Below are 72,089 nucleotides of genomic sequence, written 5' to 3' on the forward strand. Positions count from 1 at the left end.
CATGCCTAAATTTTTTTCCCTAAATGTCAGTTGTACCTACAATGATGATGATAATACGAAAGCTAGGTTACCCTAGACTCTTTTTTGCCTACCCTGTGCATAATAATGGAGGAATTTCTTATATTAATACTTGGATACAGACAGAAAAAATTATAGAATTACTTCTCCACCACCCTATAGCATACTGCTAGATATGTAGCTTAATGCACCTTCTCTTATCTTAGCCTTCACAATACTTTCCTGACATTTGGTTGGCACCAATCATAATCCAATCACATCATCAAAATTTATTACTGAAGAATTTTATGGTCAAAACTTGCATCTATCTCTGAAAGTATCTAGTGTTAAATACAAATATATAAAAATATTAAATTTGATTGGATACCATAGCTCATGTTTAATCAATGTTTAAGGAGAGAGCCCTTGGCACAAGAGTTGAGATGCAACATAGTTTCTAACAAATGTTTGCAGGATGAATTTGACAAAGAGAATAAGAACACTTGTATTTATATGATATTAATTGTAGGTAAATCTACACACCTAGCTCTTGTGTACATAAACTATTTGAACAACAATTTCTTCCAATATTTTTTTGTCTGTTGAAATCTCAAAATTTGTAGTTTTGGCCCAAAAAGAGGGTCTGAATGAAAACAAAACATCAAGATTTATAGAGATAAATCCTCCTAGTTACTAAACTACTCATTGTGGGTTTAATGGTGGGTGCTAGTTTTGAATGCTTTATGCTTATCTACAATAAAATTGGGTTACTTATTGTCACTACAAATCTACATTATAAAACTTTTGCAAAGATATTCAAGCAAACTAGAAATGCATAAATCCAACGGTATAGATGATGGAAATTTCACAATTCTTTTAAATTGTAGTCAATGCAATAAACAATTATTCTGGATTTAGTTGGTACAAAACAATTGTTCCATCAATTTGAATTACAAAATCAAAATATTTAGACAAAAATTGCCTTGAATTCTTTCATCACGGTCTAATTGTTAAAATAGAAAAGACCTACATACTCAAAAGATTATTTTGTCTTTTCAGAGTCCCATGACCATGGAACTATAAAAAGGTAAAAGACCCAAGACCCATATATCATGCTTCAGTTGTAGACACCATCTTTGGTAGTACATTAACCAAAATACATGGAAAAGCTTGACATCATAAAATTCAAATTAGTGCATTAAAGGATGGTAGTTCTTTTTGTAGTTGATAATAGTGTGTCAAAACATTTTGTGTTAGTGTCCATCTTACAAAAGATTGCAACTTCAATGAATGCACTAGCAAATACAAAAAAAAATGTTAAGAAAAGCTGAATTATGATTGGATGTTCTCAATAATTTAATCCTTGCTTCAAGTTAGTCTTTGGTATAGTTTAGTGAGAGGAAAAATTAAATTGGGCATTTTTGGAAGTAGTTTCTAAAGCTCATTCTAGCATTGGAATTCATCTCTTAAATAGTGTTCTCTAGCTGGTGCACCTTGTTTATGTTTCTCTATTTTGCATCAAACCCCTCCAAATTTTTTTCAAGAAACCTCCATTATGTCACTCACACTTTTCTTAGGATTCTTTACTTGCACAACCATTTGTGAATGCTATGGCTAATATAAACCCAAAAAAATGTTCTATTAGATTTCTGAGCTCTATAGAAGAAGAACTAATTCAAAATAAATTCAGAGCTGGTTGCACCATAGTGGAGAGTGTCCATGTCAATATAGAAATTAGGATACATAAAAATTTCCAAGATGCAAATTGAAAATGTGGAGCAGTATAGATGAGGCATGTCAGAGCATGAGGCATGCATCAATTGTCATGAAGCTCAAAAAATTGGGAAATACCTTAGTCTTGAGATATCTACAATCTACAAGTAGTGCATTGAGATATGTGTGTTCTCTTCCACAAGGAAGATATAATTATAAAGTTTTATTGGTATACTACAACATATTTTGAAAATATTTTAAATTAATATTTTAATTAAATATTTTCATCAGGTAAGTTTTGATATTGATGCTTTCTCTAGCCCATGAAAATTCCAAATCTCTACCAAAAATCTAAAGCTATTAATTCAGACCAATTGCAAGTAAAGAAACTTTTAATTATTTAACCTTTGAGAATATTACTATTTATCATTAGCAAGTATAAAATAAATCTTGTGAAATTTGAATTTTGATTGGTCTGGGCAACCTAGTTTAATCATAGTTTAAAACAGACCCCTTAGCAATAGTTCTCTGCTAAGCTAGGAACTAACAAGGCAATGTTCTAAGAGTTGATCCAATTCTCTCCACAAAGTTGCATCCTTATTGTTCCCATCCTTTAGATTTAAACTCTAGTGTTAACTCATGGTGATGCAATAGAGGAGTATGCAATTAGGGTCGCCATGGTGGTCTATAGTAGTATATAACTAGCAATCACATCTTAGTCTACAATAGGTACATACTTGAACACTTGTGGAAGGTCAATTAGGAATTTATTTTTTGTGTCTTTAATATATGAGTTAGTCCATTCAACAAATTTGTGTAATAAATGTCTTAATTGAAAAATGATAGCTTCAGAACAATCACACATCCATTTGAAAACAATCAAACTTCATTACCAATTGTAGCTTATAATTCTCATAGAACTAATTAAAACAAAAGACAAATAGAACATTAACATTATGAGCCTCAACCCATCTCCATTCATAGTCACATATATACATGGCTACTACTTTTAGCCACATATGTGATTTCTCACATACTAAACACAATATTTAATCAAAATTTCCTTGCTCTAAATCACAAAAACTAAAAATAACTATAGGCACCTTTTTAATTTTTCTTTTACATTTGACATATAGAGATTTTACACCAAAAAAATTATAATATCAAATCAATATAATATTTTCATTGGCCTTATTTTCATCTATATTATTCCATGCTTTGGATTTTCTACTTCTTATCTTATTATTAAGCTTTTCTATCATTAGCTCCTCATATGACCTTTTTTAAACATAAATATCCTACGATTTCATTATTGTAAGCCACATGACTATAAAAACACTCATAACTAGAGAGGCACATTTTTATCAAAATTCCACTTGGGGCACTACAAGACACAAACCTATCATTCAATATCATTAGAGAGTAAGAATTTTTTTTTAAAAATTGAGCTTAGATTCTATCACACTTATCTCCTAGGGCCAACAAGATGATACATAGGAAGTAATACAACACCACATCTTGATATTCTTAGTTTTCCACTTCCACCAATTTCTTCATTAATTGCCACAACAATGTGTAGGGAAAAAATATAAATTTGTACAAGAGAAAAAATAAATAAATAAGGAAGCCAACAACATAATGCTTAGTAAGCAATCTAACACCCGATCTTGAAATTCTTGATTTTCCACTTCCATACATTATAAAATAAAGGGGAAATTTTTAAATTTGTATAAGAGACAAGATAACTCAAGAAAAGAAGCTAATTTATAATGGATGTCACTAGACTCAAGGAGAGTAAAATAAAACCTACTAAAAATTACAAAGGTATCATTTCTATTTCCAAAGTAGTTAAAAACAAATAAAAATAAAACAAAAACTACACAAAAATTAAATTTAATAAATTAATAAAACATTATGTAAGGGATAGGTTTGGATTAGCTTTATTGTGTTATATTTTGATTAAATTTGAATAACTTATTGTCCCCCCCCCCAAAAAAAATAATTTTATTGATATTTTCTATTCATGTATTGAATTAGAACTCTTTATTACATACTTTAATCAAATAAAATAACTTATATATGCTAACAGTGAGTTCAATTAAAATTATTTAAAAAATAATTATTGGATTGCTTATCTCATAGAAAAGCCTGGGTACAAACTTTAGGTAAATTTAATTATATTTGGTCATTGTCTAGAGCTATTAAATTATCATCATACAAAAAGAAACTAATTTCAGGTAGAAAGGCTCCAACCTTGAGAGAAAATATTGTTGTGCATAATATATTTCCAAATAGATTTCCCATATTTATTCCCTTGAGGTTAGACTAGAACATAAACATATTTTTTTTTATCATTGTCTTCTTCACTAGTTCTATTTTAATAGCCATGACTACCATGGTACTAATTTGGGGGCTATAATACACATATTATGGCATAATAGTACCTAAAAATTTACTAACCATCTAATTGATTGTATATAAACTTTAAATCAAATATATTTTTTCTCAAAATATTACTCAAATCATTTTGCAATAAGAAAATATTATTAAGTATAATAAAAATACTTGAGGATGGTTTGAGAGTAAGTTGAAATCTTTAGTTATTTTGAGTATCTTATCATGATCATTTTGTTGACTTTCACTGCATTGTCCTTGATCACAAGGATTGCACTGACCTATGTGGCATATGACATGACATGCAATAATATCATATTTGGACTTATAAAAGTTATAAGATTATATGCTTTATAATGGTAAAGGTTATGAATAAATGTGGGAACACTTATTATGCTAATATTATTTATTATTATTAAGTAGGCAGGGAGAGAGCCCTAATCCTAAAAAAAGAGTCACATTACAAAACTATAGCACAAAAAACACCAAGAATAGAAACAATCCAACATGGCTAAAGAAATAACAAGCTAGTTCAAAATATGAAAAAAAAAACTAAAAGGAGATTCCATCTATATGAGACGTAATCAGATAACCAATTAGTTAAACTAAATACTAACAATATTAACATTGTTTAATTTTTTTAAAGGATATTGTTGGAAATTTGGGTAGGTTAGAAATTTTGATGTTGTTATTCATGGAAACATATCAATACTATGAAGTGGGTAGAACATGAAGAAAAATATATGATAGTTATACATAGAAAATTATGTTACAGTGTTGAGTAGCTTATTAGACATAACATATAGAGTTTTGATTGACAAGATTTACAAACATATTATGGACACGTGAAAAGTTATGTACATATACCTAGGATTATGATGATGAAATATGTGAGTGTGTAGGATAGTACAAAATGTACTAACAGAGCAATGACGAGTTTACCAGAACTTCAACACTATATAGAAAGAACATGGCATGATGAGGAAATGGATATTTTGGGTTAAGGTTTTTTTTTTTAATGAAATAATTACTTAATAAATTAGGGATGAAATCCTAGACGTTAACAATAAGTGGACAAAAGTTAATTTAAATGTATTTTGGTAAAATATATAGAGTCATGAGGGCTGACTAGGAAGTTATTCATAATTAGCAAGGTATAAAGGAAAGGTTGCGAATGTGAAGCTATGTGAATGATTATGTGAAGTAATGTGATATTGATGTAATGTTTTGTGATAAGAATTTTGATGTATGATAAGAGGAATATGAATTTTTTGATGAGTAGCAAAGGCAAGATCTGATATTGAAGATATCAACAACAATGTAAAGAGGCTTTTGTATCTATCTCTTTGCATTAAATAACTACGTGAATTTTATATTGCATGTTTCACAAGATAATTTTGATTAGTAGATCATTTTGAGGGTACTGTCCTCATTGAGGTTTTCCCTTGCCCAATGTTTTCCCAGTTAACAAAATATGGTGTTATTAGGTCTCTAATTGCATGGTTAAGTTTTTTATTCAACATAGTTAGTTTACTTTCTTATGCATGTTATAAAGTTGTTAAAAATATCTAGTTTTGGGCTAACGTTTGTGAAATACTGATTCACTCCCCCTTTCTCAGTATTTTCTATTTCTACCAATTGTATTAATTCTCATTAGACTATAAATACCTTGTGTTATAATAGCCTGAAAGCAAAACAAAACGTAATTTTTAATATCATTAAATTTTAAAGTTTTAAACCAAAAAAAGCCCAAAAGGAAGAACACCAAACAACTAATCATTTTATTTTTTTCAATGCCTCCAAAATCTTGTTGAGGTAGTAAAGATCCTTTGTATGGGTTTCATACTCTCTCATTTCATTTTCAAAATCATCGAGATCATTCCTACCCTTTTCTTAATATGTTTCTTAATGCTACTCCTACCTATAGTAACTCCAACCACCGAGTTATACATTAGGTTGTCAAAAAGATTATAAAGAGGGGACACCACCTTGTTGAAATCATCAAGAGAGAATGTTAAAAGGATTTAACCTCCTCCAATGCATAAATCCTATTGTGAAGGGTATCTAAATACACTTTAAAGTGTACATATTAATATGACCTCCTTCCTAGCTAACTTGATTGTTCATGCAATTTTTAGCTTAACCTTACAAGTGAATCAACCCAAATCTTACCCAAGTTTTCCCCTATTTCAAGAGACCTTTCCTTTGAAAATCTTTAATTTCTTATTCCCTATAATTGGAATCATCAAGCTTAGAGTTGTTAGTATCCTCACCATCTTAAGGAGCATACTCCTAATTTGTCTGAAGGACCACCTTCTCCTCAACCATCTTCTCCTTGGCCTTTTTCACTTTTAATTATAGAGGAATTTTGTTCACTAAAACTATGCCCATTATTTTTATCCTCCTTAGAACCAATTATAATATCATCTAGTTCTATTTCCTTGGTTGAATCATCTTGGTCAAGATCAATGTAACATTTCCTTTTAGAACTAATTTTTTTGGCTTTAGAGGAAAGATATTTTGTAGCAAGGGTTTTCTACTTAGGAGGGCTCATGCCTAAATATTCTCATGCAAAACCATCATGTTGTGTTTGGTTTGGATTTTCTCAAATATAGCCTCTTTCTTATCGATAGGGGTTTAAGCCTCCTTAAGTGATTCATTTCTTTTATGTTCAATGTGAACATATATTTTAGGGTTAAGAAAAGACTACAAGTGAGTAAGGCTTCTACCAATGAGGGGCATGGTTAAAAACATCTAATTATAGGATGCATATTAATCACTAGTGCAAGAGATGGTTATCACACTTCTATATGGCATTATAGAGGGGGGTAAGGTATAATAATGGTTCCCACTTTTCATCATGAAAAATTGAATGAAAAGTGGGAAAATCATCTTCTAGGGGCTTCAAATGAAGGCCTCCTAAGGCTTTGTTCAAAGTCATGGCCCATGAATCTTTTTTCAAAGCCCTAGGATTTGTTTGAAGATCCTTGTCGCAACTTCCATAAGGGGCTTCAAATGAAGCCCCCAGGGCCAATAGGTGGCCAAAAAGTGGGTCAGGGGGCTTTGTTTGAACCTCCCTGGGGCCACCCAAATAACCCTTTAGGGGGCTTCAAATGACACCCCTTCATTTGAAGCCTCTCCAAGGGCTTCATTCGAAGCCCCATTCATTCAAAGGTCCCAAAATTGGAATGTTTACAAACTTACTAAAATTTCTATCAATTTTTTCCCTTTTGAGGGCTTAAACAAGGGTGTTGGTATAAATAAGAATTTACTTATCACACTTTACTTAAGTTTACTTAGGTCAATGCATTATTTTATTATTTATTAGTTTGACACCTAGGAGTTTGTGCACTCTTATGAGTTGTCTTGTTGACAACACAGAAGTAAACAACTCTAATTTAGCACATGGTGTCTATAATACTAGAGCTTGCATAATTAACTGAGTTATCATGTAGGTAACATAGTTATTTGCACTCTTAATTAAGCACATGGTGTCTACAACATAATTTTATTTGCTACACCTTTGTAGGCTTATCCTCTCATCATCATACTTACTCTTGTACTTAATTGAGGATAATCCACTCTTGGTGGACATGTGCTTGGTTGTAAGACTTATCAATGTGCTAACTCCTAGGCATTCTAGAAGCATTCTAGAGGCCTTTATATTTAGGCACTCCTAGTGTCTATGTACATGACAAACCATTGAATCATAATAAATCAATTTTGGATATTTTTATTCTGATCATACTCTTTTGGTCTACTATTGTGCTTGTGCTTGAGTTCCTTGATCTTGGGTGATTTTTTCATAAGGCAAATTCTTATATGGTATTAGAGCTATACCAAATTCTTACATGGTATTAGAGGCATAGGAGCATCATTTCATAGCCATTGGAGACTGTTATTGCTTCACCTCTCAAAGGACACCTCAACTTAGACTTGGAGTATCCATAGCTATTGGAAGTGTCTAGAGCCAAAGTGGACCTCACCATTGCATTCGGAGCATCGATTTGGTGAAAGTTGACTATAAATTTTCCTATATTGGGCTCTAGTCAAATTTGAGGCAATTTTTTTTTGTAAACTGACACTTGAAGGCCTGGTTTTTAGAAATGGTATGATCATTTCAAATCTCCAAATTTAATTTTCAAATCTGCATATTTTATTATTTTAGTCTTTGCAATTTCTCTATATTATTTTTTGGATTTATGTATTTTGTCCAAAAAAATTTGGCCACTAGGCCAGTAGGAGATTTTTTTTGCATGACATGATTGGAACTTATTGGTGCTAATTAGATATTGACATTATATTTAGAAGGTCGAAAAACCCTCAAATTGACTTTTTTTTCATCAAAATCAGACATCAGAGATGAAATTTAGAGTCAATTAATTTTTGGGGGCATGAAAATGGTGATTCAGGAAAAATAATAACATATGTGTTTTTCAAACATTGATATCTCCCTCATATGGATCCTTTTTACAAGCAATTTTTGTTTTGTTTTGGAGTAGAATTTCATTATCTACACATTGGTGTAGGATGTTTGAGTTTTTTATTCTTGAATATTTTTTAAAGTTGAAAATCCTAATTTTTGCCACTTCAAATGCTTAGTACGGGCTCATTTGGAAACATAATTAGGTTCCTTTTTTTTGAAAGTGCAAAATTTTTTGTCTACTTTTGTGATGTGCAATTAGATTATAGGCTTCAATGGACATAAATACTACTTTAAGAAATAGGACTTAAATTGGCTATTGTAATTGTACTAAGTATAATGTGCCAAAATCTTTCATTAGGGCGGGGGGTGGGGGGCAAGGGTTGGTTTATTTTTTTGCATTTTTGGGGGTTCATTGATTGATCTCATAGAGTCTTTTTACACATGTCAATTTGGTGTTAGACCAAAGTTGACAACATAGAACTATCATAGATGGAATGCATTGATATTTGATCATCTAAGAGAACATCAAGAAGTCCTTTCTTATCTCTTTTTGAAGACGTTGCCACCAAATCCTAATTGGACATATATTACTAAATTTCTTCACTTTCTGTATAACAATATGATTAAGGAATGTCTTGCTCCTATTAGAATGGAAAGTTTTCTTCATGAAATTTGGATGGCTCTTTGGGAATCATATGGAGATCCAATAGTTCCTCCATTTCTAGAAGACATTCTATCACCAGTCACTCTAGTCATGGTCCCTACAACTCTAGTTGATATCTCACCTCCTAATGCTCCTATTGCTACTACTAATCCAATTCCAGCCATAGATGCTTTTGATTTAATGTAGTAGGATATACCATGTCTTCCTACTTTAGCTTCATGGGATGACTTCCTTCTAGACATTGCAAGGTTGTTCATGGAGTCTCACATTGAAGATGTGGGAGACATAATTGATGATATTCGTCTTCTCTTTGTTGAGGTGAATACTTCATCCATTTCCATAGTGATAGGTCCCACACAATAGCATACACCTATTCTTCTAGCTCCAGGATCAGTGGATGACTTCTTGATAGATATTTCAGATTTGTTCATGGAGTCACACATAAAAAATTTGGGAGACATCATTGATGATCTACATCTTCTCTTTGATGAAGAAGATCCTTCTTTAGTTTTCATGAGGGCTCACACTGACCCTCCTATCCATTTTCTACATGATTAGTCTTCACAAGTTGATATGATTGTGGATCCTTATGTACAATAGTTGTAAGAGGTCTCTTTATCAATTGAGGAGACTATTCACTCTTTGGGATAGGTTCTACATTCGTCCTTGTTAGATCTGAACTCATTCTTTTCAGCAGTGTTGGAAGGGGCAACCATCCATATCAACATAGGGATAGTTGAGCAGGTTTCAAAGACATCGTTGATCTTTGAGATTATTTCTACACATAGGGAAAGCATCTCACCTATACCTCTGCCATTGTTTCTTCCAAAGGGGAGGAACATTATTCAACAGTCATGGACTAGCTTCTACATTAGAGTAGCTATCACTGATCGAAACTCTACATTTTGGGGGGGGGGGAGGAGAACTACCTTGTCTCCTTCTTCTTCTATTTTATGGGGGGACATTTTCCTATTATGGGGTTTTTCCCTTCTACATCTCTTTTGTATATACTTGATGTATGTCATAATGGGGGGGTCTTGATTACTCCATTCATCCATGCATCTTGTTTATTCATATCTCTTTTTGGGGGAGGATTTTTTCCATGAGGTTTTTCCTCTTCCTCCACTTTATGAGAGATTTTAATGCATTGTATACATGGGTACCTAATATGGCCTAGTAGTTGAGACCCATTCTGTATTTTTATCCTCGCTTTTGTAAGCTTAAGTGCATTCCCCTAAGTTACACTTAAGGGGGAGTGTTGGTGTAAATAAGTATTTAATTATTATACTTTACTTAAGTTTACTTAGCCCAATGCATTATTTTATTATTTATTAGTTTGACACCTAGGAGTTTATGTACTCTCATGAGTTGTCTTGTTGACAACATAGAAGCAAGCAACTCTAATTCAACACATGATGTCTACAACACTAGAGTTTGCATAATTAACTAAGTTGTCATGTAGACAACATAGGTATTCACACTCTTAATTAAGCACACAGTGTCTACAATATAATTTTACATGCTACACTTTTGTAGTCTTATCGTCTCATCATCGCACTTACTCCTATGCTTAATGGAGGATAATCCACTCCTGGTGGACATGTACTTGGTTGTAAGACTTATTAATGTGCTGACTCCTAGGCATTCTAGAAGCATTCTAGAGGCCTTTATATTCAGGCACTCCTAGTGTGTATGTACATGACAGAACATTGAATGACAATAAATCAATTTTTGATATTGTTATTTTGATCATGCACTTTTGGTTTACAATTGTGCTTGTGTTTGAGTTCCTTGATCTTGGGTGATTTTTTCCTAAGGAAATTTTTTACATGGTATCAGAGCATACCAAATTCTTACAAAGAGCTAAACAAGGCCATATTATGAAACGAAATATAGAAAATTGTTATACTTTGAATAAGCTTTCCAATGACTATATATTTGATATATATTGTGTTTATAATGACATTATATTTTAGTTTTATTTAATATAGGTTGTTTGGTCATTTCACAAATCTCAAATTGAAACTTCGAGAAAAATGGATAATGAGAATTTTTTATAAAAAAAATGTCCATCAAAGGTATGTGTGTTACCTTTCTATAAAATCAAGAAAATTTTGATTTTGATAAATACAAATCAAATTATATTGATAAAAAAACAAGCTATGTCTAAATTATCATTAGCGCCACTTTGCTACTAAATAAAATCTATATTTTTTAATGAAATTGAATGAAACCAACTAAAATGTCTAGATATTGATGTTACTATTCTATCCTTGAATTGTTTTTGTCATTATCATTTAATTTTTTTTTATCTTGATCAAATGACTCATCACTCTTTGAAAATGCCAACTTCATATAAAACCACTTCTCAAATGAGATGGACAAATGGACTTCAAATAAATTTAAAAAAAAAAACTTAAAAAATATTGTAAGAAAATAGGAAAAAAACTACTAAAAATCACTAGTTTACATCATCTTCAAATTAAATTTATTGGTTTTTAGTAAAACACATCTAAAAAATGAAATTTATTTTAAAAATATCCATTTTAGTGTCAAAGTTGGCCAAAAAGTTTGAATCATTACTATGGCCTAACCTAGAGAGGAGAAAAGACAAAATGCCACATTGATTTTTCACCATTATGAAAATGGTAACCATGGAAAGTGCTATAGGTGAACCTTTAGGGGTTAAAAATTTCATGTTAAAGGAATAAAACACCCATAAAAGGAGGAGGAAGGGAAGTGCAATCATACCCATTTCTAGAAGGCACAAAAATCATTTTATTCCCATTGTTCAAAAAGGGTTTATGGTATTTTTGTAATTTCTCTCATATTATTATGAATGTTCAATTGTCACAAAATGGTACATAGTTACTTGATCTTCATTTCTCCATGTGATTTTTTTTTTCCTTTGGAAGACTTCAAAGTAAGTTGTAATGTTGTTTGTGAAAATAAAAGAAAGGAAAAAAACCAATGGATAGAGACACTGTGTTGTTTCTCAAACCCTAAGGATTGAACTTTTCCATGAACATGTTCTTTTCTGGTCTGTGTAGCTTCTTTGTTTGGGTTGGTATAAGTTTTGAATACACCCATATGACTTTACTGAGAATGCAGATTATGTTGGGAGATCTATTTGATTTGGTAACCATTTTATATACTGCAAGTTGTTTACTTTTCGTCATAGGAATATGTAATACCATTTCATTTTCTAACATTAAAAGAAAGATTAGAATAGAGTTTTTGAAATTGGTTACAAATTTCTTTCAAAATTTGAAATGCGAATCTAAAAGAAAAGTTATTGTTAATGAGAACACATTTGCTAAAATGTGGCTAAATAAGTATTTAGTTTAATGTATGCACACTTCTTTTCTAAACCCTAACACAACTTACATCTAAAATAGAATAATGATATTTGTTTTAAAAACCCCAACTAGGTTGGTATTTTTTTCATTTTGAAAGATGATGTTCATAGATTTTAGTACAAATATAGAGATACAGATTGTAATTTTTTTAATGTCTCAAAAAGGAAAAGAAGAATTGAAAACTTGTTTGACAAGTGAAAGCCCTAAGTTTGGTTTATTTATCCTACTTGAGGGTAAATGGTGAAGATATATACATGGAGTTTGACAAATAGTTGGAAAATAAATATGAACAATTAAAAATGAATGATGACAAAATGGAAAAGAAAAACTTGAATAAACAGTTTTGAAGGATCAAATCTTTGAGTTGAATATCTTCTTATACAGGGATATAGGCATACAAGAAAATGCAAGTTGTGGGTTTCTATTTATTTTATAGGAAGTTACATTTGTATTGAAGTCATTGAATACCTCTCTATTACAAAGGTTTATTGATCTTATGATTGTCGATATTATATGTGGTTATAAAGTTATCAACAATTCACATTGTTCAGTTCCTATATGAGATAGGGGTTGGTACTCCTTGTAGTTGGTGTTGCTAAAGTTATTGTAATGAGTTGATACTCTTAAGAATCGATAAAGATAGAATATTATTGGAGTCAATTTTCTCACTATGAAAAAACCAATTTGGTTTTGAAGGTTTCCCACTTAGAAAATACATGTGTCATGTGACATTTGTCTTTCTTATATCTCTTAATTATTACAACTTTCCAAATTGATGTTCACTTTTTCTTTACAAAATCTTTTTTATCTAGTGTACTTTGACACATTCATAGTTCTTATACTTGTTTCATCTTGTCATTATCTATGAGTTTTAATCAAAGTATTTGAAATTATTACAGGTCTAATAAAAACATTGATTTGTTAGTTTGTCCCACTCATATCATTATAATGACATTTGTTTTGAGTTTCAAATTTAAATTTCTTATTTACTCTAATTTAGTATCCCCCTTCCTGCTACCTCCCAAAGTAAATCCACTCTGAACAAGTGGTAATAGGGGTAGGTTCCCATATAGGATTATCAGGTAGGAATTATTTATGAGAGTTTGAAAGTGATGGCCCATGGCTCAAGTAGAAGGTGATTCTCTTACAAGAGCTCCTCTTTTGATGGAACTATTTATGTTTTCTAGAGAGTTATGATGGAGACTTTTCTAAATTCCCTTATTGTTAACATTTGGGAAATTGTAGTCATGTTGGTGAATGTTTTGTTACCTTAATTTCAAATATTGAAATGACCCTACAAACCCAAATTTTTTTTAAAAAAATGCTCACAATAATTAGATGGGAGGCCCAATTACACCAAACCCATCTCTAGATTTTAGAGGTAAAGCTTCCTTGTGTAAGATATGCAATAAATAGAAGATCAATATGCTTTTAACCAAAAAGAGAAGGAACTAAATAGACACACATATAAACAAAACAAACTAAAATGTATCTTAAAAAATCAATGAACATAGATAAAAAAAAGCTCACTATGAGGCATCTCATACTACGAATAGGAAAAATAAGCCTTAGAGTGCTCACAGATGTTACTCAAAGATAAAATAAGACATAATCTCAAAATTATTTGAAAGAAATTCAGAAAAAGCATAGAAATAGAGGCTTAGATAATGGCAACACAAAATCTTGTTATGGATTCATATGAAAATTTAAAAAGAACACATCCTTTTACACAGTAGATGAACACAAAATTATGTATTTCTTCTCGCACTAGTTAATTTGAACTCAAATTTTGATGAATTTTGGTCGAAATTTCAACCTTGGTTGGTCAAAATTTTGACCAAGCATTTCATGGTAATTTTTCTCATCAAAATTTTTACCAACATGCAAGTTGGTCTAGATTTTGACCAATACATTTGTCGAAATTTTGTTAATTTTTGGTACCTCTGATTTGTCATTGTTGGTCAAAATTTCCACCAATGTTTGGTTGAATTTGTTTAGAATTGGTGGAAATTGTGACCAATTCTTGGTAGAATACTATCAAGAATTGGTCTAAATTTTCACCAATGTTTGGTTGAATTTTTTTATAATTAATGGAAATTTTGACCAAGTCTTGGTAGAAAACTATCAAGAATTGGTCAAAATTTTCATCAATGTTTGGTCAAAAATGTTTTATAATTGGTGGAAATTTCAAACAATTCTTGGTAGAAAACTATCAAGAATTGGTCAAAATTTCCACCAATGTTTTGTCGATTATTATTATTATGTTGTATCAAGCAATTTTTTCTTATCCAAGCTAATTAATTTGCAACCTTTTAAATCTTTGCAAAGATAATGTTGGAGTAGGAAAAAATTCTTCTCAAAGGTGTCCTTTGATTATTAAGTATTCATTCCATTATTTGTTTGACAAACAAGACATATCTAGTTCAACAAATAACAGAATGGATGCTTTACAATCAGAGGACACCTTTGAGAAGAAAAATTCTCCTGCTCCAACTTTAGCTTTATAGAGATTTAAAAGGTTACAAATTAAATAGCTTGTATAAGAAAAAATTGTTTGATACAACATGGAACAAATGGACATTTATGCATACAACACCATCAATTATGTGACTGATGCAGTTGAATTTTATGGGGTCAAAGCCACCGATTAATATAAGGTTTCTAATATCCATGAGGTTGACATTGTGGTTATAAGGGCTGTGGAGAGGGCACTTCTTCATTGTCCACTTCATCACGGATTAACTTGTACCATAGACTGATTGTCTTCATCTTTTTTGTGAGCTGTTATCCCCCATGTGAGTCAAAAAATTCAACTGTCAAAAAATAAAATGATCTTCATCTTTATTGTGGGCTCCTATCCCCAATGTGAGTCTTCATCTTTGTTATGGGCATGAACTAGTATTTCAAAACTGTTAGAACTTTTGAATGTACATTAAACAACATAAAGTATTAAATACTAAAGAGAGTAAGCATAAAGATGCATACATTAATTTATTCACATAAAAACCTTATGGGTAAAAAACCACAACATACAAGAGCTTTTTATTAACCAAAATGAAAAATGGGCACCAACCAAAATGTGGAACTTAATACCACTTTTTAGAACATTCTCAGCATTTTAGATAGTACCCCTTTTTTATTAGTAATAATAGAAAAATGAATTTTGCATTGCAAATATCATCTTCAATGACAACATCTCAATTGCAATGAAATGCACAAAATCTAATAATATCTATCACACAACTCATTCATTTCTCCTTTGATGTATATTTTCATCTCCCAATGTACAATAAACTTCTTATCTCTGTATATTTGCTCTTACTACATCATATGCTTGATGTGACTCATTCACATGAATAAAACATCAACTATATTCTCCAAGAGCTAGATATATAGAAGACTTGTACCCAAATGGATACTTACTTAGTACACACATGATAAGAAGAATCATAGTTAGCCAAATCTTGAGCTCCTCACACATGCTCAAAGAACTGATACAACTCTCTTTATAAAATAATGACACATTTACCCTTGACTAAATAGTGCATGGCCCATGCTATAAAAAATAAAGAGTAATATTTCCAAAATTTGTAGTAGTGTATATTCTCACCAATACAAATGTTTTTTCCTTCATTAAACTTTATCACATTCCATTCTAAAAAGAAGAAATATTCAAAATAGATGCCCAGACAAGGTCAATGTTGTCTCAAATACATCCTTTATAAATGACACTCCATTTTTTAATATAAAGAATTCTCATACACACCAAACAGTAAGTTCTAACTGCCAAGAATAAAGACAAATCAAATTGTTACCAATAAGTAAATGATTTTACTTCAAAAAAAAATGATTATTAAATAATCTATTTTGAATCCATTAAAGAGTATAATATATATGATAGAATTTTGAAACACCCAGCATTAGGAAGATAGTCCTTTATGAAAATCAATTTGAATAAAGATGGATCCCACAATATTTATTATATCAATAGTGACATGGCAATAGTGCATAAAACATCTCAAGGTAAAATCGAAGATGCAAATCAGTACAAGCATACGATTGACTTACCTTAGACAAGCTTCACCCTTAGAGCAATTCAATAGCACATGAACCAAAAATATAGAAGCTATGGAGTAATTCAATAACACTTGAACTAGAAATACAGAAGCTATGTGATGAGAAATTAATATTAAATGGTGTAAGCAAACTTGGCAACTATGCACAACAAGTAATATGAAAGGTAAACTCAACAACTACGCATGACAAGTTATATGAAAGGTAAATATGCACGACAATCAAGGAATCAATAGTCTACAATTGGATGGATTGAGCATAATGATAAAAGTGGCCAGCCAACTTGTCAAGATGATATACATAATGAATACGATAATAATGACAATATTGTGTAAGGAGCAAAAAAAATTGATAGTTGCAATTTTTTTATAAAAAATAAAAATAGTTCATATATTAAGGAAAGCATCCATGATTTCCACTAAAGGAAATATAATTAGTTGAACAAATTAGCAAGTTTGATTAAGTTACATGAAGAAGTGTGATTTGTTGCATGAGACAAAATTGTTTTATGTGACTTCTACCATCATGCCTCCTCAAAACATATTAAAGAAGACTAAATTACTTCTCAAAGGACATCAATCACATTTATTCATATTTGCACACCATAATCAAGCCCTTAAGGAACCTTATTGTGGCGAAGAAGGGTCGTATTAATCCACAATTATCAAGATAAAGAAATGCATGTGCATCTAGACTCAAACAAAGATAGCATCACAACAAGATCATCACATAAACAAGATGGAAAATAACCAAAGATGGTGATAATCATATTTGAAGAATCATATTTTTCTCTTCAAAGTAACCAAATGTTCATACTTAATCTCATACCTAAATTATCAGAGTGCTTATGATTAAAATTCTTAAGGGTTTATTGTTCAAGATTCAATGATATCATGAACATTAGACAAAAAATCTTGTTATCTCATCAAAGAAAACATGTCATACTTCTTCAATCCTTGTATGAATACTTACACGTAAACTATATACTTCATCATTTACATAATACTTTGAGATCTAAAAGATTATAAAGGCATGATCACACACTATGATTTATATGATTTAATAGGAAACTTTTAAGGAAAAAGAAAACCAAATATATATTCTTGTAAAGCATACTCACTTCTAATGATTCTCTAGATGTGCCAGAAATATCTATGCTTAATTGTTTTTCTCTAGTGCTAGGAAAGGGGATGGGTGTCAAAGGTGGCAAAGGAGCTTCCTCAAGGAGTTGTATAGTTTTTGAGACTTCTATAATCTTTGGTAGTTGCAAAAATTGACCCTTTGGATGACTAGGTGGTATAGACAGACTACAAGTTGCAAAGACCAAGAGGAGGTGGAGGCAATGGAGATGCAGGCTTTGGGATTGTTGATCCAAGCTTTTGTACGATTGAATTCTCTTGACTCTTCTTACATAGAAAAGGTGGTAAATGAGTTATATTAGATATATTAGAATACTTTAAGGGATTTTCTGAATCAATAGGTAGCCTGGGAAGCTCATATAGTGTGGTTTTGTGGGGTGGAGATAGATTAGGAGGTGAGACATTGGGAGATAATTTTGATGGACCACCATGACGAGATATTGAGGAATGAAGAATAGGGCCAGATTTGAGTGAAGACTCTATACATTTAGATGTCAATGGGCCACTGCTAGGTATACATGACTGATTAGACCACAACTTTCCTATCAATGGACTTGAAACAACATGTCACTTGTTTCTCTTAGAACTAAAACCATCTAGAATGTCAAACCTTACCATAGGTATCCTTTCAACTAAACCTGGCACAGGCAATGTGTTTGCTTGAATGCTTGTATTTGGTTCTTTTGGAAATGGTTGACCTCTTGATATGGCATGTCAACTCAATATGTGAGTAGTACAAAGGTTTTCAACTAATTCAACAAGATTCAACTCATTCTTTTATGATCATGTATATTGATTATTAGATTGTGATAATGGAGATGTATGCCACAAAGATGCAATAGTCTTAGTTCCACCCACTATCCTTGATCCCATTGCAAATTTACTTCCTCTACCAGTTGTATTCCCACTTCCACCACCAATTGGAACTAGCAGAGCATAAGTGTGAAAATTTCTCTGTGTTAATGTGCTTGTATCTTGTATCTTATCAACATTGTCAAACTTCCTATGCATGGATGGTGCTAAGGGTGCTGATTTACTGCCAACCATTGGATGCCTAGTAGTTCTAAGTCTATACTCAACCTCTTCAGGTCTTGCCTATGCACACACAAATATTCATGTTATAGATCACTAAAAAATTTCAATCATCTTAAATTTGTTGCTTACTCTAAAAAACAAAAAATAACAAGGATTCAATAATAGTAGTGTAGATAATAAAGAACAAATTAAGATGCTCATGTAAAATTGGAATTGAACTAAAATTTATAGTAGACCCCTTTTTCAAAATCTGATTATTTCATACATGTATTCAAAATCTAATTATTTATACTATGAAAATTGGAATTGAATTTAGTGTAGTAAATTCAACTATAAATTAGGAGATGGGGATACTAGTACCTTTTCTAACATGTAATCAAGTATTTGATGCAAGTAACACTGAGACCAAAAATACAACTACAAATCTCAGAGAATAAAACAAATCTCCATATTCCAAGCACTACAAAATTGTTACTAACAAGAGGAAAACATCTAATTGCTTAATTAAAATATCATGAGTTCAATTATAAAATGCTATAGGAATATTCTCCCCCAACATTGTTTGATATTTCAGAGAGCGGGCTTAATTCCTTCCTATATGAATTGATTCCAAACACACTCAATAGGTTTCCACTAACCTGAGTCAATAAATGACAAAAAATGATATTTTGGAATTATCACATGTCTTCGATCATATACCTAGGACCAAAGAATATAAGTTATAGATTATAATTAATACACTTGACACCATCAAATATAATTTTAGTCAAAGATATGACAAAACCAATACCAAAAATAGTGAATAAATACTGCCTATTCACATTCTTTTCAATCTTTGAAGTATGTAACCAATTTATTAAAATCAATATAGTCATGTTTTACAAAATTTGTATAAAAATCAATGCCCAATTCTATGGCATGATAAACCCTCTTGAGTTAGCTATTATAGTTCTTACCATTTTTCTTCACCCACAAATTTGAATTGATTTCCAAACAAAGTTTGATTTTTCTTTAAACCAAATTCAAACTGATAGCAAGTAGACTTCAATGCATATACATAGGTCAGCAATATCTGCCATTTTTATTTTAAATGAAATTAAAAACCTTTCCAAAATAAGTATAGAAACTTTAATTTGCTATCCCTTATATCCTTAAGCAAAATCTATTCTCATGCAAATGATTCACATGTATGAAATAATCAGATTTTGAAATTTAGAATTGAATTCATTATGAAAATTTATAGTAGACCCTTTTTTAATGTTAAAAAAAGGAGAAATGAAATGTACCTCCATGGAATTATTAGAACTGGTGGTAGATTCATCATATTCTAGATAGAATTCAAAACTCACTTCTCCATCATCTTCCTCTAGCTCATTAAATTGATATTCAATATGCTGATAGAATTTGATGCATAAAAGAAAGCTTGCAATTATTCATGAGTACATGTAATCTACCACATTTTAATTTCCTATCTATCCATCTTTTTTGAGGTTCATTCTTGCACTTACAAGCAGAAAATATGAAGCAAAGGTATACTGAAGTTTTTTAGTTTAGGAATAGAATTAGGGCATCTTAAATTCTCTTGTATATTATATTTTCAATAAATTTGTTAAGTTCAACTGTGAACCTTAATTAGATTTTAGCCAATAGAATATCATGTCATGATGTATAATGGCACAACATACAATTTGAAGTGTGCTACGACTTTGTTTTATTCTAAAAATCCTTTCAGATAAAAGAAAAATATTCTATAATAAACCCTCTTGGGTAGAAATAAAATGTTTTAAGAACCAATACCTTGACTTTGCATAGTATGTTTACTATTATCTACACACACTATATTTAACATGAAAGATAACAAAATCATAGCTTTTCCCAAACTACAAATACTACATCATTCTTTAATTTTACCTACCTTGCCTTTTGCCAATCCCCATTTTGAACATTGTTAACTTAATTCCACTAGCATATCATGTGAATGGAATGCTACTATACATAGAGATATTTTGTGAAGTGATGTGTAGGTGTTATCCTACAAGATGAAAGAGGTGTTATGTAGGGAAAGGTACTACTTTTGAACACTATCTAAAGATTCTAAACTCAATAATGATTGTATATTTTTAACTCCCACCACTATAAAACTAAAAGAGATGATTGAATTACTATTAAATTTTACCCAATAAGGTCCAATCCTTAATATGAAATTACCTCTACCTTTGTTGGTATAAGGTACTCTATCATTGACTCAAGTAGCTGAGATGCAACAATAACTAGCTTGTTTAGTTATTGACATAGTTGGGCAATTTTTTGTTGGAAAAATAGAACCTATTCCAAAGGAATCTACATGCCAAGATCTCCTCTTACTACCATAACACCATCAGATGATCAAATTATATCTTCAAGATTCTTTAGAGAGTAGACAATTTCAATTTTAGCAATGACACCAATATCACTATAGAGAATAAGGATCCAGAAAAAACTCATGTGAAACTACATATTTAATTGTGTGTGGATTAAATGTAAGAGATATACATATTGAACTACCATCAAAAGCTACAGTGCATGTGTCAATAAAAGCATAACAAAACCATACTAATAAACAAGTATTGTTGTTTTCTTGAGAATTAGCAAGGTCCATTTAGAAATATTTTCTTTACTTGTCACAAGATTAGGTAGCAATATAGCTTTTCAAATTTCTAATTACATCTACTAACTTCATAAAAGATATCACAATGAAATCAATACCCTCAAAAATCCCAAAATCTATGTCAAGCCAATCCTATAGGATGAAATGAACATTAGGGTATGTAAGAACTTAATCTCAAAAAACAAAATGTGACATCTAAGTGAATGAAAAATGACCTTCGAAGATATTGTAGGAAGCATGGCATTCCTTTTCATGAACCACTTTTCCCTACCTCCAAAATGTTAGACTTGCACGTGATAGTGACAATCTAGGATCTGTACATTGGAATTTCATGCCGAGATCTTCTTTTCCTATTACTTGAAACCTCACCATGCCACCATCTATAACTAGCTCATCCCCAACTTTGCAATCTGATAAGTCATCAAACCATAGGTCATTTGAAGATTTTAAAAGAGCAAAAGGCAAAATTGTAAATATCTAGATTACATAGATGTAACATAAGAAAAGTACTTTATAGAATATTAATAAGCTTACTTTTAAGTAAGAAACATGAATTCCATACCATATTTAACTGTTTAAGTTAATAATTACTTATGGTACTTCTAAATGCATCTTCCAATATGAAACGTGCATTCTAGAAAGTACTTCTCATATTTTAATTTAGAATCAAAAGTTGTTCCTTAAGGCCTCATTTTGCAAGTCATGCATTAAGAAAACAGGATGAAAACCATGTGACATAATTTCCTAGAATTCCACTTACCAACTAAAATCTATGAGAAGAAGAAATGCTAACCTTCTGCAAAACCCTCATAATTGACATGGATTTTCTTGGGTGGAAGAGGTCCATTGAAAGACCATACACTAAAAGTCCAAACATCACCATCCTGGACAAATCAAAATCATTTTGAAGGAGTAGGAAATAAATTATACAAGAAAAGAAAACTATGAAGCAACTTCCAATGTCATGAAATGGTGAATGACCCATGATAGTGGTTGGAAACATATAGAGGTCCTATAGTAAGTTATAAATTTTGAAGATTCAAAGTGGGAAGAAAGAAGAGGATGGTATTAGTTTAAGTAATGTAAAAACTAATTCAAACATACAAGCTTTGAGTTATATTATAATGAATATTGGATTTGGCTACAAGTGCGTACAGACATACACAATCACTTTTTTCTTAAAAATTGATGAGATGGGATTTTAAGCTTGGCTATATCTAGGTGAGGCACAAGTTGGGAACCTCATCCTTAGCATGAATGCATAGTATCATCATGAATAGTCTAGATCCATGAGCATAATAACCTAATAGGGGTGAAAAACACACAAACGAGCTAGTGTAGAAAGGGTCTCGAGCACAGTCTAAAATACTAAGTTACTTGGCGTGAATGCCAACAACATTAACATGAATGTTCAAAATCATGAGTACATTGGATTAGAAGGGAACAAAGCCCTTGATCATAATAACCCAATAGGTGTTTGAACCTTGGTGGCAACAACAACATTGCCATGTTTCAAGTTTTTAACCATGACACTATGCCACGAACAACCACACATATATAATATTGAATATATATAAAGTTAAACATAATTTACACAAATGTAAAAAAATAAATGTAGAAGACAATTGATAATTGACAATTCAATGGAAACCATCAAACTTAAACATAAATTTAAATGGTTTATCATTTTTTAGTGCAACTACACATGGAAAATCAATACAAGTCATCATATTGCTTTTCTTCAAGAGCATTAATTTCATTATCTTTTTTATTACAACTGCAAGTAGCCCTAGGGTTGCACTAGCTACAATATGCAAGTATTGCATATTTCATACCCTTAATCAAGAATGAGGGAAGATGTGTGCTAGGACTTTTATTTTTTAATTTTTGACTATTTTCCTTAAATATGTAGTTTTTTTGTTCATTCCATGTGGGATGTAGGGGATGGACCTAATTTTGTTTGATGTAGGTTTTCCTTTGACTTTTTTAGGGTCTTGTCGTGGCATTGTGGGTATGCCTTGGTATAGTTGCATATACTCAGGAAAAATCCACTATCAAGGACTAGACCAAGACTTGGATCCACATCCACTAGGGTTTCAGCCATTTCTAGCAAAGTGTTTTAACAAGGAGTTTGCATTCTTTCTTTTTTTTTGAGGGTTTAGAAAATTCCTTGGACTTATCAATACCTTTATTAGATTGGGGTTGATATTTGGTCTAGTTTTGGCCAAATTTCTTGTAGAACCTTGTACCAAAATGTTTGATTTTGTTCTCTATTTTGAGGGTTTAGTATATTTAGTTGCCTTATCAATATCTCTATTTGAAATGTATTATCCTTCAATTTTAGATATTAATTAATCTCTTTTTTTAAGTTTTTCTTTTGTATATGACTTAGTGGCATCTCTTATTTGGCAGATTTTTGGCACTATTCTAGGTTTTATGCTTCATGTGGAGATGCTTAAGTCACTTTGAGGATTTTGAAGTGACATATTTTCTGTCATATTGAACATGGGTTTTCATATTGACATAGAACTATAAGAAACTAATATTACACATTAACCACAATGTAGAATACTATACAAATTGAATGTATAGATATAGATTCTTATTATTATTCATGTTATCTTCCTAGCAGTGAGGACTACATAACTTGTAGAAAGGGCCTTTGCCACCAAAATATAAATATATAAATATAATAAGCACCTAAGAGGATGTAGACATGCTAGGAAGATATGCATACAAACACCAAAAATACACATTGGTTCATTGTCTTTTCCAGTTTCAAGAAGCAAAGAATTTGAATGTGAAACAAAAGTGGGGGATTTGACAAATTTTCCAAAAAGAAACATGAGAAAAAATAAGGCCACAACTAAAAATGATTAAAGTAACTAATCTAAAAAAAGAAAGGATAAGAAGTATTTATGTTATCAGATGTGTTCACCTATAGCTCAACTCAAAGAAAGAAGCATTCTAACTCTTTATTTTAGTTTTAAAAAATTTTCTTCTTATAGTAATTCCCCAAGACAATTGTGGAGGTATGTGTGTTGGTGGTGTGTGTATTTAACATATTACAACTAAAGAAAGAAAGTTCTAAAGTTCATACATCTCAATACAACAACAATTAATTGTGGTTAGAACTTTGATGTGACAAGACGTGAACAAATTAAACAGTTGAAAATAAGATCATACTTAGTAGTGGATATGGCATCTACAAACCATACAAAATTTTGCCAGTTCAAAATTATATTGGTGTTTTGCTGGTCCCCTTAAACCAACAAGCACAAATTTCCTAGTTGTGGTATCATAGTAAGCATACAATCATGCTCACCTTGATGGATTATCTTCACAAACCATCAACTTCTTATGGACAACATCATTTTAAACCTGATCTCCCAATATAATGCAATCCATTGGTCAATAGAAATTATACACTTTATTATGATTTGATTTCACTTATTCAATGGTAAAGAGGGAAAATATGAATGTACATACATATACCCTACATGGTCATATTATTTAGGCAGTGTCTCAGTTTGAAGTAATCTTGAAATTAGATAATTAGCTCCAACTCATTTCATCAATTCACTTGTTTTTTACTCTTAATAGCTAATCAATTATTACATGGACTTAACAATTCCAAAATACAATAATATTATGTGAATTCTTGTAAGAGTAACAACCACCTAGACATATGACCATGTTACTAACTTATTGAGAAAATACAACAATGATAGAATAATACAAAAGAATTTTCCCAAAAATAAAGGACAAAGTTTTGTACCTAACAATTGATACTTTTCACTGTATGATACACTTTATTAAGATTTGATTTCACTTATTCAATGGTAAAGAGGGAAAATATGAATGTACATACATATACCCTACATTGTCATACTATTTAGGCAATGTCTTAGTTTGAAGTAATGTTGAAATTAGATAATTAGCGCCAACTCATTTCATCAATTCACTTATTTTTTAATTCTTAAAAGCTAATTGGTTATTTCATGGACTTAACAATTCCCAAATACAATAACTGAATGTGAATTCTTGTAAGAGTAACAACCACCTACACATATGACCATGTTACTAGCTTATTGAGAAAATACAACAATGACATAATAATACAAAAGGATTTTCCCTAAAATAAAGGAGAAAGTTTTGTACCTAACAATTGATACTTGTCACTGTATGGCAGTATGATAATTTTCTTCTGCTATTGAAACCCTACTAGAAAATTATACTAATCCAAATTTTCCATATAAGTTTGTGTACATAGCCCCATAGAACAACCACATCTACCAGCTCTGCTAGGTTGTTTGCTATATTTCATCTGCTTGTACATAATATTGCAACCTTTAGCATTAGGAAACTAGTTTTCCTTTCATGGGGTACTTGTAGATGTTATATTGTAGACTTTGCCTCAAATTTTTTAATTCACAATTTCAACCTTAAAAAAGGCACCTTAGACAATTCCACGTGCTATTCCAACATGTGAACATGACACCTTAGACAATGCCACCTGCTACTCTAACATGTTAAACTGCTTTTCTCTATGGACCTCTAGGTGGTCAACTAGCCAATTGCTGGCCCTTCCTAAAAATAGGACCCCTTCCTAAAATGTAGAAATTTCCATCTGAAAGTCCAAAAATAGTTCATAGAGCCCTTGCAAAGCTCCATAACCCTCTCAATGAGTCTACTAACCATATTATGGAAACATATATAGGGTAGGTGAACTATATGATAGGATGCATCAAAGAGATTGCATCTCATAGAATGCAATTATTATAGGATATGCTCAAAATAGATTTTGCAAATATGCTCTCCAAACCTTTGAATTAATGAGGCAGTCTAGAAAACATTCTAACATAATAAGATTTCCTTTTGTTTTATGTGCATGTAGCCATACAAGACTAGTGGGCGAGGGCTAGACATACTACAATTGTATAAGTAAACCTTTATTGCATAAAACTTACTATTGATATTTATGTCTTCTTGGTTGACCTTCTTGCTTGTACTGGCTATCTAGAGGACACCCTAAACTTTATTATTAAGATACTAATCAAACCTGTAGTGGTTATGTGGATGAGTTTTCTTGGTGCCTGTAGATCACATATGAATGCAGGCTTAGGAGTGTTCATAATGATGATGATTCTTGATTTGGATTTGAAGAATGCTACAACCTATGTTATTATCTCAAACTTCTATGTAGAAGTGAGTAGATGGGATGACTTTCAAATAGTAAGGAGACTAATGGGAGATAGAGGAATAAAAATGATCCTTGGATGTAGTTGGATTAAATTTCACAACATGGTACATGTTTTTTGTGTAGGAGATAAATCACATCCATAAACACAAGAGATCTATGCAAAGTTGGATAAATTGGCTTGTGAGAGAAAGGCAACGGGGTATTCCCTAGATCCAAGACATTTACTTAATGATGTGGAAGAAAAGAAAAAAAAATCATTTGTTGGCTACCATAGTAAAATGTTGGCAATTGCATTTGGTTTGTTAAACACACCTCATGGAACAACTATTCGAGTTTTTAAGAATCTTTGAGTGTGTACAAATTGCCACATTACAAAAGAATTTATCTCCAAGATAGTTGGAAGAGAAATTATTGTGAGAGATGTTAACTATTTCCATCATTTTAAATAGGGACAATGTTCTTGCAGAGATTATTGGTAATGGTAATTTAAATAATTTGAAAAACAAGATTTCACTAATACACTCCATGTTAGACATGCCATAATAATGAAGTGATGATGTTTTGTTTTCAATTTATAGAATATTATATTTTCCATTCATTGTTTTTTTTTGTAATTTTTTGCAAGCTAGACCCCAATGTACTTGGCATAGTGCAGATTTGTGGTCATATACAATATTGGGCTATTTATCAAATTCCTGTTCTACAACTAAAATTTTTCATTAAATTTTTCATCAAATTCCTATTCTACAAATTCCAACACAAAACCTACCAAGGATTACCTGGTTTGTCTACCAATTCGGTAAAATATTAAATTATAGTTGTAAAATGATTGTGTTGGCTACATGCCAATGCAATTTTGCATCAAAATAGTGACTCTTCATTGATTTGAAGCTTGAGGCAATTTCCAATTGCATTTTAGTATACATGTTCCAAGGCATTATATGTTGACAATCATGAGTGAGCTTAAGTGTAAACTCCCTTGTATCTCAAAATACAGACAACTATTCCTTTTATTCTATATTGAAGCCTTTGATATCATGAACAACTTGGATAATAGAAAAATCACCAAAAAAAAAAGCTCAATTCAATAATAACCGATTTGTTCTTATTCTTGGCACTAGATCTTGTACTTCGCAGACATACTCGTATTACTCTAAAATGTATTATTGCATATTAGAATATAAACTAACAACTGGTGCATAATGTGTCCTTGGTTATAGCCAACAATAAAGCAAGAAAACAAAAACATAAAGAATTGAAGCCCGAGAGATAATTTTACATGGCAAAAACATTAAATGGGGGGTTAATTTACATTTTTAAAAAAATTATATGGGAGGTTAAAACCACTTAAATAGTGACATGTAAAGTTAATGCCCAATGATGGTTTTGAATTAAAGTTAGTAGTTACTACAATCCATAGTATTTTGCATAGTTGTTTCTGGATACGATTGTGTTCTTTTTTTTTACATTAATGTTTGGGATCACACTATGTGACCCATCATCAAGATGAAAGAGTAGAAGGAGAAAGTGTGATCTGAAACACTGATGCAAAAAAAGAATACACAATCATTTCTAGAAATAACTATGCACAATAGTTTTACATTACAAAGCATTAAGTTAATGGTAGAAGCCATTTACACGGAAACATACAAATCAAAGTCCAAGGGATAGTTTTGCATTACAAAAGCATTAAGTTCAAGGCTGAAGCAATTTAAACTGAAACATAAAAATCAAATGACAAGGATAATTTTACACTAAAAAACATTAAGTTTGAGGTTAAAGAAATTTATAAAAAGGATGAGAAATGGACAAAAGAGTTAACCTAAAAATTGGTTTCATTGTATACCTGATCAGTAGGATGGTTCTACGAAATTCAAAAAATGGTGTTACTATTATAACTATCAGAATGAAATAAAGATTTTACTAATGCAATAGAATCTACCATTTAGATCTTACCAGATACCTACTTAGGTTCTAGAGTCACACACATTCATATTTGAATGCTAAAATGAAAATGCAATCAACACTTCATGCCATCACTACAACTCTGAGAATTGTCACTCTTTAGAAAGAGCAGCATTCAATAATAATAAGACCTTAAATATGGGGTGTGTACAAACTCTACAGTACTAGTAGTGATTAAGAATCCAAAATGAACCCAACAATCAAAATGAACCTACAAAACAAACCAAGTACTAGCCACAATCAAAATGAACCTACAAAATAAACCCTAAAATGAATCCAGTATTAGTCGCAATAAAAAGGAACCTGCAAATTGAACCAAGTATTAGCCGCAACCACTGCAAAATGAGCCCTAAATTTGCCCACAAATTTCCATCATAGCTAGTAGGAATAGAATTATCTAGAATTTCCATTCTTACCAATGGAAGAATGAATTTAGTTGCAAATTTCCATTCTTCTTCATTCCCTGTGAATTTCCATTCTTCTTGTAGGATATGATAAGTCTTACAAGCCTGATATTTTAGGCCCAACGCATATGCATTAATAACATTCTAAAAGCCTAGCTTTTCTATTTTGACCAATCCCATTATGACCCAAGTTGGTCAAAATTTTCACCAACTTGGGAAAACTTAGGATATTTTCAACTTGGGAAAACTTGGGAAAACTTGGGAAAACTTGGGAAAAATTAGGACATTTTATTTTTGACCAACATGGGAATGAAAGAAGAAGAAGAAGGATTCATAGCTTTGGTCAAAAAATTTGGTAGAAAAAGAAGTGCAAATATACTAGTGTTGTATCTTTTTTCCCCCTTTCCATTTGGAAGAAATTTCCTTTATATAACACTAACTATTGATTTTGATGATAATGCTTACAATAGAAAACTAAAATGGTTCAATTTCCATTATCAAGAAAAGTAATGACTTAGATTCCTTCTGGCTCCACTTTCACATTTTCTTAATCTTCTTCTTCCACATTCACATACATCAAGTTGAAGAGGTCCAATATGAAATCCGAACCTCTTTCCTCTTCTACCTCGTATAGGATGAAAAATGAAACATAGTCTCTTTTCCCCTCTACCTCAAAAATATCACTTTCATATTAAGTGTTTGGCTCTTACATCCTAGGAAATAATGAACATTTTAGAAATAATGCTAAATTTATCCATATTCACTTTTGTGAGGAGTGGCTCAACATTTTCTTGGTCTCTTCATTATTATATGCTTGCGAGAGGGGAATTCCCATCTTGGCACAAGAGATATTGCAATTGGAATAACTTGCAAGATGGTAGTAAGAGAACAAGGTGCTCATGAAATGAATATGTACTTTATTTATAATGGCTCCAACTATCTTATCAATAAGGGTTGTACATGAGAAAATTAAAATGTTGTACTCTTCCACCCATGATAAGGACTTATTTTTCATCAATAATTTCAAAAAAAAGTCTCATTTGAGAGATTATGCAAGGATTTCCTCATTTAGTGAAAAGGTATCATCATAATGATCACAAAAAATCATTGCCAAGCAAGTAAATACTTCTTGAAGCTTCAAAGAATTAATCAAAAGTTATAAATTTGTGGAGGCAAGAAATTGGATGATAATTTCACTAGGTTGCAAGGGAAAATATACATTGAAAGTATAATCATGGCTTATAGGATCTATGAAACTTGTAATGAGGTGACATCATGGGTTAGGACTTTGGGGAAGATAGTGATTGAGTGACGTTAGACCTACCAAAATGAGAAGTTTCAAAATAGAGTGGTGTATGCACCAAGGTTAATAAGTTAGTAAGAACAATGTTCCCTTAACTGTTTGTATAGATCTTACTAAGAAAATAAAATATGAGATAAATGCTAGAGAATAAGCACAATGTTCCCTCAACTGTTCCTATAGATCCTATTTAGAAAACCAAATATGAGCTAAATACTAGAGAAGGTTTTTTTATTTTGTGTGGTCTAACCAAAGATGTATAACTTGTGAAGGTCATTAATAGAAAATATTCCCATGATATATGGGAGAAACTTGAAACTATTTACCAAGAAGATGTCAAGGTTAAATAGTCAAAACTTTTAACTCTCAAAACATAGTTTTGATTCTTTAAAAATGAAAGAGGATAAAACTATTATAAATTATTTTCTTAAAGACAATGAAGCTATAAATGCATGTAGAGGTTATTGAGAAAATTTTGAAGAGTATAATGTTGTAACAAAAGTTGTTAGAACTTTATGGTCTAAATTAGAAACCAAAATATCTGCTTTAGAATAAAATAATTTATTTTTTCTAAAATGAATTTGAACAAAATACAAGGCATACTTACAAAATATGAAATGATAATTGGTTGTACATATTCTACTCCAAAGAAACTACTTCCAAAGGAGAAGGAAATGAGACATAGATACTAAGTCTAGGAAGATAAATTATCAAATGCATTTGATGTATTATTGTAAAAAAATTAAGAAAGAAATATATGGGAAAATTTCCCTTTACACAGTTTAAGTGTGGAAAATCCAAACTCTTTTCTATTAAATGTCCTTATATTGATCAAAATAAAGAGGAAGATAAATTAGGGAAAAAGCCTAGAAGGAAAATTAAGAATCTGAAAGGAACATTTAGTGAATCTAAAATATAAAGTCTATTTTCAAAAGTATATTGTGAAGATGAGTGAAGATTCACCCTATGAAGGTAAAGAAACTCTTTTTATATCTGAAATTCAATTAGTTGAACATATTAAGTCTATTAGAAAATAAAAGTGTCATCTTGTTCTAAAAATAGTGAAGAATAATCTGATGAAGAGGTAAATCTTGAACAAGAGCTATTGTGTTCTCTTAAAGAAATCAAAAGTCTAAAGAAACTTGTAACTACGCATAAAAGTAAATGTCAAGTAATGCAAATAGAAGTAGAGACAATCAAGTTATTAAAAATTGAAAAAATCTTACTCATTGAGAAAGAACATAGAATACTAAGTCTAGAAAAAAGTATTATCTTGGTACAAAAGGATCTAAAAGGTGTAGTTTGAACAAAAATGAAGTCAAGAAATACATGACTTCAAAAAATAAAAATCAATCTCATATTGACAAAAAAAAAACTTTTGAATATGGCTTCTTCAAAGGGTATTAGTTTTTCTATCATACTTTTGGAGATAAGGTCACCACATGTAGATACCCAACACATAAAACATTTACATTTGGTAAAAAAATAAGCTTAACCTCTCAAAAATAGTAAGTTGTAAAAAATGTTATCTTCAATGTTGTATCAAAATTGAAGCTAACCAAAATAACATTTTTATTTATTCACAAGTCTTCCATGTAGATTTAATCTTAACTAATTTAAATACTATTTATTTTTTCAACAAAACTATTTGTTTCTAGAACTTTGGTTTTGTTTATGTTGTTTGTATTCATCATGACTTAATGTGATTGTTAGTTCTCTTGCTAAATAGGTGTCAAAATCTGTTAGAATACAACATATTTTTAATGAAATTCTCTACACACTTATTTTCTCTATTTTTGCATCTTATATAACATGATAAGGTTTAATCAGTATTTTTCATCCTTAGACTTGTAGAGCAATGGATTCTTAGAATAGAAAATTTTAGAGACCTTTTTAAATATTTATTATCTTTCTAAATGACTATAAATATTTACAATTGATTATAACATCTTATATAAATATATTTTAATCTATTTATTAAAAAGGCAAAAAGTCAATAGACCTTTGTGAAGTTGAATCCTGTTGCTTATTAGATAGGACCTATCAATTGTTAGACAAACTTCTTGTCGCTTGTCAAACATAACCTATACCTCCTGTCACCTACCAAACTTCCTATCACCAACCAAGTATTATACATTTTGTGTCACGGATGGGTTTATTTTATAGCAAATAAATTTTTTCCATAATATTAGTTTCCATGAGATATTTTGGCTATTTTGCTTTAACTAAATTAGTATGGTTTTTGTGATTCAATGGAAGAGAATTCACCTAAAAAACAAGTAGTTGTTTTAACTATGAGCTAAATAGAAGTCATTTCCAAAAAATAGAAAAGTCAAATGTAAGCCACAAAATACTAGCAAAGTGTCATGAAAATAGGAAATAATTTGGAGCCATATTATAATATAAATATAAGCTATGTTAGAGGAAGAGTGTAGTGCCTCTCCCATTTGACTTGTGTAAGTCGTCCTAATGGATGCAACCTTGATGATCTTTTGTTGTGATGTGATCATGATTGTGACCCTGAGTGGTCTACACCATTGAGGTGTTTGGGTTTATTTTTCTTTATCAGTTGCTTTGATTATGCTTTTGACTGATCTTTGAGATTATGATGTGATTTTTGGTTCACTAAGGTTTGTGCCAGTGGTTACTAGGATCGATGTGGTATCATGAGGTTGTTAAGTGATTACCCTGAGATGTGTGCAGAGATTGCACTATGTTCTTTTACCATGCTACACTGGACTAGGTTCCTATAGCAGCGGTTAGTCATGTTTATGACTGCGTTTGCTTATGAGTTTTAAATGCCTTTTTAATGCAGAGTAATCAATCATTATTAAATGCTTAAGTAATTAGAGTGGATTGTTCTTCTGGGATTATTTGGTTATGTTCTGTGGACATTTACCTTGTCTCATTTTTGATTAGAGAGATATTTGTTACTCATGTTATGTTTATATTTGAGAGGACCTGAGGGTCAGATGTTACTCTTTGATTTCAGTATCATAGATATTAGACTACTATGTTGTTCAGTTAATCATAGTGCATGATGATGCCATTTTGAGATGACAGTGTGTTTTATGATAATATCTGGTTATCTGGTATTTGGACATACCTCTAATTATGTTATGTGATGGATTTAATGCTATGGTTATTTACTTCATTCCTACATTGTTATGCTTTATGCGAACGTGAGTGATGTAAATAGATTATTTTAATATAATTAATTAAATGGCTAAATTAGGTGATTTAATACATTTATTGCTTCGGCTATGTTATTATATGCAATTGTACTTGATTGTGTTATTTAGTGTGCAGGATTTATATCCCTGGCAGTGGCACTTGGAGTTACTGATTCAGCCATTCATATTTTACCAATGTCGCCTTTGTATGGTCGACATATCCTTAATTAAATTTTTTAATTTAAAACTTTCAGTGATTATTAAATCTAAACTCATTTGCATTATGTGATTAGACCAGTAAGCGTGTATGTGCATTTAGAGTTTCGCTTTGTCGCGAAAGTTGTTTAAGGTGGTTTTTGGGTTTTTGGGTTTTCAGGCTTTTTATTTGATTTATTTTAATTTCTAGCAACTTTGCCATAGATGAATTCCTATTTATAGGGATAGCCTATTTTCGTTTGGGTCGATTCAGGGTTTAACTAAGCTGGCTGGTTATTTGCCCTAATCGATTATTCACTCGAAAAGTGAATAAGTATCCAAAGAGGAATTTAATTCCTCACTTCTCACTTTCAAATTGGAAAGTTGGAGAGTAAAAACCCAAAATCCTCTTCATGAGGATTTACTGTTTTGTTCGTTGTGGGAGCTACGGGCATGGGATCGTCGCAAGGTTGAGCTCATTGGATCCAGCTTGGGGAAACCTTGGATTGTCGCAATTTTTAGCTACTTCTATAGGATATTTATTTTATGGTTCAGATTCTCATTTTTCCCTTTTTGGTTGTGAGGTAGGGCTTTCCTATTTTATTGTTTCTGCTCTATTTCTGCTTCTGTTTTTGGTAGCCATTTGTTTGGAGGCTGAGAACTAGTGTTCCCCTCTATTTTTGTATGCTAGTTCTACCCAGTTGGGCGGGTATGAACATTTTCCTATTTTTTGGGATGAGGGTTTGGAATTTTACACCGTTATGCTGGCCGTTTTTGCATATGGTGTCCATTTTCAATTATTTTTGGATTTTTGGGGTTTTTGAACCCAAAGGACAAATGGGTTTTAATTTTGGAATTTTTCCAAAATTTGGGATTTTCACCTCGTTTTGCATGCCGCCCTGTTTTCTCAGGTTTTTTTGGCACATTGTGGTTCGTGGACCTTGATGATCCATTTGGATATTAGTCAGACCATTTTTGCACTTTTATGTTGCATTGGGATGCATGTTGCATCCATACTCCTGACGTTGTGTTCGATTGAGTGATTTTATACTTGTGGTTTCTTTTGGACCTTAGCTTTTGTTCATGAACACTAGGATTTGTGTAGAATCCATCCTCTCGGATTGAGGCCGGTTGAGTGAGTTCATGATGTTTGGTCTTGTTACATCATTTGGATTTGTGTAGAATCCATACTCTCAAATCGAGGCCAATTAAGTGATTTCATGATGTATGATTTTATTGGCTTTGGGATTCGTGTAGAATTCGTCCTTCCCATGTTGCTTTCAGTTGGGTGTTTTTTTTGCTTTGTGTTCTCATTCCTGTCCTTGTGTTATGATCTTCGTGATGGTGGTGCGCCACACACGAGTACGTGCGCGTACATTTTTTGGGTGACTTGCGAGGCCTGATCTACCATGAATTTTCCAAAAGTTATGATCATTGGGGTTGGGATGGGAGTATGCATGCCCGAGGGCACTTGTTGTAGGATGAGCATGGGTAGGGTAGGGTAGCATCTGGAGGGGGCTTCTGTCTCGCAGCTTGACATTCATGGTGCCAGAGGTTGACGGAGAATAAGAAGTTTTAAGAAAGTGATAATTAAATAAAATGTGTGATTGTTAATAAAACTTAAGATAAGTAAAATGTGTGAGCACCCGATTAAGTTCGAGGACACAATGTGTGAGCACTTGATTAAGTTCGAGGACACAATGTGTGAGCACCCATTTAAGTTTAAGGACACACGACCTGAGCTTGGGTTTTTTTATGCCAAGTGACTCTCCAGGATGTTAGCCCCTACATAGTAGCCTATTGAGTGTTTGACCAAGACCTTTACTCCTTGCATTGTCCTAAGTTCTTGGTTGCAGCCATCATACTGTCTGGTGTGAGTGTTAGCTATGGATGTTGTGCTTTATATGTGTTTGTGGTTGGATCGTTATCTCCATCAGCATGGCGGGTGTGGACCTATGGGTGTCACGTGGTTGGGAGGCGTAGCTACCTTCACCACTGCTAGGGATCGGTGTACAGAGATGATCTTTGTCCTAGTGCGACCGTTGCTGGATGTCTTCACTTGGTACTTCGGGTTCCGGAGTATGCTTTCTTATGATTTATGCTTTCATTGGGATGCTTGTATATCATGTTTAGATGATGTTATTTTATTTGGCACATTCCCTTATTATGATGTTTAGCATACGATTAGATGATGTGATTTTCTTTAGTAGTATATTTGTTGCTTACTACTGTTTAGCATGTGATAGGTGATGTTATCTACTGTAGGATTATCTTATACTTTTCTACTAACATGTTAGATTTCCTTATGCTATTGTTATGCATGTTTTAGTAGTGACGTCCCTATTACGACAGTACTGATGATCTGGTCGGTGGCTTGGGATGTTACGTGTGGGGGATGGCTAGGATCCACGATGGTCTTATGATGCTATTGACGGTTGGGAGGAACCGCGTACTTAGTTTGGTTGTTTTGTTCCTAAGATGTATTTTTGTTCATTATGATGTTGCTTTTGTTCTCTGCGATGTTTATTTCAGTGTGTTCTTTGCTGCTGTAGTTTAGATGGTTTGGTGTTCTTCATTCTGTGTTGTTCTTGCACTCGAATGTTCATTCCTCGAGCCTTTTTGGATCTGGTACTCCCTGGTGTGGAGCTTCTTTTGTCAAATTTTCCTCATTTTTGAGTTCTGGAAGTGTTTTTACATTCTATGGGTGACATTTGTTCAGCATTGTGTGACACTGATAAACTATCGCATGCCCATAGAAAGAATGTCGTATGATACTATAAAGTGTCGCACGCATTATTGGAGAAGTGTCGTACGACACTGGAAGAGTGTCGCACGGCTTTATGAGAAATTTTGTGCGATACTTTTTCAGTATCACATGCCTTCTTGAGAAGTGTCACATGCAGTAAGGGAGAATTGTCACCCTCCCTTAGTGAGAAGTGTCACATGCCTTTTGGTTAAAACCTATGCATGCCAACAGTGGACAGTTTTTTTAGTGTTCTAATCATTTTGAGAGTTGATTTGGATACCCTTTTGGGTGTTCTTCAAGCCTATGTTGTTGCATTTTGAATTTAGGAGGTTTCTTTTGAAATTCAATTTTTGGGTTTTTGTTATAGTCCTTCGGGGTTTAAAATATATCGTTTAAGTATAAGTTCTTATACTTAAGATATATTTTAATATATGTGACAAATCATTTGAGATAGGTTTCAGACCTCTCGGAGATAAGTTATGGATTCTAGGAAATTTCAGGGCTTCAGAAATCTAGACTTAGCCAATTTTCAGGGCTTTAGGATTTCAGGCTTAGCCAAATTTTGGGATTCTGCATTTTACCCCAACTTGGTGTTTTGTTGATGAGTGCTTGTTTCTTGTACCCTCATCATGTGCATTGTCATTGTCAGCTTTGTTTGTGTGTGTCAGTTTGGTAGTGGCGTTTGGAGATTCGTTGGTTGTAGGGATTGTGATGAAGTCTTCCGTTGCGATCGTTGTGATCCCTGTATGATGTTGTCATGTGCATTCATACTTGTAAAAAAAAAATTCTTGGCTTGTATTTCATCCTTGTTTCCAAGGATCTCCGAGCGGGGCATTACAAAGTGAGGGAGATATTTTTTTTATTACTTCTTGATTAATTGAAATTAGCATTTTCATGATTGATCCTGTGTAGAAAAGTTTTCATTTAGTTAATTGCGCAAGCCAAGACCAAGTGCCCACTCCTTGGGAAGCTTGGTGATAATTCTTTTATGCATTTTCTTTTTCTTTGATTTTATTTTTTAAGATAGATTTAATTAATAGTTGTGTTATTTTAATTAGTTTGATTCTATTAGTTATAATTTATTATACTAGTTGTGTGCTTTTGATAATTTTTATTGTATTTTGGTTGTAGTTTATTTTAATAAGTTGTGCAGTTTTAAGTAGTTTTATTTTATTTTGATAAGGTATTTCTAAATTTATATTTTCATAGTTGTCTAATTTTAATTAGTTTAATATTATTTCAATAAGCTGGATCTAGTTTACTTTAATAGTTTTGAGATCCAAATCTTATTAGATTAATGTTTTTTTCGTATTACAAATTTGGTGAGATTTTTTATTTTCTTTTAATAAATTGTTTGTTTTGTTTGATGTCTGTATATTTCAAGTTGCTAGGAAGTGATAGTTTCTATCTCTCGAGTTTATCTTTGGAATTATTTTCTTTGTTGTAGGTTTCCTTTTAAGTGATCTAGCTACACTCATCCCCACTTGGAATGCTATCTTCATCCCTTGAGAAAACAATCACTATATCTTTCATCAATTTCTGACCTTGGATTGACAGTTAGATGCATGCTAAACTAGCTCATTTATTATCATTATTTGAACCACACTTTATTCCTATAATATCATCATTTTTAATAACTACATATACATGACTTGTATTTAATGTACAAGGGTATGTTAATACCAAAAATAATGGAGAGTTCTCTTTTAAAGAAGTATTAATTGACAAATTACTTGGCTAAACTAAGTTAGATATCTAGTCCCAATATGTTAATACTTCAATTTGGTTCAATTGTAGTGTTATAGGAATTTCATATGAATCAAGAGGTTGCAAAGGGCTACAAGAACAATTTTCAACCCAGTGTCTTGATTCACATTTATCCCATACAAAATACACACCTGTGGCAAAAAACACTTGAGTTGTCTAGTATAAATTGCTAATGAAAATGTATTTTAACTTCTAAAATAATGTATTTCACTTGATCCTTTAAGGGTACAATAATCCTATAAGTTTTCAATGTCATCTTCATGTATCAACCAAAAATATCTAGAAACTAAAGACTTGCCTACATAACCTAGTCCCATAGTAGAGCTACACAATTGCACTATTGATTTTGTATCTTCTATCACTTTTTCACTTTCATATTTTGTAATGCCTTGCCCAAAGATCCTTGTAAAAAGGATAAATTATATAAGCCAATATAGTTTTTTTTAAAAACAAGTATCGATGCACAACGCATACAACATACAAGGATCACAAAGATCACAATAGAAGACTAAACAAACATCCAAACACCAATGGATCTCCAAACACCAATACTAACGAAAAATGGCATCCCACAAAAGGAATTAATTGATTTTGAATCCAAAACATTACAAATTCAACATCCAATCCCAAGGGATTCAAGAACATAGTAGAGGGTACTCAAATAGCCTCTCAATTTTTTTTGAACAAAGCAAAAGGTGCCCGCTATCCACTTAGACAAGTTTTCCTAAGACCCAAACAACACTTTCATGCACCACTATAGGATACCTTCTAGTATCATATGATATTCCTTCAGTGGGCGCATGATACTTTCAAGGTCTGGATGACACTTCTCCTAAGGCTATACAATAATTCATAAGTATCATATAATAGTTCCTCAAAGAGAATGCGATACTTTCAAGTATTGCACAATAGTTTTCCTAAGGGCATGTGATTCTTTCTAATATCACATGATTCTTCTTCTTTGGGTGTATGATACTTTATAAGTATCACCCAATGTGTCAAATGCTGACACATTATCACCTAGGAAAAACAAGAAACACTCCAAGGATAAACAAAGGGATAAAAAAAGAAGTTACAACCTCCACACCCAAGAGTACTAGATCAATAATCGAGGCATAGACACTTGAACAATATAACTACAAGATGGAAACTATAGCTAACCATGTAAACATAATAGTGAAGAAAAAGTACTTAAACCAACATCACAATGTACATAAAACAAAAATACTCATGCACAGTTCACCCCAACCATAATAGCATCATCAGACCTCAAAGGTCTTAGCCATCCCTTGTGCTTAACATCCCAAACTGCCAACTAGATAGTCAGAGCTATCTTATGAGTATGTCACTACTAAAGTGTAATAACATAATAAGAACAATGAAATCTAACATGCTAATAAGTAAAGCAATAGATAATCTAACTAATCAAATCACATCATCTAACCATATGCTAAACATCATAATAAGGGAATGTGTCAAATAAACTAGCATCATCTAAACATGATATCCAAACATTCCAATGAAAGAATAAATAACAAGGAGGAAAATTTTAGAGCCTAAAGTACTAAGTGAAAACATCATGCTACAACACACTAGAACAATAGATCATCTTTGTACAGCAGTCCCCAATAGTGGTATAGGTAGCTACAATGCCCAACCATGTGAAACCCATAGGTCCACTCCCACTGTGATGATGGAGATAATGATCCAACCAAAAACACGCATAAAAAAAAATCCATGGGTAAACACTCATGCCAGAAAATAATGATGACTAAAACCAAGATCATGAGACAATGCAAGTACTACAAGTCCTGGTCAGACACTCAATGAGTTACTATGTAGGGGCTAACATCATGGAGAGTCACTTAGCATCAAAAATCCCAAGCTTAGATCATGTGGTTCAACTTCTCAATGGAAGGCTCTCGCACTATGTCCTCAAACTTAATTGGGTTCTCAAAAAATTTATTATCTTAAGTTTTATTAGCACCTAGTGTTTTATTTAGTTACCACTAGATTAAAACTTCCTCTTCCAATCCTTTAGGAACAATGATCACCAAGCTATGAGATAGAAGCCCCCTCCATATGCAAGCCTACCCTATCCATGCTCATCCAATGATGAGTACCAGTAGACATGCATATTCCCTACCCAACCCCAAGTGATCGTAACTCCTAGAGGTACCACATAAGATCAAGCCTCGTAAGTCACTTAGCAGATGCTCATGTGTGTTGCACCACCATCACGAAGATCATAACACAAGGACTAGAGGAGGACACAAGAAAAACATAATAAATCAATCAAATAACATGTCAGGAGGATAAATGTGGTATACATCCCAATACAACAATGGTCTAGTTGACATCCTACGAATGATCCAATTCCATGACCAACATCATGCCAAGAAAATCTTAGAAAATTGGGCGACACACAAATCAAGTTAAAAACCTCAAAGCTAGAAAACATTAAAATTAAAACCCATTTGTTCTTAGGGCACAAAAGCCACTAAAATCCAATAAAATTTGGGTTTGAACACTATATGCAAAGATGGCTAGCATAATGGTGTGAAACCCCAAAACCTCACAACAAAAATAGTGAAAATATTCATAGCTGACCAACTAGGTAGGACCAACAAATAAAAACAAAGGAGAACACTAGTTCTCAGCTTCCTAACAAATAGCTACCAAAAATAAAGTTGAAACACAAAAATGGGAGAGCCCTACCTGACAACAAAAGTGGCAAAAACAAGAATCAACATAGTAAGATATATAACTTGCAGAAGCTATCGAAAATCATGACAAAGAAAGGTCTCCTTGAGCTAGATCTAGTGAGATTGATCTCATGAAGATCCCATGCCCATATCTCTCAGTCCTCTAGAAGAGGATTTTAGAAAAAGCTCTCAAATTCTCGATTTCCAAAAGTGAGAAGTGAGGAATTAATTTCCTCTTTCAATACTTATTCACTTTTTGAGTGAATAGTCAATTAGGTTAAATAACCAACCAACTTAATTAAACCCCAAATTGACCCAACAAAAAATATGCTATTCCAACTAATTGGAATTCATCTATGGAAAAGCTACTAGAAATTACAAAATAAAATCAATTAAAGTGTGAAACCCAAAAATCATAGAAAGGCCTTAACAACTTTACAGCCATGTGAAACTCTAAATGCACATACACGTTCATAGGTCTAGTCACATAATGTAAATGAGTCCACATTTATTAAATCAAAAGGTTAAATTTTTGGCATTAAATAGATACGTCAACCATATATGGACGATATTGGTAAAACAAATAGCTGGATCACTACCTCCACATGCCACTACTAGAGATATAAATCTTGTACACTAAAACACATGATCAAGTGCAATTATATATAATATCATAGAAAAGAAAATAAATGAATTTAATAACCTAATTTAACTATTTATTCAATTATATTGAAATAATCCATTTACATCACTCACATTTGCATTGAACATGACAAAGCAAGAATAAAGTATATTACCATAGCATTTAATCCAACATATAACATAATTAGAGATATGTCCAAATATCAAATAACTAGATATCATCATAAAACATATTTTCATTTGAAAATGGCACCAACATGCAAATATGATCAACTAAACAACATAGTAATCAAACATCTATGATACTAAAATCAAAGTATAATATTCAACCCTTAGGTTATCTCAAATGAAGAAATAATAACATGAGTACTAGTATCTCTCAGATCCATAGTAGACAAGGTAAAAATTGCAAACATGAGAGGCACTACATCCTCCCCCACTAGCATAAGATTACTCCTGGAAGCTTGCAAAAAGATAGGGGTACAAATTTCTCAACCATGTAGCATCCTCCCAAGTAGTAGAAATTTCATCGGTGAGGCCCAATTTGACCCTTACCTACTCTATGTCCTCACTTCTCAAAGTCACTCTAATATTGAAGGATATGTATGGGCTCTAAATAAAGTTTCCCATCCTCCACTTACAAAGAATCCCAATCAAGCATATGGGTCACATTAGGAATATACTATCTCAAAATAGAAATATAGAAAAAATGTGGATGCATGATAGGTTAGGTGGAAACGTTAGTCGATAAGCAATAGAATCAATCCTCTCAAGGATCTGAAACAACCTAACAAAATATGGTGCTAACTTAGAGCCTCTCCCATAATGGATGGGGCTCTTCCTTGGATGTACTCTCAAAAAAACCCTAGCAATAATGGAAAAGTGACAATCCAACCTATGGGCATCTGCATACTTCTTCTACCTATCTTGGCTAGTAACCAAATGCTTTCTAATACAAAGAACCTACTACTGCATATCTAGAAGCACCTTTGGACCTAGAAGTACTCAGTCCTCCAAACGATTTAAAGATAAAGGGGTACAGCATGGTTTACGATACAAGGCCTAAAAATGTAACATGCCATGAGAACTATGATACCCATTGTCATAAGAAAACTCAATAAGGTATAAATAATCCTCCCACTTCACTTGCCTATCCATCACATACATGCAAAGCATATCTTCTAGAACCTAGTTCACTCTCTCGATCTGACCATTGGTCTCTGGGTGATAAGTCAAACTAAAATTGAGTTGTGTGCCCAAAGCATGCTTGAGAGACATCTGTAGTGCTAAAATAAACACTAGATTTCTATTTGAAATGATCTAATGAGGGATCCCATAGAAGAAAAAAAATCCTCCAAGAAAACAAGTGCTATAGAAGAAGTTGTGTAGGATGTTCTCATGGGTGAAAAATGTGCTACTTTGCACAACTTTTCCATTATCACCCTAATACAATCATATCACCGTGATGACATAGGAAACCCTATGATAAAATCAATAGATATTGTATTCCATTTCCACTTTGGAATGGTATGTGGCTACAAAAGACCTGCCAGTGCTAACGCTCTACCTTCGCTTTCTAGCACTTGATTCATTGAGTAACAAAATCAACAACATCATGCCTCATCCTTGCCCACAAATAAAATTGTTAAGATCAGCATGCATATTCTTGAAGCCGAGATGTGTGGAATATGATGCATGATGTGCTTCCAACAAGACCAAGGTATGAAGATCACTAGACACTAGTACATAGATACACCCCAAGTGTTGTAGTAATCCATTAGACTCAAAAAAATAACTTGGAAATCTCCCCTCAAGGTTACACCCAGACTCAATCTCTACCCTCACCTCTCAATAACAGGTGTCACTAGGAAAAGCCTCCAAGATATGTCTCTGAAAATCCACTCCCAATGACAAGACTGATATCTCATGTCGCCTCCTACTCAAGGCATCAGTGATGACATTCTCTTTCCCTTTAATGTAGTGAACGTTAAAGTCATACTCACATAGGAACTCTATCTAGTGATGCTATCGTGCATTTAGGTTTGGTTGAGTAAAGATATACTACAAACTCCTATGATCACTATGCAACTCAAACCTATGTCCCAAAAGAAAATAACTCCAATGGACAAGAGCATGCACTACACCCACAAGTTCCAAATCATGAGTGGGGTAGTTAAGCTCATGGTCCTTGAGTTTTCTAGACTCATATGCAATCACTCAACCATCCTATATCAACACTGCACCCACATCTTCCAATGAAGCATCTATGAAAACCATGAAGTCCCCTACAAGATTAGGCATTGCAAGGATTGGTGCACTAGTCAAACACTCCTTAAGAGAATTAAAAGCTACCTCACATTGGTTTGACCAAACACACTTCTTCCCTTTCTATTGAAGAGAAGTTATGGGGTGAGCTACATGTGAGAAATCCTACACAAAGTGATGGTAATAACCTACCAATCCCATGAAACTACAAACCTTAGAGACATTAGTGGGTACTGGCTAATCCATGATAGCTAAAATTTTCTTTGGATCCACTACAATACCCTCACCAGTGATGATATGTCCCAAATACTTTACCTCTAACAAGAAGAACCCACATTTACCCAAGTTTCTATTATGGTGTCCACAATACACACCCCATTCCTCACTTGGAATGAACCCCTACTTTTTTTGACTCCTAGACTCATAGTTTGAGAATCAAGAGAAGAAAATTCTATCAAAGACATTTTAGAGCTATATATATATATATATAAATATAAAATTGAAAAAAATACAAAAAAATAGAAAATCAAAAAAATTAGGAAAACATTGGCAAAATTGAGAAAATTACAAAAAATTTATTTTAGAAATTTTCAATAATCTCCTAATGTGCACGAGCGTGTGTGAGCAGAACATGCACCATGTGGTGGTGTGCATGCTCACGCGCACGAGGGTTATAAAACCGCAAGTTTTCACAAAATTTTGTTTTTTTCTTGGGAGAGTTTTTCAATCAAAGATAAGAGTAGGACTCAACCCTCGCCCATCATGGTGGTATTAATAAAAGGGTAGCACTTGCGTGCCTGTGCTAGTGGTGGCACTAGCAGCACCTACCCACGGCAACACTTAAACCTCACCCATGGTGGAATCAATAAAAGGGTAGTTCTTGTGTGCCTGCACTCACAGCCACACCCACAACAACACTTAAACCTCACTCGTAGTGGCATTAATGAAAAGGGCAGTGCTTGTGCAACCATGCCTGCAGTGGTGCTCAAACTTTGCCCATAGCAATGTCAATAAAAGGGGCAGCACTTGTGTGCCCGCGGGTGCCAAACTTCACCCCAGCCATAGTGGTGCCAATGTGAACCCCTACACAACCCATGCTTGTAAACTCCGATCTCCATGTGTCATTTAGTCCTTGGGCTGTGGAAGGACTTCCAAAACCCCTTCACACATTTCTTTTAAATGTTTTAATTTTAATTTGGAAAGGAATTGTAAAATTTAAAAAAATAATAAAATCACCCAAAGGGGGCTTTTTTTTTACTCATGTTTTTGTTTAAGTTTTATGCTCTCTTTGGACTAATAATGTTTTCTCTTACAATGTGCAAGTAACGTAACCAAATGGCATCTACATTCAGAGTAGCACCCAAGCCGATCGTGTTCAAATTCTAAGGTGTACCTTCAAAATCAAGATTCCACGATGATTATGCTGAAATTAGAGATACTGACCTCAGACACATGGATTTAGGAGATTTCCTAAGAATTTGCAACAAGCCAATAGAGAGGTCAGCCTTAGTGTCTACATTTATTTGTTCTGAATAAGTGAGTGCAGGTCACCTCAGTACTTTCTTGGTCAAAAGCATCATAGGGGAAGTGGTATTGGATTTGCAACCTAACAACATTAAGAGGGTATTCCACCAATCAACATCAGACCAGTTCATTTGATTTTTCTATGAAGTGGCTGAGAGATGGTACAAGGAGCATCAACAAGAGGCCATTGATATTATACAATCTTTGTACTTGATTGAGAAGCCTCCTCAAGGAAGGATAACTAGCAAAGTTAACATGACTCAGGGATATATGAAGGAATACATAGGGTACTCTATTATTCTTTTGAGTAGAGTCATGGGCTTATTGGCAGCAAGTTACCCTAGTACTTTCATGGTCAACTTTATTGAGACCATAAAACAAACAAAAATACCACTAGATTGGACCACCACACAAAGTGAAAACTTGTGTGAGCAATTGAGGATAGTGAAGGATAAGAAAATTTTTTACATGACTTCTTACTTGGTGTACCTACTTGTAGAAAGGGTGACAAACTATCCCAATTTGTATAGGAGAGGAAGTATGAAGGAGCCCAATGCCTAGCCACACATAGTCTACCCTCAATTGGTGAAGAAGAAGCTCTCAGTGGAAAGCAAGGAGTACATAATCATGAATGATGTGTTTATCTTTACGATCATTCAATTCATTGAAGGGGACTATGGGAAGAGGTTTTTCAATGAAGCCAAAGCACAAATCATGGCTCTTGAAGCCTACTTCATCTAGTTCAAGATGTTCACATATTTATAGCTAGCTGGGACATCCATCAATCTTAAGAATCTTATGAGATACCTAGCTAACAAGTTAGTACTATTGGAGATCTCTAGGAAAATTGAGCTAGCTTATGAGAAGATAAAGAGGTGACAAAGACCCTATTGGGAATGGCCATTGGTCATTGGGCTATATTAGGTGAAGCAAAAATAGGATATTTTGACCTTTGAGTGGAAATGGGAGAACTATCCTCTTGAAGAATACAACTCTCCTTGGCCATACTTTGACAATGTTGGTAATGTGGAAAGCCTACTAGGAAAGGACTTCCATCATGAGGATACCATTGAAGATCATTGGATGAATGCCACAAACAACTATGATGTCCACATTACGGACTATTGTAGGATGACTTTGTATCTAGCAGAAAATTCCCTCCATTTGAATATCCCTGATGAGATAAGGCTACAGGAGTCTAAAGAATTATTGGATCCCCTATTCAATGAAGATACAGTTGGTGAAAGACCCATTTTAAATGTAGAGGTTGACAAAGAGGAAGGAAATGACATCAATCATCAAGCAAGAAATTTCATTAGAATGACAAAGGATTGGATCAAGAAACCTTTTCCACTTGATCAAGTTCCTAATACTGTACTCTTCCATGCACATACTCACCTAGAAAGGGGTAAAGGAAGGAAAGTCATAGTTCCTATCTTTGCACTCCAATCTCCTATTAGGCCAGAGATAGTCTACTGGCTTGATCGCCCAATTGGATATTATCACCTTCTAGAAAGGAAGGAAAAGAGGAAGATAACCTCTCCTCAGAGGATTTAGATAGAACTAGTTGCAGAGCATGCATCTCCTTAGTACCAGGAATAGAAATCACAAGAGTCCCAAGGTATTGGAGCTAGTCAAATCTAGGATGAACCTCAACTGCCTGCTATTGTGTCAACCCAACAAAAAGAGGGAGAAATTTTAGAGGCCTCCATTCCTCCTATACAAGAAGAACCCCCTTCTCCTTCTATCCCTAAGAAACATAAGACGATTAAGATTAAGATGAAGAAAAGGAAACGGATCAATAGAAGATTAATACCTAATCCATCTATTCCTGAAACTATTCTGAAGGAAGAAGAAGATGAGGAAGAAATACAATCAAAAGAGGAGGAGGAACAAGTGCCCCTACAAAGAAGAACTCGGTTAGCAAAAGCTACAGAGTTAGAAAGAAGAAAGAATTCCATGAGTACCCCAACATCCACACAAGTAGAACCATTAGAACTCTATTCTTTGGAAGAAAAAGTGTAGCACTAGGTGAATGAGCAAAGGGAAGGAGGTGAGGATTTTTTTTGCATGACATATTTTGATTTCATGCCCATGGGTATAGAGTTGGTTGGAGATAAGATTAGAGACACCCCTATAGGTGAACTCCAACAAGAAGACTATATGTAGATGCTACCAAATACATAGGGTCCTGATCTTAGTCCTCCATCTCCACCATAGATTATGGTGCTAGATAAAGGTTCAGTAACTCCCCCACCTCTATGTTCAAAAGAAGAAAAAGTTCAAAAGGAACCATGAAAACAAGAGCAAACAGAGCCAAGGGCTATTGATGAATCATCAAAAGAGGGATAGATGGTAAAATATGCACAACAACATTCCCAAGATGCTGGAGAGCAAGCTACATGATCTACAAAGACTAAAGTTATAGAAGGATTATCCTCACAATAGGAGATGACTCCAAGAAAGAGCAATAAAGGGAAGGGGGTAGTTGAACACACCCCTTTGTCATCAAGAGCTAAGGTTGTAGAGAAGCCTTAGTTCTATGCTTTGGAGGATGAAATTTGTGATATTGTAGAGATCTTGAACAAACTTGAGTCTCCATTACATGACACAACACCATTCGCATTTGTCACTACCATACGGAACCAAGATTTATTTGCACAAGTGGCTCTCCCTCCTGAAGGTACTGATGTAGAAGCCATTATTCTTGAGGATTATTAAGTAAAGGATGTTATTTTAGGAAGGCCTACATGGCATTCAACCCAATAGATGATGACTATGGGAGTCAAAGAGGTTCTCAGGCACATGGAACAAGATGAGATTGAACTCCAAACACTTCAAAGGCAAGTTGAGATCCTAAAGGGATATCTAGCTAAGCTTTTTGGTCCTCTTGGTGTTGAGTGGCCCGAGCAGACTCTAAATACCATTCTTAGAGAATGGGAAGGTGTACGGCTCAATCCAATTTTGAAAGCTTGTCAAGAATGGCAAGAAAGCCTTGAGGATAGAGTAATCACAAGGAATTTGAAGTTACTAGATGCTACATAGGATAATGTGATTAAGATCATAGCAATTTTAAGGTATGACTTCAGTATCATGGATGAGGTACGTGGATAGAGCAAGGACTAGTAGACTCTAAAAACCATAAAATGGATAAGTTACTGCACTTTGATTGATGTATATACTAGAGAAGAGCTAGACATGATTGATGATTAGATAAAGAAGATAGTGAATGGTAATAAAGTAAAGGAAACAGTACACAAAGAGATCCATCAGCTCAAGGATCAAGCCCAAGAGCAAATTTTGGAAACAGAAAACATGTACAGGGATCCATGCTTGGACATTTTTGATGATGAAGAATGAGAGAAGCTATTGCCACTCAAGGTAGTAGTAGAGAATTTCAAGAAGACATAAGAGGAAGCATCTAGTGATGAAGACATCCAATAGGCCTTTAGGACAGAAGAAGCATTGTTAGAGTTGGATACCAAGCTCAGAGATTTTGCAAAGACTCAAATTGATGTGAGAAACTACAAACAGAGGGTCAAGGAAAAGTATGAGGCTTTAGGTCTTCTACATGTGGCTAAGATAACTGAGATGATAGAGAAATTCAAGGGCACGCATCAAAACATAGCTTTGGGATGAAGAAGAACAAAACCTAGATACCAGAATTTTAATTTTGACATTCAATAAAATTTTGAGTTTTTTAAACCTAGTCAAGGTCCTCAGGTCCACAACTTTGCATTTTCATCCAGCTCCATAGGTTTGTAGGTACATAGGACTATACCTCCACATTTCAAAAGTGTACCGACAGTTAACTATTAGTTGCAAAAATAGCACCTTCCATGCATCAGGAATGCATTTTGACAGCAATTTAACTTTGACACACACCTACTTAAGGACCAACTTTTATTTTTGGCACTTGTATGCACTTCCACTTCGACTGATGACTTTCTCTTGCTTTCTCTCTCATGCTTTCTCTATTTTTTCCATGTAAAGGGCTTAGGCATCCAATTAATGAATAAAATATGGATGGAGTCCCTCTAAGCACTAAATTAATTGTTAGTCTATATATATTTAGTTTTTTTTTAATATTTTAAAAAGCACTTTAGTGCATGAAGATATCTCTCACTCTCAACAAAAATTGAGGAGATGATTTCTTATAAATACTCTACTATAATATGTAATTAGGACCATCGTTATTGTGCAATAAAATTATGCTTTTGGTGCTCACATTTCATGTGTAGTGATTCTTGCCTAAATGTGTCATTGTTTTGTGAATTTTATTCATGAGATTTTGATTGAGCCAAAGGTTTATTGCGTTATTTCTAGTTGTACGATCTTTTAGTTCTAGTATTTTCTACAAATTTATGAGTTCTATTGATGTATCAAGCCTGAGAAGAGATCATAAAATCTTGCCTACATAGCCTTTTGTCTCACATGAGCACACTTTTTGTGGCCTTGTGATTTGATTAAAGGTGAAATATCATATGATTGTTAAAGTTTCTCACTGATGATTGCATTAGTCGATTCTAGGAAGCACTACTCTTGTATTCATTGGTTTCATACTGATTTCTTTGAAAGTTTAACTCGCAGTGTGTTGTTTTCTATAGCTTATGTCCATTTAGGATTTCAATTTCAAGTTATTTGAATTTCATGTTATTTCCTTTTAGTTTTTTTATTTTCTTTGCTAACCACTTGTTAGAATATGAACTCATTTTAGTTGCACTATTAGAATTGCATTCATTAAAAACCAGAAAATACAAAAAATATTGTTCTTTTGTGTGTGATTTTGAGAAAAAAAATAGATTTACTTCATTTGGAGTTCATAATTAGAACCAGAAAAGGCCTCCTTATAAACAATCACATTTATCTTCAACTAAGTGGATTTTGGTACGTCGCAAGACAAATACTGAAACTTGGAGTTGATCTTGAAAGATTAGATTTTGAAGAGAGGAATTGCACAATGGATTCCTGCCATTGACCTCATGTAAAATGATCACCCAATAGAAGTGGCACTAAAAGGAGGTCCCCTTTCACTTCTCAGAATGGAAGAAAAATTTTCAAAGTTTCATAATTTTGCACTTCTATAATAATCGGGGCTTCACAAAGTTCAAAAAAAATTGCTTGAGTTTTTGACAAATTTAGGTCTATAGCTTCCTAGCTCCATAGGTATGCAAATTCACAGGTATGTAGCTATGCAGATGCGTAGGTGCACAAAACTCTGTGGTGCATAAAATTTAGAATAGTGAGAAAGTGTACTTCTATAGAGGTGCGCTTTTTCAAAAATTGATGCAAGCTAGAGGATATTAATCCAAAATCCCCATTTTAGTGAGCGTTAAGGTCTACACCAAGTGCACATGAATTTCTTGAGCTTACTTACTTCTGTAGACCATGTAGTGACAAGGGAACATCCTGAGTTCAACCACTTCCATTCAAACTTTCCTCATCTTCTTCAATTCCACCTCCACTCCAACCACTTGGGGGACCACCACACATTCCAATAGCAACTCCTCAACAACCACCATTAGGTCCACCAAACCCTCCAATGGCCATTTTTAAAAATGTTTTAGACTCACCAATAAACTTGAGAGGTGCACTCCATGATCTCCCTAAGAATCCTAAGAAGTTTTACCCTAGATTCATCTATGGTGAGACTCAAACCACTGAAGATCATGTCAAGCTATTCAAGGAAATTTGCAATTGCAAGCAAGTTGTTAATGAGGATGTGGTTCTTCATTTATTTCCCTACTCTTTGGGAGAAATTGCCTTTAATTGGTACATCAATTTGCCAACCAAATGCATTGGAGATTGGGATACATTCAAAAAATTGTTCTTGGAACAATTCAAAACATTCATCAATCCAACTATGATACATCAACAATTCATATCAACAAAAAGGAGCCTAGTTGAGATAGTTTCCTACTTCAACCATCGCAATCATATGGCCTACCACAAGTTGGAAATGCCATACACCATACCCATTGAAATTGCTACTCAGATTTATTTGACTACTATGGACTCTCTTATGGCGATCTTTCTGAGAAGACTTCCTATAGAAAATATTGACACATTGGATAATGTCTTTGTAGAAGTGACCACGTTCATGAAGCAAGCCAATCCTAATGGAGGAGGAATGATGCTTCCAGTACAAGCAATCCCTACAATACCAACATACCCTTTGGGAGCACCTACAGTGCCTAGCCAGTTCATAACTATGAACCCAGTTTCATTACAGTAAGTGCCCACTCCACAAACTCAAGTGATAACATATCCAAGGTATGAGCCTCCAAAAATAGTTTTCATTGAATAGAAAGAAATGGTTCCTATGGAAAAGGATAACAACCTCATTTCAAAAGTTGGTCAAATGAAGAAGACTATGTCACAGATGAACAATGAATTGACACATCTTAGATTTTCACAAGGACAAAATAATAAATTCCAAAGAAATAATGCTAGCCCCTACAACAATAATTTTGGTTAGAATTAAAATAGGAACTTCAATGTGAATAACAACAACAATGCAAGAAATAATGGTGGAGGAAACAACTTCAATCCTCCTAATCATAATAATGGCTTCTGAAGGAAAAAGTGACAATGGAACACTCATCCCAATAATGGAAGCATTCCTACTAACAACAACAACAACAATGTGCATTATGGTGATATCAATCAATATGATGATAGCCAAAATGTTCCTAACAATGATGGTTTGTATTACAATAGTAATCAGGAGGTGAATCAAAATTCACAAGTAAATGACAATCCTCCTCCTGTTCAATTCAATACTATGTTATTGGAATCTTATGATTCTACACAAAATTCAAAAGTGGAACAATCAAAAAATAAGGAATTCTCATTCCCATTTAGGCAATAACCAGACTTTCAACATGATGAGATGTTTGCCTTTTGAAATGACAAGCGGAATACGTACAATCTCTAAAATAGAAAGGATCCCATGGGATTCCTCCAAGTTTGCAACCAAATCCTCCTGATCCAAGAGCAAGTAAAAATCCCCCACTAGTAAGACCAGTGCAAGGAGGACAATAGAATCAAAATCAAGTAAACATACCAATAATACTAAAGAATCCTACTTGGTCTATTGAAAAGTACAATGTAGTAGAAGATTTGAAAAAGACTAAAGCTAATATGTCGATGTTTGACAGGTTGTAGAATTGTCCACAACAACAAGAAGCACTCATGAAGACATTGGATAATACAAAGGTTTCCCACAATATGAATGCTATCCCTCAAAAGGCAATGTTGCAACAAGTAAATTCTATAGAAGTGATACCTACTATGTTCAAAGATAAAGTTGAGGTACCCCCATTTTTGCTAAGCATAAGGATATATGGTAAGAATCTTCACAATTGCCTCATTGATTTAGGAGCTTCATGTAATGTAATGCCATTATCAATAGCTCAAAGGCTAGGAGTTAGTCCTCAACCCTCTAATTGAGCAGTGATAAAGTTGGATAAAATAAAGGTGAAAGGCATTGGTGTGCTAAAAGATGTGTGGATAGAGTTGAAAGTTGACCCCAGGATTCAAGATGTTATTAACATACATGTGGTTGATATCCCAGAAACATATGGGTTACTTCTAAGTAGAGAATGGATGAAATGTCTAAGAGGATGGTTTTCTATAGACTTCACTCAATTGTGGTTGCCATGGAAAGGATTGAATAATCAAATCAAGATAGATCCTAAGCCCAAATTGAATACAATGATCATAGATTACAATGCCCTAAATGAAATAGCATTCTTACAATTGGATTTGGGTTCATATAAAATGATGGTATTGGATATGGTTCCAAACAATTCATTTCAAGATTAGAATGAAGAATCTAAGGTGTCAGTACCCAAAAGAGAAACCATGACACAGTTCATAAATAGTATGGTGACTAATTTACAATGTTTAGGAGAGGAAGCTGATCCCAATATCCTCCTCCTTGCAGGATTCTTTTGGTTACAAAAAGTTATTCATTCTGAATTTGAATTTCCATCATATCAAGAAGCAGTTGCAAATTTATTGACCCACATGATGGAAAGAAAGTATAAAAACATCTCAATAGATGAACTCATAGAAAGTTAAAATACATTCAACTCATCCAACCTTGTTGAAAAGGTTGAAGAAGAAAGTGAAGATTTAAATGTATCATACAGTGATACCTCTTTAGATGGTGGAGGTTTGTCTTCTCCTCCTCTAGGGATGATTAAAGTCCAAAGAAGAAGATGATATGTAAAAGGTAAAGGATGGACTTTGGTAGTCATTCATCCTAAACCTAATGTTGAGGAAATGAAAGAGCTGATAGGAGAAATTCAAGATAAACAAGAAGAACATGCACTTCCTCTATCTACAGATTATGAAGGGGACTCTTCAAGTCCTACATAAGGAAAGTAACAATGGGTTCCTAAGAAACAATCATTCAAGGATCAAGTAAAAGACAAATTAAGGATGAATAAGCATAAAGTTTGAAAACCCAAGGAAAATGCAATTTGGACACTCTGCTTTGATGGTTCTAGGTGCAAGATGGGAGCCAGTGTAGGTATTGAATTGGTCAACCCAAAAGGTCGGTCTTTCTATGCTACATATCGATTGTAGTTTAGATGTACTAATAATGCTATAGAATATGAGTTAACTCAAGGACTTCTCTTTGCAATGGAAAAAGGAGTCATGACTCTCAAAATCGAAGGGAACTCTCAATTGGTTATATGACAAATAAAATCCATACACTCTTACAATGATAAAAGACTACTTGCTTATAGAAAAAGGGTATGACATATATTGGATGACTTCAAACCCTTAAACATCAAATCCATTCCAAGAAGAAAGAATATGGTAGCAAATGCTCTTGCCATCTTAGCAAGTGCTTTTCAACTAGTTAAAAGAACCAAGTTGAAAAGATTTTTAGTAGAATTGGTCACTATTCCATCAATCCCTGATAATATCACCTTTGAGTGTCAAGAAAATGATGATACACCAGATGACAAACCTTAAGATGATGGACTTAAAGATGAAGATGGGATTCTGAATTTAAAAACTAACACTATTCCAAAAGGAATGGTTGACCTTGAACATATCTTTGATCATGATGAATTAGTACTCAATAGAAGGGAAACCCAAGAAAAGGGAATTGAAGAACATGACTTGCACAATTTGGGTACTAATGAAGAACCAAGAATGGTATACATAGGAAAAGTGTGCAACCCACAAGAAAGGGATGACATGCTCAAATTTCTCATCGAGTATAAGGATTTCATTGTCTGGAGCTATGAAGAGTTGAAGACTTATGATCCTAATATTATCACACATGACATCCCACTGAAGCCCGATGCCAAACCATTCTGACAAAGACAAAGACTAGTAAATCCTCTCATTGAACCACTAATCATGAAAGAAGTAAAGAAGTTACTAGATGCTAAGATCATATTTCCTATCTACCATTCCACATGGGTGGCAAATTTGGTTCTTGTGCAGAAGAAGATAGGGGAGATTTGCCTCTGTGTTGACTTTTGTAACTTGAATCTAGCATCTTAGAAGGATAACTATCCTCTACCCTCACTGGATGAGGTTTTGCAAATTGTTAATGGTTCGAAAATGATTTCATTCTTGGATGGATACTTGGGATATAACCAGGTGATGGTTGATGAACAAGATCATTTGAAGATAACTTTCATGACTAAGTGAGGAACTTTTTCCTACAGAAGGATGCCCTTTGGACTAATCAATATGAGAGCTACATTTCAACAAGTGATGGATGAAGCTTTTAAAGGATTGATTAATAGATGTATAGTCATCTATATAGATGACTTGACTATCTTTTCAAAAGATTGAAGCACCCACATTGGTGATCTAAGATAGGTATAATAGATGTTGTAAATACAACATATCTCTTAATCCCAAGAAATGCTCATTTGGCATTACTAAAGGAAAGCTCTTGGGACATGTTATTTCTGAAGTTGGAATCTTCATTGATCTAGATAGAGTTGAATCTATTCTAAAGTTAGCATCTCCACACAATCGAAAGGAATTGAAGTCTTTCTTTGGAAAGATAAACTTTGTGCAAAAATTCATAAGTGGATTTGTAGAAATAGTTGATCCTCTTAATGATTTTCTTAAGAAGGAAGCTAAAACTAAGTGGTCTCTAGAAATAAAGAAATCATTTGAAGATATCAAAGTTTCCATTTCAACGGCCCCAGTTTTGGTGAGTCCAGATTATGAGTTACCTTTCAAGGTCTATTCCTTTGCTTCCCAACATTCTTGTGCAGGAATCTTGACACAAAAAAGAGAGAAGGAGGATGAAAGACCAATTTCTTTCATGAGTTATCCTTTGAAAAATGTAGAGTTGAATTATTCAAACCTTGATAAACAATCTTTTGCATTGATCAAGGCAGTAAAGAAGTTTCATCACTACATACTGAGAAGTAAGGTGTATGCAATTGTGCCTGATCTAGTAGTAAAGACGCTTTTGATGCAGAATGAACTTGGTGAAAGGAGAGAAAAATGGATGGCCATACTCCAAGAATTTGATCTCAAAATTTAATCTATGAGATTAGTTAGAGGTCAAGGGTTGTCAAAAATGGTAGTTGATAACCAGGATGGGAATGAAAAGGAATTCAAGTTTGACGATGAAATGAATGAAGATGATCAAAAGAAGATAGTTGTATCACAAGTTGACATTAATCAAGGAGTGGTGATAGATGTTTGGTATCAAGACATTTTCTATGATCTCCTACAATACCAATGCCCCAAGTGGATGAATAGTTCACAATGTAGGGGACATAAAATGAAGTATAAATCTTATATGCTGGATGACAACAAGTTGTATAAAAGAAACTATGAAGGGATTTATGTGAAGTGTTTAGGCCATGAGGAGGAAAAAGAAGTCTTGGAACACTTTCATGATCAGTATGGTATAGGACATGGTTTAGTAGAAGCAATAGCCCACATGATTCTAAGATTAGGTTGTTTTTTGCCGTCAATATTCAAAGACACTTTCAATCATGTACGCTCTTGTCATATCTATCAAACTAGTGCCAATAGAGAAAGGAATCTAGAAATACCCTTACAACCTATGTACAAGATACACCCCTTTGCAAAGTGGGGGTTGGACTTCATTGGTCCAGTAAATCCATCATCATCAACTAGACATGCATTTATTCTCACAGGTATGAATTATTGCACATAATGGACAAAACTAGAAACATTCAGAAATTGCACTGCTAAGGTGGTGATAGGCTTTTTAGAAGAACACATTGTTACTAGATTCAAAATGAAATTCACCCTTGTGTGTGATAATGGGTCTACTTTTACATCCGCATTCTTGACCCAGTGGGCATTTGAAAACAAAGTTATTATCAAGTTCTGTTCAAATTACTACCTGCAAGGAAATGGGGTAGAAGAATCTACAAACAAGAACTTGATTACAGTAATAAAATGATTATTGAAGAAGAATCCTGGAGATTGGCATACACAACTAAAATATGCCCTATGGATAGATCAAGTGAGTATCAAAAATTCCTTGGGGACTTCTCCATATTTGATTGTCTATAGACAAGAACCAATATTTCCACTCAACCTCAGAATTCTCATTTTGAAATTCATGAGTGGGTATGCTAAACATGCTGATAAAGTACAAACCAGATTGATGAATCTTTTAGAGATGGATGAAAAATGAACAACTGCTATTGTGAAAAGATGGTTTGACAAGAGAGCCATGATCAAATCATTCAAGATTTTTGACCTTGTTCTACTCTGGGATAAAGTGAAACAAAAGCTAGGTAGCCATACCAAGCTTTAATGCTTGTGGACAGGCCCTTATCAAATCAGAGAAATTTTGGGAGAAAACACTTTTAGGCTGAGTTCCTTACAGAGGGAATTTCTTCCTTTACCCATAAATGGGTAGTTTTTGAAGCATTATTTTGAAGCCTAAAAGACAAAAATAAAATTAGTTAGATTTTATTTTTGCATTTAGCTTAGATTTTTATTCCAACAAGTGTTTCCGTTCAAAGTTGTTTTAGTCCTATGGGGTAAGGTGTACTTAAGATTTTCTCAAATATTTCACTAACTACTCTTTGGTTTTGGTTTTAGGAAGAGGTATTTCTTTGTCAAAATATTTGGACAATTATGTGTCTTATACCAACCAAGCAATGGATATTTCTTGTGGAAATAGGAGATTTTTTGTCTGGAAATCAAAGGCCTAGACCAACAAGTTCTCAACACTTTGCAAATCTTAAAAAGTTGATTGTTCTAGGTGTTGTCAATTTGAAGTCAAATATGGCAAGAGATGATCCAAACTTGAACTGGTTCAAATAAGAAGGGTCTCCTTGAAAGGTTGCTAAGATCATTGTTTGGCGTGAGAGTTTCCCAAAAGTTTTAAAAGAGGAATGCATGGGATGTTCAAAAGAGATTGAATCCAAGAAATGAAATTGATGCCTTGATTACATAGCCTAAGTGTAGTCGGGATACCGAAAAAAGAAGAAGAAGAAGAAGTACGATGTTAAGTCTGAAGGATTCTAAAAGATCTAAAATGGCAGAAGATACGTTCTCAAAATAGAGTATCTTGTACTCAAAGCATTGTCTCATCAAAAGTAACATTTTGAATGACATGGAGAAATTATTCAAATAGCCAAAAATTTAAAAGAATGTGGCATCCAACCAAGAGCCCTTGAATTGATTAATAAAAAGCCTTCATGGATATTCTGAATGAATGAGCTAGGAGGAGTGGAAGATTTGTTTGAGTTGTTAGAAAACTTTGATTGACTACTTCTTGGCATGTCAAAGGGAATGAATACACAATGCACACATTGAGTTTGAAGCTTTTGAGTTTTAAGTTTTTGATTGAATAGTCATTTGAAAGATGCTTGAAATGTTCAAAGTCTTGTTGGTGTTTGACACACATTGGAATATTTTTTGTTGATAAAGAAATGCCTTGGTCATTTATTTCTCTTTTTGGGTTTATTTTTTGTGGTGTCCACAAGACATGCCCCATTCCTCACTAGGAATTGGGACCCGCTACTTTATTTTAACTCCTAGACTCACAGTTTAAGAGTGTGGAGAAGAAAATTATGTCAGAGATAGATTTTAGAGTAAAAAAAAACAAACACAAAAAAAGGTAGAAAATTGAAAAAAATACAATAAATAGAAAATTAAAAAAAATTATGAAAAAATTGGAAAAATTGAGAAAATTTCAAAAAAAAATAAAATTCAATAATCTCCCAATGTGCATGCATTGGCAGGCAGAACACGCACCAAGGCATGTGGGGGTTATAAAACACCAGGTTTTCACAACATTTTGCATTTTTTTTGGGAGAGTTTTTCAATCAAAGGTAAGAGTAGTGCTCAACTCTCGCCCATCATGGTGGCATTAATAAAAGGGTAGCAATTGCACGCCTATACTTGCAGTGATGCTAGCAACATGTGCCCACGGTAGTGTTTGCATGCCCACACTCAAGGCACCACCCAAACCTCACCCACTGTGGCATTAATGAAAAGGGAAATTCTTGCACACCCGTGGGCACCAAACTTCACCTCACTAGCAACGGTGCCAATGTGAACCCCTACGTAGTTTGTAGTTGTAACCTCCCATCACCACACACTGTGTGGCCCTTGGGCTATGATGCGACTTCCAAAACCCCTTCACACATTTCTTTTAAATGATTTGATTTTAATTTTCAAAAGAATTGTAAAATTTTGAAAGTTAAAAAAAATAATAATAATTTTTTTTTAATAATAATAATAAAATCACCCAAAGGGGACTTTTTTTTTACTCATGGTTTTGTTTAAATTTTACGCTCTATTTAGACTAATAACATTTTCTCTTGCTATGTACAAGTAACATAACCAAATGGCAGCCACATCTAGAGAAACACCCAAGCCAGTCATTTTCAAATTCCAAGGTGTATCTTCAAAGTCAAGATTCCATGATGATTATGCTGAAATCAGAGATACCAACCTCAGACACATAGATTTAGGAGATTTCTTAAGAATTTGCAACAAGCCAACATAAAGGTCAACCTTGGTGTCTACATTGATACATTCTAGATTAGTGAGTGTAGGTCACCTTAGTAATTTCATGGTCAAAAGCATCATAGGGAAAGTGGTATTGGATTTGCAAGCTAACAACATTGAGAGGGTTTTCCACCTACCAAGAGTAGACCAGTTCATCTAAATTTCCTATGAAGTGGCTGAGAGATGGCATAGCGAGTGTTAACACTTATAGCTTTAATGCATCCTGGTCTCTTGGTCTCATGTTCGTCATTGAAGTTGAACTTGAAGATCTATTTACTTTGACTTCAACTTCAGTTCAGCATCAATCATCATCCACCAGCCCAATTTCTTTCCTCGCATCTGCCTTATTGAAATCGAAGTAGAAGTTGAAACCCGTCCCTCCAAAACTTCAACTTTAGGTTCAATGCTGATTTTGTGCACTAACATAAGTTGTATGTAGGTTTTAATTCATCAAATTAGATCAAGGTGGGTCCCAGTACAACATCTCCTGAGGCATGATTAAGTCATGAATAGAAAAATCTAAGGTGGTATGTGCTCAAGCTACAAAAAAAATTGGAAAGACTAATATTGTCATGTCATGATTACCTAGTCGAGCTGTGTATGTGCAGATTTGATGGAATGTGTAACATAGAGCACACGCAGCATCCTTCCTAGCGCACGCCACATTAATGAACAATTATTGCCCTTACTCACCGAATCTTCCCTGTAATCTTTTGCACAAGCCTACCTTTAAATGCATTCATTTTCAACCTTTTTCCCACTCCTTCCATTTTCTCCATAGAAATTTTAGCATACTGGATAGGAAGGGCGAATTGCAGGTTGTGTCTCTGTTGAGCTGCAAGTGCATTTTTCATTCCCTTCTGCATTTCAAATTATGTTTACTTCATTTTGGGCCATTTCTAGCCTTAGCTTCTTTTGATAATCATGATACTTTTTCTCCCAAAGTTGCCTAAGTTAGAAAAATCGCCTTTGCTCAACTCACTTCCTCAAATTCGTGACATGTTCCTAGTAAATAGAAACCTATCTGAAATAGTAGAGCGAGCCAAGAACACCCCATCAAGTCACATTTACCAGAGATTAGTAGAGAGTGGGTTAATAGAAGCCACTACTTTTCCCACTTCTATCCAATACCCTAAATGTATCCTTGAGTGTGCAAATCATTTTGACCCTGTTTCTGGGTGTGTTAAGAAAACCTCAAGGCAAGTAGTTGTCAAAATCAACAGAACCAATGTAAATTCTACCCTCAAGATCCTTCATAAAGAATCCTATGAGCCATGGACATTCGAGGAGGCTGAACACCTCTATGTAGCAAACAAAACCAGCTATGACACCAAGATTGCTCAGTCTTGGCTATTGAAGCCCGTAGAGGGGGGTTCTAGGCTGCCTAAACCATTGACTATTGAGCATTTTATAAAAGAGATCATGGATATTGTCCTCCTATTGAATAGAATTAAAGGGAATGAGCATGCTTTCCACTGGGAATCCTTGATGTATTTCTTTATACAGAAGATAGTTGAGGGAGTCAAGTTCATTGATTGGTCAGACCTCATAGCTGAGAACTTGCACAAGGGCTTGATTAATGTGACCAACTACAGTCTATTCTTCTTGTCTTCTTACCTGATCTACATCCTAGCAGTATCCAAAGATTGGGACTAGCTCCCACATTCACCTTGGGTAGATGACATGCCTAGCTATCAGTATTACAGAGATCTCCAAGAAGACACAGTATGCAAAGAGTTTAAGAAAATCAATGATGTCTTTTTAGGGAAATTGAGTTTTGAACTGCAAGGCCGAGAGAATGATAGGATGTCAGAGGAAGCCATGCAAGCTATTCAAACTTATGGTTGCTATTTTATTTAGTCTCCTGGATTTACCTATATCAGAGTAGGTGGTATTCTTGGTGAGCCCTTGAAATTACAACACTACTATTCAGACTCTATGGTGTTATCAGAAATGTGTAGACAGTTTGCCTCTCTTGTTGAGTCCTTTCAAATTTCTAAAAAATCCTCTTCAGTATTCTTCTCGATTGAAATTGGACATTATAGATGCCCTAGCATGAAAGAAGCTCTATTGTCAGCCAAGTCATTGACCCCCTTGTGTCTTAAACCTTTCACCTCTCAGCTAGATATTGATTACACCGGCTTTACTAGAAACAATCTCAAAATTGCATTTTCTCTATTTCACTCCCCACAGCTAGAGGATTTCTAGGCGAATTGCCACAATGAATTTGAGGTGAGGAAGAGGCTTTGGTCATCCTTAACCATTAAGCAGGTCATCATGTTCAACGTGGAGCTGGATACTTATGGGCTGAAGGATGATGATTCTGAGGAAATAGTTGATCAATTTTACATGGATCAAATTGAATGCATGCCTATTTTGAAAATTGACTAGGAAGAAAGAGAAGAGAATGATGTGTATGCCCATACCAAGGATGTGATAGCCAAAACTGCCAAATGGATAAAGTCAAAGGCGACAGTTACTCCAAGCTTTTCTGAAAAATCTTCAAGGGGCAGAGATAAAAGGGTTTCCTAGAAGTGAACTAATCAAAGTGTCCCTGAATTTGTTGCAGGTCCACTTAAAGTCAAACTTGAAGTAGTTTCGGAAGCACTCACTAATACATTTGTTACCAAATTGCGACGGTAATGCTGTTGCAATTTTCCCATCACAACCTTGTCATCATCGCAATTGCGACAGTAGACCGTCACAATTGCGACGATGATAATGTTGTGATGAAAAAATTACAACGGCACTGCTATTGCAATTTGGTACCAAATGTATTAGTGACTTCAACTTCAAGTTCAAGAGGAGAGTCCAAAAAGTAAAAGGATAACTTGCTCGAGTACAAAGAAGGCACTGATCGCTAAAAGCAAGAGCACCATAACTGTGGACCTTGAGGCAGTGGGAGACCCACCCATGGCAGACAATTTACCAGAGCCTCAGAGCTTGTCAGCAACTGCTGACAATCAATAGGGTAACCTCACTCTAGTCAATATCTCGTCCACTACAAAAAAAGAATAGGCAACTCCCAAATGCCTGGAGACATCAATGGAAAAGAAGAGAAGTATTGTTCCCATATCCATGCCAATTGATGACCTGGTTAGCAAGTGCCTTGGTAAGATGCCTAAAGTGAAGAAAGCGAGAATAGAGTCGAGGATCAACTTTGAAAAAACTTTAGGGCGGTGGGAGACAGAGATAGCCACACCACCTGATGGAAGTGCTCATGACTTCATAGCTCCTCAGGATTACCAGATAACCAAGGTTGACCTCGAAAAGACAAACCGCGAGACAGATATGAAATTCTTCGAAGTATCCAACAAGAAGATCACAGAAAGGGTGTGTAAAGACAGGCAAGATAAGCAATAGATGAAGGAAACAATTAAAAGCATGGCTCAGTATATCAATGCTATCCTTCATCTCGAGGCTAAGTCAATCAGTGAGATGTCAGCAATCACTGACGTGTCTTCCCTGACCAACCAGCAGTCACTGGAAAATTTGTACAAGTGTAAGGCGGTGGCAAAAATAGCAGGTGAGTGGGTGCTGGATGTTCTGCATAACACTATCAAACACATAGGTCACTTAGATCAGGCATCAAAAGAAATACTGAATATCTCCAAGGTGGAAACGAGCAATGATGGCTATGAAAAGGAAAGGAATAACTGGTCCAAAATAGTTATGTGGTTGGAAGACGTGCAGGAGCTCGGTCTACAAAAGTTTCGGGCTAAATGCCCTATAGCCAGTCTTGATGAAAAAGACTTGTATGTCATTAAAGATTTTATTGAGTGGAGAAATGAAGTGTTGATGCAGGGAATATCTGAGATCAAAGAAGCTCTACAAGAACTCAGAGTCATTCAGTAGATTATTTAGAATGATCTCAAATGGTTCGCCAAGCAGTTCATTGAAAAGGATGATGACTCCGTTGCCCAATTGGAAGAAATAACTAAAGAAGTGCAAAGGAAATTTTAGGAGTGACAGGGTAAAAAGACGCTGGCTAAGTAGGACTTCTACAATGTGGCACATACCGAGGCAATGCTGATCTTTAACTTAAAGCACCTGGAGATGCATGAGGAAAAGGTTGCCGAGCTGAAGAAGATAAAGGAAGTCTGGAAGTAGAGATTCACCTACATTAGCTTGCCACATCAGTTGGTTATCTCAGCCTTTTTGGCTGTGTATGAAACATGGAAAATGGCTAAAGGCATGATCAGTGGAGACAACATTGCAAGCGGTTACGCTTGATAGTGTTTTCGTTATCTTTCCTTTTCCATTTTCAATTTCAGTTTCTTTGGAAGAATGATATTTTTCTTGGCCAAAAAAAGATGATTAACTCCTGGCGAGGTAATTTTGGCTTTGGTCCAGCCCCATGCCTATAAATGTAATAATTTGTATTGTTTTAGGGGGGATTTCTCCGGTAGACCGATAGACAGAACTATTTTTGTTATGGTTTTATTTCCAGTTTAGAGGTAGCAATTCAGAATTTATGCAGACATATTGAAACTCTACAGTTTGAATCTTGGCTAAAGGTTTTTGTGAGTAGATATTATTATCTTCTTATTTCATTTAGTATTTCTATAAATGCTAGTTAAAGCTTTTAGCTATGCCTTTCATCGATTCTGAATTTGTGAATTCTGAGTATTCGTAATGCTATGAGAAACTAGTGGTTTTATTGTCTGCTTGATGTTTTAATTCTCAATTATGTGGATCATTTTTATAGTTAAAATCGAGTGGTTCTTTTGCATTAAGGTTTGTTTCATATTGATGAAATGAAATAAGTTGTTTTAGCACTTTCAACGGATCAGTTTTCATTGTAAAGATCTTTCTGTTGAATCCTTTAACCTGAAAACTCTGATTGTAATAAAGGTAACTATGCTTGTTTTCATTGAGGAAATATTAAGCAGATAATTCCTAAGCCTCTTGGATAGGAATTCATTTGTTAGTTTACATTCTTTTCTCTATTTATATATATAAACTTTCATGGGAAAAACTATTCGCTAACAGTTTTTGGCAACTCTGTTGGGGAATTGATAAAATGGTGTTACTGCATCATGAAGTTTTCCTAGTACTTCAACTAGGACTAGTGTTTGATAATACACAAGAAGATATCATTTCTAACTTGAGTGCACTAGCTTGGAAACTCAGAACAAGCGTAGAGCAATTTACACAAGTTAATCAAGTGCTTGAAAGAGAAGAAGAAAGGGCCGAACTCATTAGGGGTGTACCTATTGCTAATGAAGAAGCAATAGTTGATATATTAGTCCCAAGGCCTCACTGAGTGTTGAATGTTGGTCTATATTGTGACAAACTAGCTAGTAGGAAATATACTTGAAGTGAAGAGAGAAAAGGATTCATTGATGAAGCTTATGAATTTGTAAGAAAACTTAATTTTACTCCTGATCTCTCCCAGAAAAGGAAGAAACCTACCCAAAGTAAAAGTAGACCAACCTCCCCTAAGAAATAAACTCCCATAGCTATGAACCTCCAAGCCTTAATATTAACTGGAACATTAATACCTTATCATTTAAACATCTAGCCTTTGAACCTCATTTTCCCTACGATGGTTACTAATCCTTGGGGCACACAAGTGGGCCCCTTAGCTCTTGGAGGTAACCTAAACCCACTTTCTAAAGGTGCAAAAGATGTATTGCTTAAATTTTATGGTGATGGAAAGAAATCAACCGATGAGCACCTTAATGCCTTTAATACCTCATGTGCTGCCCTTGTTGTGGCTCATGAAGATGTAGCCATGAGATTATTTGTGTAGACTCTAATCGATGATGTGGCAGACTGGTTTCATCATCTATCTCAAGGTTCTATTACTGACTAGAATCATATGCATACTGATTTTGAAGATAGATTCAAATCTTATGAAGATGAACATACCTTACTACTTCAGTTGACTCAATTGAAAAAGGAGGTACACGAACCCATGAGGGATTTTGTAGCAAAATTCAATAAGATAATTCATAAGATTCCTGCTACCAAGAGACCGAATGATGAAAACCATCAAGGATTCTTTGTTAATGCAATGCCTCCGAACATTAGTTTTCATTTGAGGGGAAATAGAGTAGCAGATGTTGAGGCAGCTCAAAGACTAGTTGTTGAACTAGAAGATGATCTTTTAGCTGCAAGACAATGGGAGAAAGAAATGCAAGGTTCTAAAACTGAATCACCTTCCTCAAAAAAGTAAGACCCATTAGTTCAAAAGTTAATCAATGATGTGATGACTCTCAAGAAACAACTTCCTAAAATGAACACCCCATACCAAGATATCCCAAGAAAATATCCAGGCCAAAGTAGTTATCCAGGAAAACAATTTGCATTACCCTCAAGTCAACAAAGATTACAGATTGAAGCTCCACCTGACAAAAACAACATGTGTGTCTTCCATCTTACAAATGACCATGAGGAAAATTCTCGCCCTGAAAATATTAGATATCAACAAATAGAAGAAGAAAAGGTGGCTTCTACTAATGTGATAATAGAAGAAGAATCTTCTGAGGAACCTGGCGGCTCCATAAATTATTACCTTGAGTATGAATTTGATTTTGATAGAGGTGATGATATCTTATTAACCTTAGAAGAAGCTTCATGTTCGATCTTAACCTGAGGGCAATGAACTGCAATAGCTAATATTCATGGCAAAGGTATTTCAATTCCAACTCAGGCTAAAGAGAAAAAGGTAAAAGGGGGAAATGAAAGTAAGTCATCACCTGTCTCTACAACTACTCCTCAAATCTCAAAAAAGGTATCTGATCCTGATTCCTCATTTGACATTGTCGAGTTTTGTAAGACATCCAAGATACAAATTTCTCCTGCGAAATATTTGAGAATGAATCCCAATGAACTTGATAAGTTGATTGAATATGTTAACCAGTCATCCCCTCATAAAACAATGAAGCAAATCAATGAAGTCAAAGTCTCACAAGGTAGGGAAGTAGTTGCTAAACACAAAAAATATCTCTCTAAGGGAAAGAAACCAGAAGCACAAAAGTCTCATGATCATGAGGAGGTAATTCAACCAGACTTCATTAGTCTTGAACCTTCTTATAACCACAAGCCTAATCCATTTTATGTTTCCCTCTGTCTACATGGGTTTAAATTGAGTAACTACATTATAGATTCATGACCTTTAGATAATATAATGCCAGTTGTTGTGGCAAAAGCTTTGGATCTCCTGTTAACTAAAAAATTTGGTAAATGTTATTCCATGGACTCAAAACAAGTACCTTTAGTGGGTCAAATTAAAGATGCTCAAGTATCATTGGTTGCTTATCCTCAGAAAAAGATCAAACTCACCATATTAGTAGCTGATATTCCCACCAGCTATGGCATGCTTCTCAGTAAAACTTTCTGTCGGGATTTGGGAGGTAAAGTTAAGATGGATTGGTCTCAAGTAGTAATTCCTATTGGAAAAGACAAAGTAACCTTATTACCTAAAATAAAATCTAAATATACAGTCTTCCCATCTGATGACCCCAAATCTCAAATCCTTTATCAGGAAACAGATTTTGCTAACTATTTAATTCTGTCTAAAGATGAGAAAACAGGTGAGCAGCCATTGAGTGAAGATTTGTTATGGACTCTCGAGTTTGATGGAAGTTGTTGTTCAAATGGATCTGGAGCTGGTATAGTTCTCATATCCCCCAAGGATCAAAAATTCCCTTTTTCTTATAAGCTTTCCTTTGAAAATACTAACAATATAGCTGAGTATGAGGCCCTACTTTTAGGCATAGAGGAAACAAAAAGAATGAACATCAAGCTATTAAACATGAGATGAGATGCCGAGTTAATAGTGAAACAAGTTAAAGGCATATTTTCAGTCAAAAACCCGAGGCTCAAGCATTATACAAATCAAGTACGGGACGAAATTGAAGGTTTTGATGCCTTTGGAATTGAAGCCATTCCTTGAGAACTAAATGACAAAGCAGACTCCCTAGCAGTTTCAGCTTCCTTGTTAATTCCACATCCTAATTTCATAGACCAGAAGTATTTAGTAGAGATCATTCACAGGCCAAGTGTTCCTGATAATAATAGCAATTGGTAGGTATTCAAAGATGATGCTCATATTAATGCCTTCTTGCAAAGTGTTGAAAATTTTTCTATGAATTACTTTGAAGGTTTAGATGTGGGATGTAGAGAGTTTTGTTCTAATCCACCCAAAGAAGGTGACGTGGTGCAATTAAAAGGGAATGTTATACCTAAAGGCTTAGTCGAGCTTGAAAAGCTTTTCGATAGGAAAGATACCTTCCTAGCTCAAGATTTAACACCTAGAGAAGATCCAAATGCTGACTATGAAAAGGTGAATTTGGGTGATAAGCATAACCCCGAAATCATTAATCTGGGAACTTATTGTGATGAAGGTGAGAAAGCTAGGTTCATAAAGCTCCTATCAGAATATATAAACATTTTTGCCTGGTCTTATGATGATTTGAAAACTTATAGAAATGGTAAATACAAACACAATATTACTCTAAAACCAAGAACTTCTCCTTTTAGGCAAAAATTGAGAACATATAATCCAAAGGTTTTTGATGCCATATTCAGGGAAATAGATAAGATGCTTAAAGCCTAAATTATTTTTCCAATTCACCATTCCACATGGGTGGCAAACATAGTGCCAGTTAGAAAGAAAAATAGAGAAATAAGGATTTGTGTTGATTTCAGAAATCTTAATCAAGCTAGTTTGAAAGACAACTTCACCTTACCAATAATGGATCAAGTTCTTTAAACAGTTTCTGGTACAGAAATGATGTCTTTCCTAGATGGCTTCTTAGGTTATAACCAGATAGAAGTCACTGAAGAAGATCAACACAAAATGATGTCTACAACACCATGGGGAACCTTTGCTTACAAGAGAATGCCTTTTGGCTTGATAAACGTTGGTGCCACTTTCCAACGAGCTATGAGTTCAACCTTTGGTAATTTATTGGACAGATGTATTACAGTATATCTGGATGATATGACAGTGTTTTCTAGGAGATGGAAGAAACACCTAAAAGACTTGAGGAAAGTGCTCTAGAAATGCAGAGATCATGGAATCTCATTAAACCCCAAGAAATCAATTTTTGCTGTGACCGAAGGGAAGTTACTTTAACACATGCTCTCAAAAGAAGGAATCAAAATTGACCCAGAGAGAGTGAAAGCCATTCAAAAATTATTCCTCCTTGTCAATAGAAATGGTGTAAAATCCTTCTTTGGACAAATAAATTTCCTGAGAAAGTTCGTACCTAATTTTGCAGAAACTGTTAAACCTATGGCCAAGCTGCTCAGTGAAAAGAAAAACTTCAAATGGGATGAACCAGCGTTGAAAGCATTCAAAGAAGTAAAAGAAGCTATTGTGAAAGCCCCAACGCTATTCCATCCTAATTTTAAAAAAGATTTTATAATATACTGTTATGCTTCTGAGTGCACACTGTCAGACATGCTACTTCAGAAGAACGATAAAGGGGAAGAGACACCCATCTCTTTTATGAGCATACCTCTGAAGAAACACGAGCTTAACTACTCATTATCTGAAAAACAAGCATTCGCTGTAGTAAAAGCAGTAAAGTACTTTAGATATTATATTTCACACTCTCATTCTGTAGTATATGTGCCATCCACAACAGTCAAAAGCATTCTCACACAACAATATGTAGCAGTCAACAATCGAATGACATGGGTAGCAAAAGTCCAAGAATTTGACTTGCATATCCATCCAACTAAATTAGTCTGAGGACAAGGCCTATGTAAACTTATTGCAGAAGGAGAGAAAGAAGAATCATATCCCTCTTGTTTGTTTATAGGTCTCAAGTATGAATGGTATTCAAATATTGCTTATTTCCTGACATACGGAAGGTGTCCTGATCACCTCAAAGGGAAAGACCAACGCACACTTCAACTTAGAGCAGCTAAATTTGTTATAATTGATGATACCTTATATAAGAGAAGGCTAGATGGCATGTTTTTAAGATGTGTTGACACTGATCAAAAGTATAAGTTGCTGAGGACTTACCATGATGGAGCTTGTGGAGGCCATTTTTTGTCAATAGTGACAGCATTCAAGATCCTAAGAAGTGGATATTATTTGCCAGGTATGTTTAAAGCTGCTTACCATTGGGTTAGAAATTGTGAAAAATGCCAATTATTCACAAGGAAACCTCAGTTAGCTGCTTTGCCTTTGAAACCAGTAATCATAGAAGAACCATTTCAACAGTGGGGGTTGGATTTTATAGGACCCATTAATCCAGCTTCAAGTGTGGGACATACACACATACTCACTGCTACCGATTATTTTACTAAATGGGTAGAGGTCATTCCTGTTAAAGCAAAAACTTCACAAATAGTGTGCAAATTTTTGATTGAAAATATTTTGACCCGTTTTGGCACTCCCAGCAAAATAGTGACGCATAATGTGCAAATTTTTCATCCAGAGAAATCTAGTTGTGCTACTATGATCATGGAATCCATTTGTCACATTCTTCGAATTACTTTCCTCAAGGCAATGGACAAGCAGAGTCCACAAATAAAAACTTGGTCAACATTATGAAGAAATTGGTGGATGAAAAAGGAAAAGACTGGCACAAGAAGTTGTATGAAGCAATTTGGGCTGACAGAACCTCTCCTAAAAGAGACATAGGTATGCCACCTTTCAAACTGGTATATGGAGTTGAAGCACAACTATCCTTGCCTCTAGAATTAGCCACTTTGAATTTATAGAAGGCAATCAAAGGAGAAGTATTTCAGTCTTCCATTGAGAAGAGGATATTATATCTCCAAAAGATAAAAGAGGAGAGGAGGGAGCTAGTAGATCATATCACAAATCACCAGGTAAGAGTAAAAAAGATTTTCGATCAAAAAGCAAGACCCCAGAAACTCATGAAAAGAGATCAAGTCCTATTATGGGATAAAAGGAAAGAACCTAAGGGAGCTCATTCTAAGTTCGAAAGCTTATGAAAAGGATAGTTTTAAATATTTGAGGAACTAGGTTCAAATGCCTTCAAGCTACAATATCCAAATGGTGATGAACTTCCCTTGTCCTTCAATGGGCAAGATCTCAAACTGTACCATCTTTGGGTTTGTGTCATGTCTCATTGTAAATGTTGTCTTTTGGCTTTCTTTCCTTTCTTGTTTTCTTTGGTGTATTGTGTCATTATATTTTGAGTTAGTCTGCAAACCTTAGACCCTGGGCTCATTCATGATCATTTTAGTCTCATTTCGCAACTGGAGCCAATTGTTAGCTCTTATAATTTTAACACATCCTGGTGTCTTGGTCTCATGTTCATCGTTGAAGTTGAACTTGAAGTTTTGTTTACTTCGACTTCAACTTTAGGTCAGCGTCAATCATCATCCGCCAGCCCAGTTTCTTTCCTCGCATCTACCTTATTGAAACCGAAGTAGAAGTTGAAACCCATCCCTCCAAAACTTCAACTTCAGGTTCAGTGTCCATTTTGTGAGCTAACATAAGTTGTATGCAAGTTTTAATTCGCCGAATCAAATCAAGGTGGGTCCTAGTACAACATCTCCCAAGGCATGATTAAGTCATGAATAGAAAAATCTAAGGTGGTACATACTCAAGCTATAGCAGAAATTGGAAAGACTAATATTATCATGTCGTGATTACCTAGCTGAGCTACGTACGTGCGGATTTGATGGAATGTGTAAAACAGAGCACATGCAGCATCCTTCCCAGCACATGCCACATTAATGAACAATTATTGCCCTTACTTGCTGAATCTGCCCTGTAATCTTTTGCACCAGCCTGCCTTTAAATGCATTCATTTTTGGCCTTTTTCCCACTCTTTCCATTTTCTCCATAGAAATTTTAGCATACTGGATAGGAAGGGCGAATTGCAGGCTGTGTCTCTGTCGAGCTGTAAGTGCATTTTTCATTCCCTTCTGCATTTCAAATTATGTTTACTTTGTTTTGGGCCATTTCTAGCCTTAGCTTCTTTTCATAATCATGACACTTTTTTGCCCAAAGTTGGCTAAGTTAGAAAAATTGCCTTTGCTCAGCTCACTCCCTGAAATTCACGACACGTTCCTAGTAAATAGAAACCTATCTAAAATAGTAGAGCAGGCCAAGAACACCCCATCAAGTCTCATTTACCAGAGATTAGTAGAGAGTGGGTTAATAGTAGCCACTGGTTTTCCCACTTCTATCCAATACCTGAATGTATCCTTGAGTGTGCAAATCATTTCGACCCTATTTTTGGGTGTGTTAAGAAAACCTTAGGGGAAGTTGTTGTCAAAAATCAACAGAACCAGTGTAAATTTTTTCCTCAGGATCCCTCATAAAGAATCCTATGAGCCATGGACATTCGAGGAGGCTGAGCACCTATATGCAGCAAACAAAACCAGCTATGACACCAAGATTGCTCAGTCCTGGCTCTTGAAGCCCGCAGAGGGGGGTTCAAGGCTACCTAAACCATTGACTATCGAGCATTTTATCAAAGAGATCGTGGATATTGTCCTCCTGTTGAATATGATTAAAGGGAACAAGCATGCTTTCCACTGGGAATCCTCGATGTATTTCTTTATACAAAAGATAGTTGAGGGAGTCAAGTTCATTGATTGGTCAGACCTCATAGCTAAGAATTTGCACAAGGGTTTGATTAATGTGACCAACTATGGTCCATTGTTCTTGTCTTCTTACCTGATCTACATCCTAGTGGTGTCCAAAGATTGGGACTATCTCCCACATTCACCTTGGGTAGATGACATGCCTATCTATCAGTATTATAGAGATCTCCAAGAAGACACAGTATGCAAAGAG

General features: G+C 34.1%; 1 pseudogene; it reads right to left on the bottom strand.

Annotated features, from left to right (window-relative positions):
• Positions 1 to 15,241: 15,241 nt before the first annotated feature.
• On the bottom strand, positions 15,242 to 44,909 carry LOC149561096 (uncharacterized; annotated as a pseudogene).
• Between the last annotated feature and the right edge of the window lie 27,180 nt (positions 44,910 to 72,089).

The sequence above is a fragment of the Cupressus sempervirens genome, chromosome 4 (assembly GCF_028749045.1).
Source record: "Cupressus sempervirens isolate cs-2001-9-10 chromosome 4, ASM2874904v1, whole genome shotgun sequence".
Classification (NCBI taxonomy): Eukaryota; Viridiplantae; Streptophyta; class Pinopsida; order Cupressales; family Cupressaceae; genus Cupressus; species Cupressus sempervirens.